The 63,941-nt window shown below is 35.9% G+C and overlaps 2 protein-coding genes across 8 annotated transcripts; both read left to right on the top strand.

Annotated features, from left to right (window-relative positions):
• The first annotated feature begins 6,164 nt into the window (after positions 1-6,164).
• LOC131153991 (histidinol dehydrogenase, chloroplastic-like) lies at positions 6,165-48,807 on the top strand. 5 transcript variants are annotated; one of them, XM_058106442.1, is made up of 16 exons: positions 6,165-6,260; positions 6,357-6,541; positions 19,245-19,400; positions 22,298-22,419; positions 22,577-22,629; positions 22,812-22,884; positions 23,078-23,179; positions 23,258-23,359; positions 23,469-23,540; positions 23,614-23,676; positions 24,024-24,065; positions 32,783-32,842; positions 32,981-33,091; positions 34,586-34,756; positions 36,634-36,724; positions 47,864-48,807. In XM_058106442.1, the coding sequence occupies exons 3-16, from the start codon at positions 19,280-19,282 to the stop codon at positions 48,145-48,147; spliced, it is 1,467 nt and encodes a 488-aa protein (XP_057962425.1). In that variant the 5' UTR covers positions 6,165-6,260; positions 6,357-6,541; positions 19,245-19,279; the 3' UTR covers positions 48,148-48,807. The 5 variants fall into 5 exon arrangements, with proteins under 5 accessions (XP_057962425.1, XP_057962422.1, XP_057962424.1 ...); XM_058106441.1 differs by lacking the exon at positions 6,165-6,260 and adding an exon at positions 12,306-12,356 and having other exon boundaries at positions 6,367-6,541; positions 19,274-19,400; XM_058106439.1 differs by lacking the exon at positions 6,165-6,260 and having other exon boundaries at positions 6,346-6,541.
• Positions 48,808-51,936: 3,129 nt separating this feature from the next.
• Positions 51,937-60,507, top strand: LOC131153992 (aspartic proteinase-like). 3 transcript variants are annotated; one of them, XM_058106446.1, is made up of 15 exons: positions 52,189-52,327; positions 52,451-52,468; positions 53,494-53,868; positions 53,986-54,046; positions 55,591-55,685; positions 55,768-55,880; positions 56,086-56,254; positions 56,355-56,394; positions 56,560-56,624; positions 58,157-58,270; positions 58,414-58,478; positions 58,658-58,817; positions 59,288-59,407; positions 59,889-59,977; positions 60,101-60,507. In XM_058106446.1, the coding sequence occupies exons 3-15, from the start codon at positions 53,500-53,502 to the stop codon at positions 60,183-60,185; spliced, it is 1,545 nt and encodes a 514-aa protein (XP_057962429.1). In that variant the 5' UTR covers positions 52,189-52,327; positions 52,451-52,468; positions 53,494-53,499; the 3' UTR covers positions 60,186-60,507. The 3 variants fall into 3 exon arrangements, with proteins under 3 accessions (XP_057962428.1, XP_057962427.1, XP_057962429.1); XM_058106445.1 differs by lacking the exon at positions 52,451-52,468 and having other exon boundaries at positions 51,937-52,216; XM_058106444.1 differs by lacking the exon at positions 52,451-52,468 and having other exon boundaries at positions 52,051-52,327.
• Positions 60,508-63,941: the final 3,434 nt, after the last annotated feature.

Genomic DNA, 63,941 nt, shown 5'->3' on the forward strand with positions numbered 1-63,941 from the left:
GAGAGATGAGAGATTAGGGTTGGTTAGGCTATGATACCATGTTAAATTTGGAGAAAGACATTTTTCTCTGTATTATTCAATATTACAAGGGTGTGTATGTATATATATGAGTCAAGGAATAAGATCCCAAATTACTCCTAAATATCTGCTTTATAATAATTATACAATAATTAAAAAAATAGAAAGTGTAGATATTTCTCTAACAATATATATATATATATATATATATATATATATAAATAAAAAATATTATAGAACTTCCCATTTTTTTCTAAAACCCACCATAGATCTTTCCTAGGTATCTTATCATGTGCTTTCTCAAGGTCAATAAATTTCATATCCTTAATAAAATTTTTTAGAACCATTCACATGTAAAAAATTAAATAATTATAAAAATACCACCTTATTTTCAATTTTCTGAATTTTTGTAGGCAAGTTGGGGTCATCTTTTTGATAGTTTTCTAGATTTATAATATGTGATATAAATTTTATAAAATCCAAAAAAGTATCTTTTTTTGTCATTATTTAGAAATCTAAAAATAGAAAATAATATATATATTTAAAAATTAAGTAAATTCTTTATTTTCTCCTAAAATATAAGGTGACATTTTCATAAAATAAAAAATAAAAAAATGGAAATTGTTTTCAAAAATAAAATAAGCCCCCAGAAACCGCTAGTAAGAAAATAATAATAAATATATCGATCCATATTTGGGAGCTAGAAATATTTGAATTTTAGGTTTGAGTTTTTGCAAATTTAGATAAAATACAAATTTAAATTATATTGGAATAGCATTTGGGAGCATCAATTTTACTTTGAAATTTGCATGAGTTTAAAAATAACTCAATACAAAAAAAATTCAATACAATTTTATATGAGATCATGAATTTTGTACTTTATATTTGGAATTGTGTAGACATGGACAAATCGTAATATAAAATTACATTCAGTTTTGATAAAAATCCAAATCTAATCCCCAAATCCACGCTCTTAAATACTTAAATTGTATTTGAAAACATGAATTTTGAACCTTAACTTTAAATTACAGGTAAATTTTGTTTTAAATCTATACGAATTTAGGTTTCGATATTCCTAAAATATTGAGTAAATTTGATCAAACATATTCAAATCTAAATAAATTTATCCTAATTTTAAAAGCATGAATTTCAAATTTTATATTAAATTTATATAAATTTAAATAAAATTATATTCAATTAAAATCTACCCCAATGAAGCAAATATTGAATCGATTCATGTTTATAAGTCAGAAATAAGAAATTATTGAGTTGGGAGAACAACGATGCGGTAGTCTCTATTACAGTATCACTAGTTTCTCTAGCAGGAGAAGAAGAAGATCTAGTGCAGAATGCCAAAATTGAAATTCCTTCAGAAAGTAGGGATTGTCAGGAATGGAGGATGCCTCGAGCCAGTTGGGCCGAATCATACCAGACCTCATGTATACGTTACAAAGAGACAGTAAAGGTAATCAAGAAAGAGGTAACAGCAGAAGTATCCAGTACGGATGCTGGAACATTTATAGTTCCATTGCTAACCACACAAGAAGTCCAGAAGGCAATGGATAAAAGAGCAAGATATGTCCACTATGGAATCATCCAGGTTGGAATTGATCCCTTAGTAAGAAAAGGACAAGATCTCCCTATCCTCATTGCAGTTATGGATGGAAGTATTGGAAATTTTGGTAGATCCTTGCTAGAAGGAGCAAGAGCTAACTTGCATTTAGGAGCAGCCAGGATAAAAGTTATACCAGATTTACATGTTGACCTCCAAGACAAGAGTGTGGAAAAGGCTCTACAGATTAGAGTTAATACGTGTGACTGGCAGAATATGTTAAAATGTAGCCTAGACAGGAGGTGCATTAGAATTATTTCCAGATTCTATTTAAAGTTCTATAATATGGGGAAACCAGCCCTCAGAAGAGGAGTTAGTAGATTCACTCAACTCTTCAAGACAAATCAAGCAGACTTAGTCAGAGGATTACAGCCCAAAGTTGTGAATCCAAGAGCGCTAAGCTGGCCTCAGATTTGAGTAACCCCAAGGACAAAAGAAAAATTGAAAAATCTTTTGCCAGAATCAGTAAGACAAGAGGCAAATAGATTAATCATCACAGAACCTCTAAGTGATTATACTCCTAGTAGAGTGAGTGTATCTAGAGAGGAGGATATTAATTTAGAAATTAGGTCAGAAGGATCTGGACCATCTGAATTAAGACCATCAAGCAGTAGAAGGGTAGTTGGTCAGAGAACCATAAGAATCTCTATCTATGCAGATTAAGATGAAGACCAGTCTCATATAGCATATATGAGAGCATCCATTTTAAGCACCAAATTTGAAGAATGGGCAACACTTGTTAACATTTCTATCGGGAAGATAGAATGTACAACCCTTATTGACATTGGGTGTACATAGTCTAGTACCAGGATTAGATTTCCAGAAATGACTTGGGAATCAGAAAATTTTAAAGTTATAATTGGCAACGGTGCTATTCTTCAGATAGGAGAAGTTGCCAGAAATGTTAAAATTAGGATGAATGGCAAAGAATATGAGGAGCAAATTCTTGGCCTAATTCCAAAATTACCAGACGATTTCCTTTTGGGAAGTATATTCCTTAAGAGATATCAGCCGTTTACGATATTCTCAGAAGGAATTATCCTAGATAATCATTTTATTCCAAAACTCTCAGAAGCTACTGTAAATAATTATAGATTAGTAGAGGAAGAAAAATCGGAAGAGAAATCTAATTATCAAGAGAAACTTGATAATTGGAAGGACTTGATATCAGGAAGTATTCTAAAAGTAAATCAGTCGTCTGAAGAAGAAGAAAGTAATCTTGAAGAAATCAAGAAGATGCTTTCAGAAAATTGGTCGGAGAATCCGCAGGCATTATGGCAGAAAGCTATGCCAGAAGCTGATATTGTGCTTAAAAATCCCGATACAGTTATCAGAAGTAAAGGGATAAATTATCCAAATGAAATGATAAAGGAATTTGAGAAGCAAATTCCAGAATTGTTAAATTTGGGACTCATTAGGCATAGTACGAGTGAGCACAGGAGTGCAACATTCATGGTGACAAATCATGCCGAACAAGTACGAGGAAAAGCCAGAATGATTATTGATTATAAACATTTGAATAAAGAAACAAGAGATGATGGGTATAATCTACCTAATCAGGAATCTCTTAGAAATAGAATAAGAAGGGAGAAACCCTCAGTTTATTCTAAATTCGATCTCAAATCAGGGTACTGGCAAATAAAGGTCAAAGAGAGAGCAGTAGCTCTTATAGCCTTCACAACGCCCATTGGGCTATTCAAATGGCTAGTTATGCCATTTGGATTGAAGAATGCCCCAGGAATTTTCCAGAGAATAATGGATAGAGCGTTTGGAGGAATGACTGGATTTGTTGCAGTTTACATTGATGATGTTTTAGTATTTAGTAAAAATACTAAGAATCATTTAGAACATTTGAGGCAGGTGGCACAAGTGTTCAGAAAAGAAGGAATGGTTCTTTCAGAAAGAAAAACCATTTAGATGCAACCTCAGATAGAATTTTTAGGTTTAAAAATTCGAGGTAATGAAGAGAAGCTTCAACCACACATAGCAGAAAGGCTACATGAATTTCCTGATGAATTCAAAGATAGAAGGCAGTGTCAATGCTTTCTAGGAATATTGAATTATATCAGAAAATTCATAAAGAATTTGACAGAAAAGGCAGCACCAATTCAGAAAAAGGTTTCAGTAACGAATCCCTAGAATTGGACTTCAGAGGATATTGAAGTTGTTAAAGCCTTAAAAAAAGAAGCCAAAAATTTGCCAAAATTAGAATATCCAGACGGAACAGAATTAGATTTAATTCTGAAAACTGATGCTTCAGATAGAGCATGAGGTTGTGTTTTAAAGATCAGGAAGATCGATAAAATAGACCACCTCAGCAGATATTGGAGTGGATGTTTTAATGGAGCAGAGCTTAATTACCCAGTGCATGAAAAAGAATTATTGGTAGTCCTTAAAGGAATTAGGGCCAATGAACTTTTCTTGGGTAAACCATTTATTGTTAGAACATATAGTTCCTATGTAAAGTATTTCATGGGAATTAAGTTAAAACGATGCACCCAAGCAAGATTGGTTAGGTGGAGGAATGAGTTACAATGTTATTCCTTTAATGTAGAACATATTAAGGGAAAAGATAATATTATTGCTGATACTCTAACCAGATACTTAAATTCTTGCAGAAAAGATGACAAGCAGTAGCAGCAGTAGTAGCGGCCATATCAAATGCCCAATTTGTCAAGAAAGGCATAAGGTGGCAGATTGTCCAGTTGCTAGATTTGTTGACAGACAGAGACAAATATCTTTCAAATCTAGGAAGGAAGAAGAAAGTAGCAAAACCATTTCTCAGAAAAAGGACACCCAGTTCCAGTTCAGGAACAGATGAAGAGAGGGAGTTCATCCAAGAGGGATGAGAAACCCAGTAATAAAAGCCACATTCAGTGCTTTGTTTGTAACTAGTTTGGTCACTATAGCACTCAGTGTACCCAGAATCCTAGATCCAAGAAAGGGAGAGGAGAAAAAATGAAGGAAAAATGAAGAGATCATGATCAATAGAAGTTTTCCAGAAATCAGAAAGGATAAGGAAACAGCTGAAGTCGAAGTAGTCGATATTGATCTGGTTCTTAAAGATTTTCTGTTAAGAACTCCAGAAATCTCAAAAAGAAAAAGGGTTTTGCTAGAAGGGATGATTAATAATCCAGCAATTCCAACAAATACACCCTTTTCATGCTATCTTCGGGAAATAGTAGAAATTTTGGAAGAATTTGAATCCATTATTTTAGAATATTTCATAGTCATTAACAGGGAAAGTACATCCGAACTCATTCACCAGCAGATTAAGCTTAAGGTGGAAATGGACATTCATCTTAAGAAATACAATTTTACTACTAGAGCGATAGTTGGTATTTCAGAATATCCTGAATTGAAACAGTTTTGGATGAAGAGCAGACTGTGTATTCTGAAGCTACACATTCCCAGAAGCATTAAACCAGAGCTTCTTGTTGCAGTACAGAAGGCTTTAAGGACGGGAGAAATCCAGTTTTTTTATTTTAGTAAAATAGGGCAGGCTTTCAACTTTCTACTAGCAATGGTGAAATATGTGCTAAATTTTACCCATCCAGGACGGGTTTGGTGGACTAGCTATATTGAACCAGTTGAGTTGAAAACAGGAAAAGTCTTGTTCTAGAATCTTTTTCCAGAAGATTGGAAAGGAGGAATCGTTTCAGATTTTTATGAAGAGGAACCTGATTGGGAGGATTTTTAGAAGCATAAAAAATTCTATGATTTGGTCCAGAATCCGTGGGGAATCTACTTGTTAGAAGCCAGGATGACATTAAACTGTATTTTCTTCTCAGACCATGAAATTCTAATTTCCATTGAAGGAAAGTTTCTCTAAAAATTCGAGGAAGCTAGTTTAGCAGAATTTGCGATTAATACAAGAAATGTAATTAATCAGATGAAAGATTGGGAGCAGCATCTTCCTTCAACCCAAGCATGAAGAGCAATCTTCAGATAGTACTGGTAGAGCTAACAAAGAAGGAGCACGATGAAGAAATCATTAGTGTCCTAAAAGATCTCTGAAGAAGGACGAGATCTTTGCCAAGTGTACAGAACAGATGATAGTTCAGAAGATCATCATATCCCAGGCCAGATTGAGCGGGCTACTTAAGAAAGTCATATCAGACACCTGTCCAGAAACATGTCATATCCCAGGCCTTGTCGAAAGGATGATTTGTCGGGTTATATCATATGTATTTAGTCAAAAGTAGCTTTATTAAAGTTGTTTGCTTTATTAAAGTTGTGTCGGTATTTTGTTTTCTTTTGGAAGGATGAGTCAGCAAGCTATGTGCTGTCCTCCGCTTTTGTTAAAGTTGTTTTTACTTTATGTCAAAGTAGATTTTGCTTTAGCTTTATGTCAGACATCTGCTTTTGAGAAAGCAAGTTTGTGCTTATCCATTAGCGATTGCTTGCCTATTTAAAGGAGCTCCGACCCTTATGTTCGGAGAGGGAAAATTAGAAAGCATTAATACAAATTTATTTAGTTCAATAGATCTCTCTCTCTTTGAATCTTTCTTTCTATTCCAAACATTAGAATGTGATGAATGAAGTTCTAAGGAAGCCCAAGGAAGCTCGTCGGAAGGAGAGCTCATAGAAGTTCCACATAGACACTAAGCACACTAGTGGGAAATGAAAGGTTACCTGTTACAGCTTCGTTCAGGGTTGCAGAAAGATTAGAAAAAGACAATAAATTTGTTATTAATTAATTCTCCCTTTGTCACTTTAATCTCAGTTTTTGAGTGGTTACTGTCCATGTGATGGTCGCCACTAAATTCAAATCTAACCCTGAAGACTCTCAAGTCTGAACTCACTGTTTGGTCGTAAGAGTTCCCTGCGTCCCTGGCCTTGTTGCTCTGGGCGATTGTACCTGTCTCCATTGCTCACTTGTAGGTTTTGGCACCCTCTCCCTCACCCCAGGCAAGCCCTTCTTCTTCTTCAGTGATTATTTTATTTAATGATTTTTTTTTGTTAAAACAGTTTGAGACGCTATTTTACTGTTAATTTTGGGATTTTAATTTGCTTCTTGGGATTGGGTTTGAGTTGTTAGCTCTAGCAATTGATTTTTGTTTTTTTATGCTTTTTATGCATATGAAATGTTTGCTTTATTGCTTCACTTGGCAGGGCACACAGCAGAAACTTGATTTAATTCCAGTAAATGCCGTTAAATGCCGATCAGCATCAGCATTTTTTTTTTGTGATTTTTTTTTCTGAGTCCGCACCTTCCTAGAGTCTGCAATGAAGTTTCCCTCTTGGCAAACATAACATTTGTTTATACAAAAATATTTATTTGACATAATTCCCGCTAAAGCCTTTAAAATGCCGATCAGCTTCAGCATTTTTTTTTCCTGGGTTTTTTTCCTCTGGGCCTGCACCTTCCTAGAGTCTGCATTCTGCAATGAAGTTTCCTTCTTGGCAAACATTGACTTTATTCTGAACAAAAACATTTGTTTGTGGGTGCGCTTGAGATTTATGCCTGCTTTTTGGGAGCTGGACCAGCTGGTACTAGGCTTCTCTGCTGGTGACATTGTATTGAAAGACAATTATTAGCTTGCATGCGTGGTGCCAATACTAATAGTGTTAATTTACTAGCTCATCAGCCATCACGAATATAGGCCACTGCTAGAACATTGGAATAATCTAGCAGTACACCTTTCCAGCCCATCTTACAGTTCTTTTATAGAATTAGTGAATCAAATTCACAATCAAATAATAGAACTCTTGCAAATATATCTATATGTGTGTGTGTATCTTCCTGTCCATTTTTTGAGCCTGCACAATAAGGGTCTAACTGTAACACTTCATGGTCAGTGATTTATAACTGATCATTATGAATAAGTCTGCAAATGTTTTTGTGAAAGTGACAGTTCAATACTTAGATCTATAAAGGCGCAACAAAAATTATCATTCAACCAGAGACATGCATAGATACGTAAAAGCAGCAAATAAACATGTGTGTTCCTTTTTTTTTAAAAACAGGTATGAAATCAATGTGAGCCTTAAGAATGCTTAACCCAGTTAGCTTTGGTGGTTTGGCGTATAATTGATAGAGTGGGGGAAAACTTAAATGCTTGATGGAAAGAGAAGTGGATAGGAGCACTCCCATCTTCACAAAGTCAACTATTTATGTTATTTTTAACACAAGTATATTTCTTTTATGTTTAATTTTAGAATGTATAGTTTTGCTTAAGCAAAATGTTTTGAATGAAGATCTTTTTAGAGACTTTCATGTGATTTTCGATAATGGGGTGGTAGGTAGAAGTATTAGCTCAACTTTTATTAGCCTGATGCCTAAAAGAGATTTTGATATTAGAGTCAATGATTTTAGGCCAATTAGCTTGTTGACTAGTGTTTATAAGATCTTGAGTGAATTTTTATCAAAGTATTGGCTGCGATCGTGGTGGAGGTCATTCCCATAATCAAAGTGCTTTGATTGGTGATAGGAAGATTCTAGATGCAACATTGATAGGGAATGAAGGGGGTTGAAGATGTGGTTAAAAGAAAAAAGAGAGGTCTAGTTTTGAAATTGGATTTGAAAAAGCTTGTGATTGGGTTATCTAAGGATTTTTTGATAGAATTATGGCCAACTGAGATGGAGGAAATGGATTGTGGATGTCTCTTGTCTGTAGTTTTTTCAGTCAAAGAGGCTATGTCTTGGTTTTGAGCTTCTTGGGATCTTAGATTGGTAGATCTTCTTTCCCCTTCTCTTCTTGCTATAGTGGCAGACGCCTTGAGGATGATTGATAGAGGCATTTACTTATCTTTGGCGGATGGGATAATGGTGGGAAATGAGGACTTGTACATATCACAACTTCATTTTGCATGATGCTAATCTCTTTCTTTCAGAGGATATGGGCAGTTTGTCTAATGTGCTAACCATTTAGCAGCTGTTTTTGAAAAAGTGCTGAGGTTAAGAATCTTTTTTTTTTTAAGAGTGGTATTACAATAGTAATTATTGATTCAGGTCCTTTTTCTAGGTTAGCCTGCTGTGTCGTTTTGAGTTGGCCTATTATCTATTTAGGTGTCCCCGTAGGAAGCAATCTTACTGCTTATTCATTTCGTGATTCAGTTTTTGAGAGATTGCTAGGAGGTTGGATGGGTGGGATGGAGCCTTCTTCACTTTAGGGGGGCATGGTACTCTTATCAATGCATGTTCTCTTACTTTGTGTTATCTATTGCTTTTTAGAATTCCATTGAAGGTGAGTGCATAAGTTGGGTGAATCTGAGTAGATCTAGAGGGAGGAAGGATCGGGTCTTGGTAATTTGGAGTCTAAAAACATCTCCTCGGTGAGGAATAGTTATAAAGCTTTTTTTACTTTAGAACTTAATTCTTCATGCCACGAGGTAATTCATAATTGACTTCTACAAAATGACAGGATGCTAAAGTAGGAGTTAATATCACTACTCAAGTCCTTGGGAAATTTCTGTCTCATATTCATCATTTGTTCTTTCCTTATGTTTGATACAAAGTTGGTAATAGGGAGAAAATTAATTTTGGAAGGATTATCGAGTTAGGGAGGTACTTGTAGCTCTCATGTACCCTCATCTTTCTTGGTTATCTACTTTTATGAAACTCTTATTTTTGCTTTCTTCCTTTTGCAAGAGCATCGCATTGGACATGGTTGTGAGCTACCTGACGCAACCCTCTTCCTTTACCTAGGCTTGGGAATGGCTGTGTGTGAAAAGATTAGGACATTGAGTGCATCATAAGTGGAGTTGATCCTAATTTTATTCCTCTTGCCCTTCATTTTTTAATTTGGAAAGCTAAATTTCCTTAAAAAATAAAGGCTTTTACTTGGACATTGATCCTTGAGAAAATCAATACCAACAACTTGCTTCATTAGCCAAGACCTATTAAGGCACTAAAGTTTGTGTCCTTTTCTTTAGGAGTGGGGGGCCCTATGCACGTTTGTTTTTACACTGCATAGAGTTGGGCTCGTTGGGATAACTAGTTTGATATTTTTGACGAGCGTTTACCCCACCTCTTTGGAGGCTTTTTGCAGTATTATGTTCAAGGGATTTAGTATGGGAGAGGAGAGGAAAGCTTTGTGCATTGAACTTGTTGCAACGTCCTAGAGAAGGGTTTGGAATGGCAAGAAATTATAAAATCGAAAGTTCGATGGAGTTGCCACTAACCTGTTATTTTCCTAGGTGCAGTTAGCTCACCTAATTACTACTTGTTGATTAGTCTCTAGACTAATCCTAAGGCCAAGGAACCAGTAGTCTTAGTCTGCATTCACCAACGTTGGGATCGGGAGTTCAGTTATGCGAGGGGAAGATACAAGCACCCCCTACACACCTGTTTTATGAACGGTACCTATTTAACTATGAATTGTCCCTAAATTGAATCGAATGGTCTTTAATTAATTCCTTAAAAAAATAAATAAATATTAAAATTTTAAAATAAAATATAAAATAAAGTGCTATTTAGGAATGTCTAATAAGACCTCCAAAGGAGGAGATCTTATTACATAAACCCCAGTCAAACTAATATATGTGAGGTCTGAAATACTTATTTACCCTTTGTTTATTATTGGGACGCACACGCACAAAAATAGAATATATATAGATAGTAATTAAACAAATTCATCAAATTTGGTCAAAAAGAGTCTTTAAAACATTCTTAGATATTTTCAAAAATTTTTCAATATTTTTCTGCAATTTTTTGGAATTAAAAAAACTTTTTCCTTCATTTTTGGTATTTTATTTTTCCATTTTTTTAATTATCCAAGTCAAAATAACTCAAGTAATTTTTATTTGTTTTTCTGATTTTTAAATATTTTTTCCTAATTTTTAAATGATTTTCTTACTATTTTTTTTTTCTAATTTTTAAAAATAAAAAATGAATTTAAAATTTAAATAAACCGAACCAGTGGTTCGGATAGGTTAGATCGGTTCAACCAGTCAACCCGAGTTAAACCCAGTTTAACCTGGTTGGGGAAGAGTGGCCATGTGTCAGCCAGTGGTGGCGACATGTGGCACTGCTTATTATATATATATATATATATATATTAATTATTTATTATTATTATTTTTGAATTTTTTGCAGCAGGGTGACGTTAGCATGATGTCATCTGTCACGTGGCAAGTTCCAGTTGATGCTAGGAGTTTTGACACGGATCGTTGCCGTGGTAGTAATCTAGCCGTCTAGAGAAAACACAAATTGGATGGCCAGGATCGTGCCACATCACTCCAAAATGTGCGATCTTGAACATGCCACGTGTCACTGCCCGTATAGTGACACGTGTCCACTTGTATATATATATATATATATATATAAAGTCTATTTTTTTTCCTCTCTTTTCTTTTCTTCTTTCTCTTGGCTTATGCTATTTTTTTTTTTTTTTCTCTTTTCTCCTTCTCTCTCTGCTTCTCTCGCACAAATTTCTCTCTGCATCCCCGTTTTCTCTTCTCTCTCTTTCTCTTTGCTTTCTCTCTCTTTATTCTCTTTGCACGAAGCTCTCTCTCTCTCTCTCTCTCTCTCTCTCTCTCTCTCTTTCACTCTCTCTTTCTCTCTTCCTCCGATCTTTCTTTCTTCTCTCTATTCTCACACTTTCTTTTCTCATTTTGCAGGTTTTGATTGAAAGAAAGCATGGGCAGAGAGCTTTGGGCTCTTTGCTTTTAGATCTGTGTTCGGACTCGAAGACAAGTTCTTTGATTCCTTTATCTTTATTTTTCTTAGTTTTTTTTCTCTTTTCATTTTTGGTTTGCTTGGATTTTCTCAAGAAAATTTTCTCGGGTTTTCTTGTGAGACAAACAAGATGGAGCTCAAGTTAATCAAACCTAGGTTGGGTTTAATCTTGGGCTAGGTTGAGTTCATTGGGATTATGGGCTTGATTTGATTTTGGGCCGAAGGCTGAGGACAATTGGGTTGTATTAATTGTGCTGGGTTGAGCTCAGTTTGGGGAATTGGATTTGATCGATTTGGGCTAGGCCCAATTAGGCCGTGAGCTATTGGGTTGGACTGGGTTATTGGACCTGGGTCCAGGTCTTTTAGGTTGGATCAAGCAGTGTCCGGGTATGGCTATTTGGATCAATTGACTTGGACCTAGGTCAAGCTGACTCGGGTTTTCGGGTCGGATCCGAATCAACACTCGTGTCTGGATATTCTAAAGGGGTCAAATACCTGAATTCTGTTTGGCATATTCTGGGAAAATTATTGATTCATATTCTGTTTGAATTTAAACTCTAATTATAGAATCAAAATTTAGAGTTTCGAGAAATTGAAAAAATTAAGCACAAAATTAACACATACCTACCTCTGTTCTTGAATTTTCCAATTTGCAATCTTCTCCTCTTTTTGTTTGAGCCTCTGGAATCCCTTTCTGCAAAACTTCTACAATCCAATACTTGTTTTTTTTTCCTCTCTAGCTCTTTTTTTTGATTCTGACAATTCATTCTCAAAATTCTCAACAAATAATTCTTTTCTTTACTCTCTGTCTTTAGATCTCAGTTTTTGTGTGTCTTTCTCCCTTTCTGAAATCCTCTATTTATAAGTCTGAGGGAAGTAACTAGATTAAATTTGATTGGTCAATCAATTTCAAATTGATCAATCAAACTTAAAACTAATTGGTCAATCAAATTGATTAATGAATTTTAAATTTTTCAATCACATTTAAAAAATCAATTAGCTTTTATTCTAATTACCTAACTGAAATTCTTTTGTGTGTGTGTGTGTGTGCAGGTGCAAGCATGGAGAATCTGGCCCACCTTTTTATTTCATTTTTTTTTCAATGTAAAAATTCAATTTTCCTTGTATTTTTAGTTTTCCTCTATTTTCTCATTTATTGCATTAATGGATTTTTACCCATTTGTGTTATATAAGCCCTAGATAAAATGGGGTGTTTACAGTTGCCCCTCTTTATAGGTTTGTTACTTAGGCTGACAGGAAGACTTGTCTTTTGACATCCTATAGTAACAAATCTATAAAGACAAGAGACACGAATTTTGGATCGGACCTTATATAACAAAATCCTGACAAAAGAAAAGTTTATGGATTTACAAAGATGCATGAAATATAGGTAAACTCAACATACTTACAGAGTAAGATTTTAATTGTCCTAGTTTATGAAAAGATCACTACCACAGGTGGGGTTGACTATATGAATCCTTTTCCGTCAATTTATGCGATCATGGACCATTTCTTTTGACAAATTCAGCACTATCAAATCCTTACTATCTTCTTCCAAGTTATTTTAGGTCTACCCCTACCCCTTCTACTGCCCCCCACAGTAACTAACTCACTCTTTCTCATTGGCGCACTATGTGGCCTAAGTTACAAGTGTCCATACTATCTGAGTCGTCCCTCCTTTATCTTATCTTCTATAGGAGCTACGCCTAATTTATCAGGAATATGTTCATTCCTTAATTTATCTTTCAGTATTATACCACTCATCCAGCTAATCTCATCTCGACTACTTTTACTCTTTGGATATTATGTTTCTTCGTTGCCCAACATTCCGATCCACATAGCATAGCTGGTCTTATAATTGTCTTATAAAACTTCCCTTTCAATTTTAAGGGTATTCTATGATCACAAAGCACACTCGAAGTACTTTTCCATTTTACCCAACCTTCTTTAACTCTATGCATTACATCATCTTCAATTTTTAGTTTAGCTTCAATAATAGATCCAAGGTATCGAAATCTACAAGTGCTATTTATTTCTTCAATATCAAGTTTAAGTTTTTCTCCAATATTCCTCCTACCATTATTGAAATTACATTTTATATATTTTGTCTTATTTCTACTTATCCGAAAGCCTATAGATTCCAAAGTTTCTCTCCATAATTCTAACTCAGCCTCTACTTCGCTCGTAGTTTCATCAATTAATATAATATCATCTGCAAAAAACATACACCATGGAACGTCATTTTGAATATTCTTAGTCAGTTAGTCCATCACTAAAGCAAAAAGATAAGGGATCAAAGCAGATCCTTGATGTACACCTATGGTGATTGGAAATTCTCTAGTTTCTTCATTTATAATCCTTACACTAGTCATTACTCCATCGAACATATTCTTAATGACATCAGTATACCTACTACATATACCCTTTTTTCTAAAACCCACCATAGAACTTCCCTAGGTATCCCATCATATGCTTTCTCTAGGTCAATAAATACCATATGCAAGTCTCTCTTCTTTTCCCTAAACTCTTCTATTAATATTCTTAAAAGATATATAGCTTCTGTGGTAAATCTCCTAGGCATAAAATCAAATTAATTTTCGGAGACCTTTGTTTCTAACCTTAATCTTAGTTCAACTACCCTTTCCTATAGTTTCATCACAACTTTGAAAACGACTGCTCAAATTTGGGAACTAATGCCACACGCCTCTAAGACAATCGAAACAACTTGGAAGTGACTACTCATATTTGGGAGCTACTGCCATATGCCTTTGAGATAGCCAAAACAGTTTGGAAGCGACTACTTAGATTTGGGAATTAATGCCACATGCCTCTGAGATAGCCAAAATAATTTGAAAATGACTACTTAGATTTGGGAACTATTGCCATATGCCTCTGAGATAGCCAATATAACTTGAAAGTGACTACTCGGATTTGGGAACTAATGTCACATGCCTTCGAGATAGCCAAAATAATTTGGAAATGACTACTTTGATTTGGGAACTAATGCCACAAGCATCCGAAGTACACAAAACAACTTGAAAGTGACTACTCGGATTTGGGAACCAATGTCCCAAATATCCGAAGTAGACAAAACAACTTGAGAGTGATTACTTGGATTCAGGAACTAATGCCCCAAGTATTCGAAATAGATAGAACAACTTGGAAGTTACTACTTGGATTTAAGAACTAATGCCCCAAATATCCGAAGTAGACAGAACAATTTGGAAGTGACTACTCAAATTTGGGAACTAATGTTCCAAATATTAGAAGTAGACAGAACAATTTGGAAGTGACTACTCGGATTTGGGAACTAGCGGCCTAAGTATCTAAAGTAGACAGATTAATTTAGAAGTGACTATTTGGATTTGGGAACTAATGCCCCAGATATCTGAAGCAGAGAAAATAATTTGGAAGTTGACTACTTGGATTTGGGAATTAATGTCCCAAATATCTGAAATAGACAAAATAATTTGGAAGTGGCTACTTGGATTTAGGGGTTAATGTCTCGAATATCTGAAGTAGACAGAACAATTTGGAAGGAACTACTTGGATTTGGGAACTAATGTCCCAAGTATTCGAAGTAGACATAACAAAGCCCCTAAATCCAAGTAGCCACTTCCAAATTACTTGGATTTGGGAATGAATGTCCCAAATATATGAAATAGATAAAATAATTTGGAAGTGGCTACTTGGATTTAGGGGCTAATGTCTCGAATATCCGAAGTAGATAGAACAATTTGGAAGGAACTACTTGGATTTGGGAACTAATATCCCAAGTATCCGAAGTAGACATAACAATTTGGAAGGAACTACTTGGATTTGGGAACTAATGCCCCCATACCTAAGTAGAACACAAATCATTCCTGTTTATGGAAGACAATGAATTGAAGATGTAAGAAGTGAAATGAAAACTATTTACAAAGTCTATGAAATAAAATTATATGATATAACCATTATGATGCATGAAGTGAGGACACATCCTAACTCTACTCATGCAATGATTTTACAATATGCATGTGGATTGCTTCCTATCACTATTGATGCTATGCATGCAATGCATGAAGATGCACAACTTTTCTCTTCCAGGTTGCTTGTGAACCAACACCTATCTCATCAACAGACAAGAATCTGAATCCAATCTTCAATTTCACTCACCATTTTTCAGATTTCAATTTGTGGAGAAGAAAGTTTATGTTTTGCCAATGATGTCCCTTATCAAGGAACAATGATCTTGAGCAGAAATACCACTCGCATTGTGAATGCCCCCAAATCTTTTCCTTTCAAAACTTGGCATAACATCAGCCTCAAGCCACTTATGATCAAGTTTATTCAATTTAATCTCAAGAACGTTGCTTAACCAATGCTTCACCAAATTATCCTGGTAATGACACCTCCCTATGGACTGCGTTCTTAGTGTTTAAATCATTTTGAAATTAAATAAATAAGTATGCAATCAGATAACACAATATCATTAGGGATGCAAATGAGATGCTCAAACCTGTCTATTTTACCTAGGTTCTATGCTTATTTAACAGGAAGTGGCTTTACCAATACTTTGACGCCTGTGTAGCTTTGATATTGACTTAAAGAATCAAATCAACGGGCAAACACCTTTTCTTTTACCCCAGACTCCCTCCTTTTTTTTTTTACCCCAAACTTGCTATTTTAATAGGAATAAAGTACAATTGATATTGCCCATCCTGCTACACCCACTTCTACACTATTCCACTGTATTTGATGCCATGCCAACTTCCAATAGTACTATCTTGACTTGTGTTTCGTAGCCCATTTTGACCTTTTCATCCTGAATTGTAATTAGTGTCTTATCAGGTATTTCGATCAATATTCCAATCTCAGGGTGGACTTTAAAACATGGGATGAAATGTAGGCTAAAGATACGAGTTTCCAGAAGAACAAGGAAACTAAGGCTCAAAAACCCTCCCCAAAATGACATTTGTGTCCCTAGTGGTGCAAAAAGTTGACTGAACTTGTTCTCAGAACAAGCTACCTACATACCTTATTAGGATCTGGTCATAACGTAGTTCAAACTCTAACGGGCTTGACAATTCATTTAAGGTATTAGCACATACCAACCAGGTCAGGACTTTCCTTTTGGACGGTAATGTAGGCTAAAGGTATGGGCTAAAGAAGAAATAATTTAGTAAGGCTCAAAGTCATCAATTTTATTGGGGTAACATTAGCCAAGGATCACCAATGAAGTATGCCCTCGATCATTTTTCCTTATTTTTCCTCTTTTTTTTTTCCTTTGTATTTCCATTCTTTTACTGTATCTTTTTTTTTTCTTTTATGAAGGGATCTTGGTTCCCTTTTTTATTTGGGATTCACTTAGGCTTTATATTAATCTTTTTGAAATTGCCCTAGTGTGGGGGTAGGGGGCTATCCTTTGACGGTGTATTCAAGAAATAAAATTTTTTGGGTTCAATAGGGCTAGCAAGGGATTTCTTATTTGATTTTCTTTTAGGTAGCAAAAAGGTGGCTAGCCATCCTTTTGGCAGTAACCATTGCCTCAAATGAATTTCCAAACACTAAGGGATTCAAACCCAGGTTAAATTTTTGGTAAAATGACTTTAAGAAAAAGTTGGTTTAAAAATTAGGGCTCAAATGGGTTACCAAGTGATAAGTCAATGTATTGTTTGATTCTTTTAAGTATACTAGTCGGCCCAAGATGGTCACCCATCATTTGATCAAAACACAATCATTTCACCCATAAGACACTAACCACAATTAGGAATAAAAAATTAAGGAACCTTGCTCATCAAAAAGGCACACATGTCACCATGCAAAACATTTTTTTTTTTACATCATCTGAGTTAATGAAGGGTGGTATTGGTGATGTGTCTACTGCCAAGTTTGGGCCGCAGGTAAACATGGAAAAAAAGGAAAAGAGAGAAAAGGAGGGGAACGGAAGTGAAGAAGAGGATGGTGGCTTGGTGATGGAAGTTTGCAGGTGAGTTCTCAGCCATGGAAGCTAGGTCCTAGGTCAAATTGGCCATGGCTGGGGGCCAAGCAAGGAGAAGAAGAGGGAAGAAAAATAGAAGGGAAGAAGCAGCAGCCTTGGACAAAGTGGGGCAAGTGAATGCAGAACTGAAAGCACTGAGGAACTGTCTCTAAAGCTCTTCTTTAATGGGTTGATGGAACTCATGAGTCATGACCCTTGGGAGAGCTTCATCCCACATTGAAAATGCAACAAAAGGGTCAGAGGGTCAGCTCTTGTATTTCCTATAAAAGCCATTGAGTCAGGCGGGTTCACATGACTGTCCTTGGCCTCTTCCCCCTCCCCCCCCCCTTCTTTTGTGGGCTTGCTATTTAGTGGGCCTTTGTAGTTTCAAAAATAAGATATGGATATTTATTTTAAAGGTAGCAAAGCAGTGGTTTGGTTTGCTCTTGGCTTGGCTTAGGACCAGTTTGGTATCGTTCTTGGCTTGGCTCAGAACTGAGCCTAGCCTGAGCCCATATTTTATATTCTGAGCCGAGCTCGAGCTCTCGAGCTCAGCATTTTAAGCTCAAATCGAGCCAACCCTGAGCCCAAGCCCTCCTGTTCTTCTGCTGAGCCAAGCTTGAACATGTTGAAGCTCGGCTCAGCTCGGCTCATTTGCGGCCCTATTTGGGAGAGTCATTTCAGGTTAGTGCCATAGCAGTCAGCCAGTCATGTTGAGAGTCAATTCTTGGCTGGCTTTAAATGCAGGATTTTTCATTACTATTTAATGCATGTCCTAGAATAATAAAAAAATATAGTTTTTTTTCTGGTTAAATTCTATTCCAATTGGGGATCTTGGTTATATAACAAGATTTTAACACGAAGTATTATAGAATGAGAAAAATCAAGATTTTCAATAATTTTACCTTGTTCTAAGATTGCAAATAGTTAAGACACAAGACAGTCAAACAAACAGCTATGCTTGGCTCTTGGACTTTAGTCCATCTTGCATAGAATCCTTTGTTTTAATTCTATTTTGCATTTCAAAAAGGAAGACAACAAAATTTAGCTATTTTTTTAAAAATAGTTATTATTCTACTGTATTTTAAATATTGCAAATAATCTCACTTTTTATTAAAAAAATTGTGCACTGTGACTATATATATATTTATTATGAAATTAAACTCTATCCTTATTATTTCTCAATTTGCATCAGATTTTGCAAAATTGATTGATGGATGATCATGAATTTAATGCCCCAGATGCCACTTGGCATGTGATTGGGCCTTGAGATGGAGTTAGTGTTTTTTTTTTAAATATATTTTTTGGAGAGCAAAATGTTATTGTATTGATTGCTTTGAGAAGAGACTAGAAGTAGGTTATGATCTTCTTTTTTGATGTGTAACCATAGCATTTCAGCAAAAACTAAACTCATGGAAATATGTATTTCTGGCTATTATTTGCTAATTCTGTTACTATCATCTGTGAGAATGACTCCTAGGCGTCATTCTTATGTTTTCAAAACACAGTTATTGATATTAGTGAATTTGAACTTTTACCTACTCTTAATTTTAATATCTGCTAGTGTAGCTTGTAGAAATTTATATCAGTCTTCACAATGAGCCATTGAGCAATGATGTCTCTGGGCTTTCTTCACTTTTTTAGCTTGGGCTCTCTCACCCTTTGACAACCTGGGAAAAAATTCTTTCAAAAATTGAGTTATTTCTTTGCTTGTCACTGTCTATCTTTTTGTTCATGTTCTTTTCTTGGCTTTAGTTTTCCACATGCCTTGTGAAAAGATATGTGGGTGCATTACACCTTTAATTCGAGAATTGGGTTTGTCTATTTTATGTTTTGAATATCTTTCTATAGTAGGTTCTGCTAACAAGAAGCCAATAGATTGGTTTTTGAAGCGACTATGTTGGGTGGTTTTGTTGTGGAAGTTCTTTCTCATGCATGAAGTGTCTTGGATTGTTAATTTTTTCATTTCAACTCAATAGAATTCCTTTTATGTTTTTCTGTTATAATTTCAAGAATCCATTCTTGTTCTACAGCCTTTACATTCTTATTGTTTTGATTGAAGTCGGTGATGGACACTCAACTTCTATCTTTTAAGCGGAGCAACTGTTACATTAATTTGTGCAAGAGCCACCATTTTCATATAATTGGTGCCCCAAAATACTCATATTGTCAGTCTTCCCATTTCACAGGTATAAGTTTGTCATTTATTTATTTTTTGGTTTATTGACATTTTTTATATAGTGGATGTTTATTGACTTCTGAGACATCTATAAATTCTAACTTGAAAATTTTCGGAGTAAATAAATAGGAGAAGTGATAATGTTATACTATGTATGAACATCTCCCTTTGAAACAATGGTGGCTAGGCTTTCATCTCTACGTATCGTGGTCTTGGCCAAACTCTGGTGAGGTATTGTTTGCTTTGGCTCATTAGGCGTCATAGTTTGCCCTATAAAAGGTGCTGTCTCACAAGGTTGAAACATGATCAAGATCTACCAACTGCACACCCAATGTGGGATAATGAGAGTCTCCATATGATCTCTACACCTTTGTTGGAGTGGCCCATACTTCTATGTAGGATCCATTCACATGACTGTATTCAAAAGATGGCTCGATACCAAATGTACTGGTCTTGGCCCAACCCTAGTTAGGTGTCTTTCACTTTGGCCCATTGGGCCTCAGTTCCTCATGATTATTCCTAAGAAAAGGTACCTCACAAGGTTGAACTATAATTTGTCCTTATATGGCCAGATCTCCCTAGTTTACACATAGTACACCTGATATGGGTTCATGACACTAGGCTTACAATCTCTGTATGCTGATGGATGGTCAGTGCAAGCCTGAAAGTGTCTCTTTTAGATCCACAGATTATGGAATTTATTCATTCTTTTACTGACAAAACATTTCAATTCTGCGTTATATGAGGGTTCAAATTTAGTGCTCCAAGTTACAGAGTTTTCTGGTTGATATGTGATGGTACTTGTGGAAAGGTAATGGAGCAGCTGAAGTTATTTTTGTTTACAAAATCTGAATGTCCCTGGGTTAGAACTTTTAGATCCCTTGGGAACATTTGTATACAAAAGTTAGAAAGTAATACAAAGATGTTTTCCAACTTTTATGTAAAACTGTTAGACAACTAGAAAACAATGGGATTTAAAAAAAAAAAATTCTTTGGAAGCTTGGAAATGAAAAATAAAAAATTGTTTTCCAAAATTGAACAAACACTTATACTACGTTTCATTTGTGGAAATAAGGCTGGAATGGATTCGAAATTTAGACCCTGATACCCATTCTGTTTGGCTTACACAAATAAGGGTGAAATCGCATTGTGGCCAGAATACTAATTTTCCCATTCAAGAGAATGGTGATTCCACATCTTACTGGTCGGAGTTACAATTTCATTACTGACTTTCTTTTGAAAGACAATTATTACTCTCGCTAAATAATAATTTCCAGAAAAAGGAAAAAAAACACAAACTGACCATCTCTCAATGACAATAACAACAACAACAACAAGAAGTAATAATTATAATAATAATAATAGTACAGCAACCACAATAAACAAAGCCTTCAATCCCACTAGGTGGGGTCGGCTACATAAATTTTTTTCCACCATGTACACAATCTTGGGCAATTTTCTCTGACAATTTGAGGGTTGTGAAATCCTTCTCACTACCTCATTCCAAGTTATTTTAGGTCTACCTTTTCCCTATTTACTGCCACTAACATCAACTAGCCCATTCCTCATTGGCCTACGTTGCTCACTTGCTCGTGTCCAAACCATCTCAACGGTTCCTCCCTTCCCTTATCTTATCAGCTATAGGTGCTGTGCCTAACTTACAGCAAATATTTTCATTCCTTAATATACATTTTAATGTCATACATCAACCTCAGCATTCTCATTTAAGAAATTTTTACTTTTTGGATATGTTGTTTCTTAGTTGCCTTACATTCTTGTCATATCCATATGACATAGTTGGTATCATAGCCATCCTATAGAACTTTCCTTTTGATTCTAAGGGCATTCTATGATCACACAACATGCCTGAAGAACTTCTCCATTTTAATCGACTTGCTTTAACTCTGTTAGATGGAAATTTCTGTGTGGGTTGTTTGTTCACAAGTACATGTGCATGAGCAAAAGGTTGGATGCTTATATTTACAAGTTAAGGTTACAGAACATTTCTTCCTTATATGGAAGGCAGCATTGGTTCATCAGATAAAAATTAATGCTAGAAGAGTATCCTTAAAACATTCGAATTTAAAGAAGGAACTTTTATGAATCCTAAAATTATAGATGCTTCTTGTTAGATTAGCACATTCCCAAAAAGCTTAAGCTGTTAGGTTGATGTATAGCAAGTTTCAACACTCTCCTGCACATGCAGTCCAATTGCATGTGGAGAGATAAACAAATGATTAATAACACCCATTACAGGGAATAAGATAATTTTTAACCAACTAGAACCCAGGGCATACGAGCAACCATAGCTCTGATACCATGTTAGATTACTGCATTATCTAAAAGCTTAAGCTGTTTGGTTGTGGGCCAGCAATGTATATCATGCTTTAACACTTTTAATTTGACTTTATGTAGTACTTGTAGGGGCACACTAGATATTGAGTACTCTGCCTAGCCAAATACATGCACACACACTAACTATTGCACCTGCATTCGAATTTTTATTCTTTTCTCGTGTTCATGACAGACAACTAATGTATTACTATAATAGCACTACTATTCATTATGAAGTTATTGCTTGTGTTATTGTATGATTATATATGATGCATCTCTGGGATAGATTGATGCATAACTTGTGATTTTGCCCACATATGTTAAAGTTGTTTACTAATGATACTTGGGCAACGATTTTATTATTCTTCGGTACTTTCATCATGATCTGTACACATATGTTAATAGTTACATTTACAGGTGTTTCTCAAACTGTTGTTTTTATCAGGTTTTTAAATTTCCCTGCTTTGATACAAGGGGTTCACAGTCAACGTTTTTCTCCTTCTCACCCTCCTCCTCCTCTTCTTCTTCTTCTTCCTCTGCAATTTATTTCAAGTAGCTTGTCTGTTCTCACAGGTTCAACTAATAAAGCTGTACGATGTTCAATGAAGTCTTATAGGCTGTCAGAACTTACTTATACTGAGGTGAATAGCCTGAAGACTCGCCCTCGTATCAATTTCTCTTCCATTTTCGGCTTGGTGAGCCTTTGTTTATTCTCTTGCGAACACCTATTATTTCCCTCAGATTTCAGAATGTTTTTATGTTTAATGTTGAAATTTGCAAGTTGCAATAAAATTTTTTTTTCGATTAATGTTCTTCAGTATTTGATGGATTGTGGCAACAATACTGTCCCAGGTCCAGCCCATTGTTGATGATGTTTGCTGTAGAGGTGATGCTGCAGTAAAAGAGTTGGTGCTCCTCTGATTTGTCCTTTTATATCCCTTTTTTTCTTTTTTCTTTTTATCGTTATTATTTTTTAACGTTGTTTCTCGAAACTGCCAGGATTGAGACTCCTTTATTTCAATTTTTGACATTTGAGTACTCTTTGTGATGAGGTTCACCCTCATATTGTATTTGTATATCTTTGTAGCTATACTGCAAAGTTTGACAAAGTTGACGTGGATAAGATAGTCGAAATTGTTTCTGAACTTCCAGATCCAGAGGTACATATTTTTTATGCTCAATATATTTAATACCCTTGAACTTTAGGCTTTTTATTCTGAGTCTTGGTTGGAAATTCCTTTCTGGTTCAAATGATCAATATATGTAACCTTATGGATTGAGTTGACTCTTATGTTGGCACAGTTTGTAAATGAATTCTTAAAGCATTCTCATTTGCCTGCTGCTTTCTTACAGCTTGATCCATCTATTAAAGAGGCATTCGATGTGGCATATGACAATATCTATGCATTTCATGCAGCCCAGAAGTTAGTTGAGAAAAGTGTTGAGAACATGAAAGTAAGTGAATTGAGCTAGCTTGTTCTTACTTTACTGCCCTTTCAAGCTATTGGCAGTTATATTTTCCAAATTCATCAGGGTGTCAAATGCAGACGTGTAGCAAGGAGCATTGCTTCTGTTGGACTCTATGTTCCTGGAGGGACTGCAGTTTTACCATCAACTGCTCTGATGCTTTCAGTTGTATGTTGACTACTTTTCCAAATATTTTGCAATTTCATCTTCCTCTAATATTTACTGTTGATGTCTAGGATCCACATTTGGTTGACTATTAATTTATTCTGTATGCCAGCCTGCTCAGATTGCTGGGTGTAAAACTGTAGTTCTTGCAACTCCCCCTGCTTTAGATGGCAGCATATGCAAGGTATTCACTTGTTTCTTTGCAAGATAAATTTTGAAAAATTTTCTTATTAAAATTGATCATTGGTCTTTTGTAGGAGGTGCTTTATTGTGCCAAGAAAGCTGGTGTGACTCACATTTTAAAAGCTGGAGGAGCTCAGGTTTGAAATCATCCTCCCATGTCTTTTCATAAACAATTAAACAGTAGAAAATGTAATGCCCAATGTATAAAAGCTCCCATGCAGTCCACGCCATCAGGTATGTTGAGGGCATGATGCACGCAGTGGAGAAACTGTTTCTGTGATTGAACCTATACCTTTAAAGATGTAACTCCCTTACCATTGAGTCAAGGCTTACTGTCATAAACAGTATGCTTTTGTTCTTTTTGACTTTTCTTTGGCTGCATTTTTCACAGTTAGTTTTATGTTTCCATTTTGTATTTCATCTCCTAGTGATTTGGTTTCTTTTGCTCTTTTATTTAAAATTTACTTTTTTTTGGGTCTTGTAGGCCATTTCTGCCATGGCTTGGGGCACAATATCTTGCCCAAAGGTACTAGTTTACAATTTTTATTTTAATCATCATTTCACTTATTGATACTGTGTGCACATAAATTTATTGCCAATTTTTTTGTTGTTGGTGGCTTCACAATTTATATGTGTATTTCAATATTATTTTCAAGCTCTAATAGCGATGCATGAGTATGCATGCAAGTTTGCTTTTGAGTTAACCTGAATCATGGAAAAGTTTCTGTTCTTGTAGGTACTTCCATGTTTAAACACACCAATAGTTGGACTTCTGTACTCGGGGCATTTTTCCTGACATAATTAGGTTGCTTGCTTTAATGCTATATTTTGTCAAAAAAATCAGTCTGGTTGGGAAAACTTTTTAATCATTTCATTTTTTTTTCCATATTGAGATCACATTTGTAGAGGATTCTTGGAACCTTAAATATTTTGGGAATATAACTACAGGATATAAATAATGAAAATTGGAGGGATGATGGGATTTTGGGAGATTGGGATTTGGGAGGTTAAGGATCATTGCCTACTAGTTGCAGGGAGTGTTTTTTTTAATAAACAAAGAATTGTATTAAAGGAAGAATGAAAGATGAAAAAAAGGAAAAAAGAAAAAACCAGCAACAACAATATATCCTCCCATTACGACACGAAGGCAACTAAACACAAATATAATGCAAGACAAATCAAGAAAGTAATGCCAGCCAATGCCGCTACATGTCTTTCAAAGAAACATGCTGGAAGGTTCCATTTGCCAGAAACCAAAGGATGCAAGAGGATCACTCTGCTCCAAAGCATATTACTGGAAGTGGCAACACCTTTAAAGATTCTAGCATTTCTTTCCAACCAAATGCACCAAATAATATGCCGAACAGTGCACTGCCATAAAATTTTCCTCTCTTTTCTTTTACCAAAGCCTCCAAACATGGTAATACAAAAACGTTCTGAGGAGGCTAGTACACCCAATTTTCTCCAAATATCCCAAATAAATTATTCCAAAGTCCCCAGGTGAAGGGACCATGTAACAAGAAGTGAGAGCAGGCCTCCCCATTCCTGAAACAGAGAACACAGATATCAGGAGATAGGGCCTTGGGTCTTCGCTTTTGAACTAGATCATTAATATTGATTTTCTTAAGAATGGCAATCCAGGAAAAGGCCTTGATCTTTGAGGGAACTTTAGCTTTCTAAATTAGATAATAAGGGTCAAGGGGCTGACATTAGGATCATGGATCAAATGAGAGAAAAAAGATTTGCATGAGAAATCCCCAGAAGAATCAAGATTCCAAGCACGTTTATTACTGCCCACTTTGACACGAGAAGAATCAAGCATAATAGTCAAAAAGAAGCAAGCTCATTGGTTTCTCTCCAATTGAGATTCCTTCAAAATGAAAATCATCCTAAGAAAGGTCTTGCAAAATGATTAAGGCTGCAATAGGAGACTGATGAAGATCAGATAAATGAAACAAATGAGGGAAATCAATACCCAGAGGCATATTCCCAGTCCAATTGTCCTCCCAAAAACAGATTCTTTCTCCATTACTATTTATAACAAATGTTAGGAAAGAAACAACGATAGTTTGAGACATGAAAGTCCAAGTAATGGAGTAATGGTATTAATTCCTGCAATAGCATCCTGCCTATTTTGTGAAGGATTAAATTTACAGCAGAAAGCCTTTTGCCAAAGAGAGTAAATATCTAAGGGAAAATGCCATAATGACATGCCCACCAAGGAGATGCTTTTAGACACCAAATTACCTAGACCCAGTCCTCCCTCCTTTTAGACCTACTCACAATGTTCCTCCCTACTAAATGATCTCTCTCCTGCTAGCCATCGCACGATCACCAAGAGCATTTTTGTTTATGTATAATTTGATCCTCATGTCAACTAGAGTTCAAAGACTGCACAAGATACCAACCAAGACACCAGTGAGGATTTTAGTTTTGATTGTTCAGTTATCTCAGATTTCATTGGTGGTGGAATTAAAACTGAAATTTCCTGGAAAAATGGAGTTATAGAAGTTGTGGCAGTTGAATCTTCTAAGATTTTAACGGCTGCTCAACTTCCTGCAATCACTTATATGCTGAAAGTGTTTGGATTGAGGAGTGCTCTGGCATGTGGGAAATTTATATCATTGTAAGGCTGTGTTTGTTGTTCAAATTTTGCTCTGATACCAATTTGATGAAGGACACTAGAGAGAAAGAGAAAAGAGTAGAGAGAAGAGAAGAAGAGAGAAAAAAGAGAATGGAAGAAGAAAAAGAGGGTGAGGAGGAGGAGAAGAATGAAGGGGGCATATTGTAGGGGGGAGAGAAATAGAGAGAGGGAAGTTTGGTTTCAATTCATAAATGCATTCTCTTTTTTGTGATATGCAGAAGAAGAGTAATTATACACCCAAACTTCCAAATGTGCTTAGTTATTATGCCAGTAAAAAATCTAACCCCATAAATCTACATTAAGAGGAATACATGATGCTTTCTTCGTTGAGAGAATTTGTATGAAGTAAATCATCTCACCTATGGTCCAATCATTTGGGAGATAATTAATAGATTCCTTTTCAAAAGCGATTCATCCTTCCTAAATGTAGCATACAATTCTCTGTTGTACTGTGCTGTCTGAGTGTGCTTGTTCCCTCTGTCTTTCTTGCCATGACGAGTCTTTGTGAATTAACTCCAATAAGAAGAAAAAAAAAGGTGACATGAAGTTAGATTTAAAGATTGGTTTTTCCCTTCCTTAGGGGCACTGGGTGGTCAGGTTGTGGTTTGAGACATGAGGGTAGGCTGGGTAGCTTCTCTCAGAGGGTCTTTGGTTGGATCCTTTTCGTTATCGGCACTGTCAGATGAGAGGGGTTTCTGAAAGTGTTGGTTTACTGCTTATGATCCCTCTCATCTTCTAAGCATGTTTTTTAATTTCCCCTGCAGACTTAGCTAAAGTTGTTTTGGTTTTTGTAATCCGCATTGGTAATGGTGGGAGGGAAGTTTAATGTTTTTAGGACTTCTAGTGATAAGTTGAGTGTCTACGGTGACTGGTAGCATGAGGGAATTTGATTTTTTATTTTGGGATTATGGGCTTAGGGATATTCCCTTGTGTCCTTGACCAGCGGGCAGCTTGCTTGGATGGTTATAGGGGATAGGCAGGCTTCTTTTCATATTGATAACTTCGTGTTTACCAATGCTTGGGAGATGTCTTTCCGAATGTAGTTCAGGAGGTAGTTAGGCCTGCATATGATCATTGTCTGGTGTTTTTAGATTCCAATCCTGTTCAGTGGGGCCCAACCTGCTCAAATTTGAGAATATGTGGCTAGCAGATCCTTTATTTCGAGAGTGTCTCAAGAAATGGGGACTGGAGAGTTTTTTTCCTGGGTTGGGAGAGTTGCAAATTTATGAAAAAGCTAAAGTTTGTGAAAAAAAATCTGAAAGTGTGGAATAAGGAGTTTTTTTGGCAATATTCAAGAGTGATAAACAGAAATTCTTGCTTGCTGAGGTTGTAACCATGGATAGTTTGGAAGGGTGTGGGGAGTGCCCTTTTTAGTAATGATTTGGAGGCGATTCTTTTAAGGGAGGATATTAGTTGGCGACAAAAAATCAAGGGCTAATTGGGTGAAGGTGGGGTGGGATTGTAATTCTAGTTTGTTTCACAGGATGGCTAATGGGAGACAAGAAAAGATGTGTTAAAGAGTTGGAGTTAGATTTGGGTAGTTTGTTGTGAGATATCATAATTAAATAGGAGAGACAATCACGAACTTTTGCAGGAAGTTATGTTCTGAAGACTGTCAATATACTTTGATGATAGAGAGACCTAATGCGATGTTCAATGGGATTGGCTCTATTTGCTGGCTTGATTTTGTGTGTTCTTTTTTTCTTTCTTGTTTTGTTTTCTTTGTATTTCCTATCTGGTTTGTTCCAGATTATTACGAGGAGGATGTCTTATTCTCCATTTTGTATATTCCTAATCTTTTAATGAAATTTCTTCTTTTGCTATCCAAAAAAAAAAAAAAAAAGAAAAAAGAAAAAGGATAGGGGGACTTAACTAGAATTCCATTGAGGATAAAGCTCTTGGACTAAAGAGGCCTTTTGATGTTGAGGAAGTTAAGGGGGCGGTGTTTGAGATGGACTATGACCTAATGGTTTTGCAGTTCATTTTTTCTAGAATAGTTGGGAGGTTATTCAAGAGGATATTATGAGGTTTTTTAGTTACCATAGGTGGTGGCGACAATGGGAACTACTATTATTTCCGTCATTTGTAGGAAACAACAATACAGGAGGGTGAGAGATTTTGGGCTTGTTAGTTTGGCTACTAGTCTCAACAAGATTTTAACAAAGGTTTTTGTCTAAGAGTCATATTGAGGTTTTGGGGGATATGGTGACTTTGCTTAGTCTGTTTTTGTTAAGGAGGTAGATAGATTTTGGACTCAATATTGGTAGCCGATAAGGTGGTTGAACATGTCAAAAAGAGAAGAGGGGTTGGGGGGGGGGGGGGGGGGGTTTCTTTAGATAAGGTGTTGGGTTAAGAAGGGTTTTGGGGAAGTTTGGAGAAAGTGGATCAAATGATGTTTGTCATTGACCAATGTTGCTGTAATTGTGAATTGACAGCCTAGGGAATGTTTGGATCACTTTGAAGCTTCCCGTGGCTTGAGGTAAGGGGACCCTGTTTCTCCCATTTTGTTTAACTTTGTGGTTGATAAGTTAAAAGTAGAATGATTAGTCATGCTTAGGTTTGGGAGTGATTAGAGGGATTATTATAGGTAGGGAGGAGGTGGAAGTGTCTCACCTTCAATATAGATGACACTATACGGATAGTGTTGTGAAATTCTGAAAATTCTTCATTTATTGATAATTTTTTAGAAGATTTCAGTTTGAAGATCAATGTGGTGAGAGTGGATTGGCTGATATTAATATGGGTCATGATGTTTTGGATGGTTTTAAAGCTTTAGTTGGCTGTGATTCTTTGGCTTGGCCTTTGTCTTACTTAAGTCTTCCTTTATGGGGTAACCCTATTTGAGTTGCCTTTTGACTTCCTGTGTTTGAGAGAGTGGATAGAAGATTAGAGGGATTGAAAAGGGAGGTGTTTAGCCTTAAGGGGTCATGTTATAGTTACTAGTGCTTCTCTTTCTAATATCCCTTATTTATTTATTTATTATCCTATTTGGAGTTATTGTGAGAGTAGTGAGTGTTTTGAAGAGGCTTATGAGAGATTTCTTATGGTCTAGTATTGGAGATAATAAAAGAGACCTCCTTGTTAGTTGGAATGTGGATACCTAAATATAAAAGTTGTCTGGGGCTTGGTAATGTGGTTTCTAAGAACATCTTTTTAGTTGGGAAATGATTGTGGAGATTCTCCTAAGTGACGAACTCCTTCTGGCACAAGTCATTAAAAGTTACCATTAAAGCTCGATATACATTGTTGGCCCACAACCTAACTTTTAGGTAGAGTAGTAATCTAACCTTAATCTAACCTGGTATCAGAGTTGGTTACCACGAGGTCCTTGCTTCTAGTCTTGTTGCCTGCATTTATTGTGTGGTATTTAAAAACTTATTGTATTCTTTGTAATGTGTGTTATCTATCGTGTGTTTATCTCTCCACGTGCTGTCAGGTTGCATGGGTGGGGGAGTGTTAAAGCTTTGGTATACATTGTTGGCCCACAACCTAACAACTTCAGCTTAAATTAAAGTGGCAATCTAACATATGTTCATTGGAATGGCTAGGATACAAGAGCGAGTGGCAGTATTTCTAATGTGAGTTCCTAAAAATTCGTTTTCCTAGGTTGCCCAATTGTTGTTTCCTCTCACTTGTTTCAAAATGGGCAATGCAATTTGATTCGGTTTTGGGAGGATCTTGGGTGGGAAAAGTTACCTTGGAGGCCTTGATGCCTCAGCTCTTCATATTATCATCCCCTTATAATGCTCCGATCTCTTCTTTTTACTTTTTATTATCGTGGGAACTTCGGCCATAGACGAGCCTCAATCAGACCCCCCGATGCAGCACCAAACCACGGGATAGCGGCCTTCCCCCTTGGTTTGCTGTCCGGGTTAGTCTAGATGAGGTTACAGCTTATTCATACTTGGGTTGACTTTCGAGAAGCGGTCACCCTCCCAACGGCCCCTCCTTTACGTCGTGCGGATGGGACCCCCTGAGGGGCTACAAAGTGCACCATGACTTTGTCACCACTTGGAATCGAACCTATAATACTCACATTATCCCCGCTTGTTTTACCATTGTGCCATGCCCGTGGGGCCATTCTTATTACATTTCACATGGGGGTTTACAATTTCTTAGGACTCTTGAGGGAAGAGAGACTGAGGAGCTCAACAATGTGCCGAATGTTTTAGATTCCTTTGTTTTGTGTTCAGGGAGTGATTCTAGGATTTGGATAGGAGATTCTTTGGGTTCTTTATCTTGCAAGTCTTTCTTTATATATTTATTCGAAGTTTTTGAACCTTTTGTTCTCACCTCTTTTCTTTGGACTTGAAAGGCTGAGGTCCCTTTTAAGATTCATTTGGACTTCGACTTTTATATGCAAGAGATAAGCTATCAGCCCCCTATTTTTTTGATGTGCTTAGAATCCAATGAAACCATTGAACATCTCTTTGTACATTGTTGGGTTTATTCAAGATATTTGGGCTTATTCAAAAATGGGGCACTCCAAGCTTGGCCTAAAGAAAGATGAAGGTTTAATAAAACTTAATCCAAGTTTTTGATGGAGTTGATCTTGCTTAATGGCTGTAATCTCTTTAATAATTGTGTGTTAATTCAAATATGGGATTTGACTTAATGGTGTAATTTTGTAAGACAACTTAGCTTGCATAGGTTTTTAGTAAGTTGTGAGAGTCATTAATGTGTTTAGTAAGTTGGTATATTTAATGTCCTTGTCTCCCAGTTTTGTGTGGGAATTGCTAAGTATTTAATGTCCTTGTCTCCCATGTTTGTGTGGGAATTGTTAAGTGTTTAATATCCTTGTCCCCCATGCTAGCTATATATATCTCACCATTGTAAGAGGACAACATAATGGAATAAAAATGTGAGGCTTTGTTTCTTCTTGGTTCTTTTGAGAACTTGTGAACTTATCAAGGAAACCTTCCTTGTGGCATTCAAATTTTATACCTTTGGTTCGTGATTTAATTATAATTATTGGTCGAGGTTTTATACCTTTGGTTCGTGATGCAATTATAATCATTGGGTCAAGGTTTGTTACTACTTTATACCTTTGGTTCATGATTAAGTTATAATCATTGGGTCGGGGTTTGTTACTTTATACTTTCAGTTCACGTTTCATTTATAAACGTTGAGTCGGAGTTTCCTATAAAAATCTGAATTTTAGCTTTCTTGGGCAAGCATTCCAATATTGGTTGTTGGGTCTCAACGCATGTCGGTTGAGGTTTGCATCAATGGGTAACCTTGCCAAGTCTCAGGAAAACGGCGCCTCTGCATAAAAGTAGCGGTAAGGCTGTGTACACTGTGACAACCCCCCCTTACCCTCGCAAAGTGGGAAGCCTTGTAGCCTGGGGATTACCTTTTTTTTTTTAATGGGTAACCTCGCCGAGTGTGGATGAATTCTTGTTGGTGCTGTGTTGGGATTGAAAGAGCAAAAAGGGAGAGGCCTTATTGAAGTGTGCAGTTTGTGCTATTCTTTGGGCAGTGTGGACTGAGAGAAATGCATAAATCTTCAAAGTAAAGCTACATATTTGCTCTTGTTATGGGATGGTGCAATTCTTTTGCTCCTTTTTGGGCACTTTCTTTGGGAATATTTTGGGGAATTTCGTTGTCTGTCCTCCGGAGAGTAGCACTCTTGTAGTTGTTTTCAGCTGTTTATTGGATAATGTCTTGTCCTCCAAGGTTTCTATTTCAGATTCTTTTTTAATGAATGAACTTTTCTCATCTAAAATAAAAATAAAAAAGTAAAACAAATAATTACAAGACAACCATGAAGAACTAATATGCCCAAAATAATCCTAGATTAAACAAAACTTCTAAAATAACTAGTTTCTACAAACTAAAATAGAAATCCTAATTATTGAATCTATTATTTCATAAAGTTCTCCAAGGTGGTCCTTCATCTATCCTTGGGGGGAAGTGATAGTAATGAGGTTAGTTGGGGATGGGATGAGTTTTCTTGACTCCTATTCTTAAAGTGATATATCACATCAAGTCTGCATCCCAAACTCATTCTCTTTATAGGTGTTAACGCTGGATATACATGGTTGGTCCACAACCTAACGGCTTAAGCATTTAGGTAAAGTGGTCATCAGCCATTTTTATCACAGCCATGTTTGCCAAGGGGTCCTGGGCTCTACTCTTGTTGCATGCGTTTATTATAAATTTCTTGAAAAAATTATCGTGTTCCCAGTATGGGTGTTATTCATTGTTTTTCATTTCCCCATATGCAATAGGGCTGCATGTGTTGGGGAGTGCTAAGGCTTGATATACATACTTGGTCCACAATCTAACGGCTTAAGCTTATAGGTAAATTGAAAAATCTAACAATGGGATATTGGGATGAGGAACCCATCCTTGTATAAGCACCTTCAATCATTGCTTCCATTATGTCGTTGTATAATCTGAGTCTAGTCAGGGACCTGCATGCTTTTTGGTTTCCATGTAAGCATTTTCCATAAAAGTGACTGATTTTTCTAATATTTTGAAGAGGAAAAATCCTGTCTTATGAATTATTAAATAATAAAAAAAATTTATCATCTTTTCTCCTCATAGTTCCACTTGTTTATATCTCCTTCAAAAGTTTGTGTAATTCTAATTTGCAGGTTGAGAAAATTTTTGGGCCTGGAAATCAGTATGTTACTGCTGCAAAAATGATTCTTCAAGTATGGTCATTTCTGTTCTGACCACTTCTTGATACCTTCTCTGGGACAGCGTTTATATATGGAAGTGAAAGTTCCTGCTGCCTATAACTGGTTCTTACATTGATGGTTAATTGCTTTTCTAAATTTCTTCCTCAACAGAACAGTGAAGCTATGGTTTCAATTGATATGCCTGCGGGCCCTTCTGAAGTCCTGGTCATTGCTGACAAACATGCTAACCCTGTTCACATAGCTGCTGACTTGCTTTCTCAGGTTAGCAAATTTGAGATGCAGCTCTTAGTTTATAAAGCAATTTCTCTTTAAATGCTTAGGAGAAAAAGTTGAGATGTGCATTATGGTTATGACATTTAAAATGTTTTACTGGCTTTTTTTGTTCAATCATTTGAGTATGTATGTGTGACTGATGCAGGACTCACTTGTACTTGTCATTTAAAACTTCTTGTGGTTATGCTCCATAATCTTTTGGAGTTAACATTTGGACTGTTCAACCATCAGATCATGTTGTTGTCTTATTCTTGTTAAAGTATGTTGAATTTTTACTGTCTAGCCTTATTTGGGATTAGGACTGTACACGGTTCGGTGCGGTTTGGTTTTGGCTAGAACCGAAAACCGAACCGAAACAGAAACTAAACCGAAATTATGCTTTAATTGAAAACCGAAAATGTGGCGGTTCGGTTGCAGTTTTTTTGGTTTTAAACCGATTTTTTTTACAAAAAAAATAACCTTTATTTTTCATAAAGTTGTTGAAAATTTATTGAGCATTTTAATTTTTTATAGGGACTCGTAATTTTAACAAAATAAAATATGTTGGGCACTTTTAACAAAAATAACCTTTATTTTTCATAAAGTTCTTAAAAATTTATTGAGGATTTTTATTTTCTATAGTAGCTATATGGCTATATATATCTTATATAAATCGGTTTTTCGGTTTTTTGCGGTTTGCTTTCAACATAAAACCGAAACCGAAACCAAACTTTTTTATTTTTGAAAACCGCAACCGAAATTGAAAACCGAAAAACTGAACCGTTTATGGTTTTGGTTTGGTTTCAGTCCGGTTTTTGGTTTTTCGGTAATTTTTGTACACCCCTATTTGGGATCATGAATCTTGGTTGAGAATTGCAGTGCTGGCTTGTTGGTGCCTCAGGTTAGGGAACTAAGAATTTCCCCCTACTCTCACATTTCCACTACTCAAGATTCATCCATCAAAGAAATTATTTCTTGGGAAATAATTGTTCGAGGGTAGGAGTTTAGTGATGCTTCAGCAGTTCAATTCTTTTTTTGGGTTGTTTCTGTCAAATCCTACAAGGTTTCTCTCTTTTGCTTTTTTTTTTTCCCTCCTGTAAATATGTTTCCTCTTTTTCTCCTTTTAACCCTAAGTTTTCCGTGTTTCTACTGCCTAGGATGACTGCTCTTCTTTCTCTCCTAGCCTTTCTGATTTTTAATAGTTTACCTCCTTAATATATTGTTATTATTGTTGTTTCATTCTCTGCCCTATATATTGGTCCCCTCTCCTTGCAGATGCAAATACAAAAAGATCAATCTTCTCCTGCTCATTCTAGAAAAAATATGTTCATCGTACTTATACATAGTTAACATATGTTTGCTCTGTTACCTGCTTGATTTATTAGGTGCAAATAGTCCACCTATTATGGCACATAAAAGACAAAGAGGATCAGGTTTCCTGATTTCAATCTTCATCCAGAATCATTTTTTCCAGGGTTCTCTACTAACTAATTTTGATTTCAGGCTGAGCATGGCCCTGATAGCCAAGTTGTCCTTGTAATGTCTGGTGATGGTGTGGATTTAAGAGCAATTGAGGAGGAAATCAGCAAGCAGTGCCAAAGCCTTCCAAGGGGTGAATATGCTTCAAAAGCACTAAGCCACAGTTTCACGCTGTTTGCTCGTGATGTGGTTGAGGTTGGTCCTCTTACTTGGCTGAATCTTCATGGCTTTACTGCATTTAATATTTTTATATGGGTTAGCACCTCCTGGTGCCCTTGAAAATGAATTTTTCACTTGTCAGAAAAAATTATTTGACAATTGAAACTTGATATAAATTAGAAAATCATGAATACTATTCTAAGCATTGAAAAACATATGTTTTATCATTGAGCTCCATTGTAAGTAGTTTGTCCTGTCTAATGGAAGCATGCTCTAGAAATGTGGGAGAGAATGGGGGCATTGGAAAATTTTTCTTGGGTCAAAGTTGTGGCAAAATTTTTGAAGTGTCTATCCTCAAGTATGTCAGAGGATTGGATTTTATGATTGCATTGAAGTTCATGAGGGCATGTAGCAAGTGAATTAATTTTTGAGTTTTTATGCTTTTAGAATTATGGAGAGAGACTTTAAAATCTAGAGGTTTTAAGATAAGTATAAATAAGATAGAATATATAGAGTGTAATTTAAGCCTTTATGCATTTAGAATTATGGAGAGAAACTTTAGAATCTAGAGGTTTTAAGATAGGTATAAATAAGATAGAATATATAAAGTGTAATTTAAGCCATTATAGGAAAAATACTGGAAAAACAAGAAATTAATAGTACTAGTAGATTTCGATACCTTGGACCTATCATGCAAGCTGAAGGAGAAATTGAGGAAGATGCAATACATAGTGAAAAAGCACGTTGGGTAAAATGGAAAGTGCTTAGGGCATGTCGTGTGAATGCAGAATGTTCTTACAATTAAAAGGAAAGTTCTATAAGATGGCCATAATACCAACAATGCTATATGGATCGGAAGGTTTGTCAACTAAGAAACAACATATCCAAAAGAGTAAAAAGTTTTTGAAATGAGAACGATAAGGTGGATGAGTGGTACAACTGTAGAAGATAAATTAAGGAATAAATACATCTGCGATAAGTTAAACATAGCAGAGAGAAGGGAGGGGTGACAAAGATGGTTCAGAAACATGCACCATAGGCCAAGATATTGCCCAAAAGGAGTGATCTAATTAAAGGGCTAAGGGCAGACCTAGAATTGCCTTGAATGAAATAGTGGGAATTTAACAGCTCTCCATTTGTTAGAGGATACTGCCCAATATTGTGCTAATTGGTGAAAATTGATTCATGTAGCGAACCCTACATGGTGGGACTTTAGGCTTGCTTCTTGTTTTTTGTGTTGGTTTTGATTACATATGTGGTAGATTAAGTGTAGCATCAACTGAATATGGTGAGGGAAAATTGTTTTAAATGTAATGGACATGAGCAATGGAGAACATGAAAAAGCCCTGGTTTGGAAGATTGATTTTATAGAGGTGGAGAGCATTACAAGGACAAAAAAATGTTGAAGAAAACAGGGGTAGAGGCAGTTAAAAGAGGATTCAATAAAATTTAATTGAACATTGAGAAAGATGGATCCATCTGGCCAACTCCAGATAGATGGGGAAGTATTAGTAATTTTTGTTATTGTTGTTGTAACTTGTATATATTTAGAGTTTTACATTTTAAGACATTGAATGCTGTGGAGTTGATTTTCTGATTGACTCTGCACATCCTTTCTCGGGGAATATCTTTTCCCATCCAGGATGGGAATCTCTTCATTTGACGATGTAGAATTAAAATTGAGATTTTATATTTACATGCATATACATACATACATACATATACATATATACACACATAATTAAGCGTTTGCACACTTACTCAACTTGCCAATTATACATATGTGCAAACATATATGTATACATAAATATGCATTTTTTTTAAACTTTTTTTTTCTTCCTTTTTAGCAGACCATTCTATTTAATGAGATTCATATTCTTCTTTGAGCTAAACATAATGAATGGGACTTGCAGGCAGTTTCTTTTTCAAATGTATATGCACCTGAGCACCTGATTGTCAATGTGAAGGATGCAGAAAAGTGGCTGGGTTTCATTGAGAATGCAGGTTGTTGAGATTATTTCATTTTGTCTTGGTTTCTCATGATCATTGTTATCATTTGCATCATCACCACCTACAGTGCCTCTATTACTGTAGCTTAACTACTCTCACTCTCTCTCATATATAAAAAATTTAACGGGATACTTAATCTCTAAAATTCCATTCTGACCATAGGGCGTATATGTTTACAAGTGGATGAAATCTTACATTACTAAATGTGCTATAATGGGGTTGCAAGGTTCTATCTCAGTCTTAAAATGAAGCTTGGAAAATACTTACATTGTGTTTGGGAGCATGGATTTCAAGCCTTGAATTTGGATTTTTATGCAATTGGACAAAACTCAATACAATTTTTTACTTTGTTTTGTTCAAATCCACAAAAATCCTAATCCAGGGTTTGAAATTCAATAACCAAACTCAGGTTTAAAGCATTTTTTGAAGAAATCATTTTAAAGCATTTTTTTAGGCTTCCTAAGTCCCTCATTCTTTTAAACATTGAAAGACCATCTACAGTTTGATGTTTGGGTTCTTGTTCTAATTTCAATAGCAATTTTGTTTTTAAAAGAATGTTGGAAATTGTAGTAAAACATGGAATCTCTTTATGAAACTTTAAAAACTCTAATAGGGATAATAATTCATAGTTCTATGTGTTTTACATAAAATGCATAAATGACAAGTACATGTTGTGTAAGATGTTAAGAATTATGTAACAAGTAAAAAGTATGGTGTTGGGTAATGTTGTTAGAAACACACACAAACACACACATATGTATGCATGTTTGCGTGTATGTATTGTTGCAAGGTCCTGGAGCGGGGCCCAGGGCTGCGAGGTGATAAAATGGGATTTTTTTGAAAATCTTGAATGGAATCTCCACTAACCTATTATTTACCTTGGTGCGGTTATAATACCTATTTACTACTCATTGATTGGTCTCTAGACTATTCATAGGCCAAGAAACCAGTAGTCTCACTCTGCTTTACCAGAATGGGGACAATTTGGCAGGGTTAGAAGAAGGGAGCTGGTAATATATATATTCTGCTTCACTCATTATTACTAGCCCCACTCGTATATATATGCCTCCTGATTCTCTCTCTCAATTTTTTTTCTCCCCCATCCCGTTAATTATTATATCCCATCAACATCACCCTTATATATATATATATATATATGTATGTATACTTGAACTAACCCATCAACATCACCCTTCTACATATACACATATATATACTTATACTAACCCATCAGCATCGCCCTTTTATTTTATATATATATATATACTTATACCGACCCATCATTGTCACCCTTTATATATACTTACCCCTCATCATCACCTTTTATATATATATATATGTTAGCTTCCTTCTTCTGACTTTGCTAATTGTCTCCATGATTTTCGGTCATTTATTAACCCTTCACCATATTATATATATATGATGATGATGGATTGAGGGTGGTATAATATATATGTATATGTATATATTTAATCTTTATTTATTATTTTGCCACCCTCTATCCATCATCATATATATATATATGTGTGTGTGTGTGTGTGTGTGTGTAGTATGTATTGGTGTGGGTGTGTCCCTATGATTTAAAAAAGGGCAATGAGGTATTTTTTAGATCTCACTAGTATCGGTTCTGAGGGGGGTTTTTCTAACAAGATCCCCTCATTTGGAGATCTTATTAGGCATTTCTAAATCACACTGAGATTTTTAACCTCCTATTAATTTCGTTTATTTATTTATATAATTTTTTTTTAAAAAAGAGGAGTTAATTAAAGACCATTAAAATTTAATTTAGAGATAATTCATAATTAATTAGGTACCATTTGTAGAACAGGTGTGTAGGGGGTGCTAGTACCTTCCTATCGCATAACTGAACTTTCGATCCTAATTATAGTAAAGTAGGTTGAGACTATTGGTTTCTTGACCCAAGAATAGTCTAGAGACCAATCAATGAGTAGTAAATAGGTGTTCTAACCGTACCAAGGTGAATAATAGGTTAGTGGCGACTCCATCCAAGATTTTCAAAAAAATCCTATTTTAACCTCGTGGTCCTGGGCCCCGCTCCAGGACTTTGCGACATATATGTTTGTATGTGTATATGTATATATATGCATGGATGTATGTGTGTGCATAGGGGGAGTACTCATATCTACTTGGTTAATGTAATGTTTTAAAAAGGTGAAGGCGTAAGGTGAGGTTTAAGCCTTTTGAGAATTTTATTTTTAGAAAAAAATACTTAATAAATTACATATACTTTTTAAAAATAAAGAAAAAATTTAAAAATAAAAAAAATTATGTAAAAAAAAATCAAATATAGTTTGTAGACTACTTGTTGGCCATTCAAAAATTTCTAACTTGAATTCATTATGTAAATCATGACAAGAGATAGTTATACCATTACAAAGTTCAAATTATTTTTAGGATCCAAGCTACAACTCTCAATTATTTTGAAAAAGTTGAGGTTCAAGACTTTTAGAAATCATTATGACATCCATTGTCCCCAAGGAGTAGTAGAGTGTCATTGGCAAACTGGAGATGCCAAATCTCCACTTCCTCCCTCTCCATGGAAAGGCCTCTGATCAGCCCCCCTTACCTGAGCATGAAAAAACAACCTATTAAGGGTATCAATAGCTATGGTGAACCAAAAGGGGATTAGAGGGTTTCCTTGTCTAAGACCCCTAGAGGCCTTGAACCAATCTTTTAGTTGACCATTGACAATGACATACATATGGGTTGAAGTGAAATGACCCTTGATCCACATTTTCCACAGATTCCTAAACCCTTTTATTCTCATCACCTGATCTAAAAAACCCCAGTTGATCCTATCTTAGGCTTTCTCAAGATGCACATTAAAAGCAATACCATTTTTGCCCCTCCTCTTCACATCCACTGCCACCTCATTGGCCACCAACATTGCATCTAAGATATGTCTGTCATGGGTAAAAGCGGATTGAGCCAAGATGATAGTTTCTCCTAAGACAATTCTGAGTTTATTAGCAAGGACTTTAGACAGGATTTTTAAAAGGCTAGTAACAAGGCTATTCATTCAAAAGTTCCCAACTCTTCTAGCTCTCTCCTTAGGTGTAAGCGATAAAAGTGGAATTAGTACTAGTGTTCACCACACCCTTGCAATGAAACTCCTCAAATTCTGATATCTGCATCCAACACACCCCAATTTTCTAGAAAGAAAGTCATTGAGAAACCATCTAGGGTTGTCAAAAGCTGTTTTTTTCTTTAATAATAAATTTCCTCAACCTCAGCAAGTCTTTCCAACCACCAAGCAGAGTTATACTTAATGGGACTCCAATCAAGGCCTTCCACCATTGGTCTATTTGAGTTTTCCTTCGAAGAAAAAAGGATTTATAGAAATTAGTGATCTCTATTCCTATTTGGTTTTACTCCTCAACACCTGATTGGAGTCCAAAATCAACTCCTTCGAGGGAATGATCGCGAGCCATTTTTCAAATCTAACTTAAGAATCACACACCTAAAATGCAAGCCTCAAATAAAAAGGTGCAAAAGGCATGTCTTATGTACAAATTCATAAGCCTCATTGTGTAATATGTGTTAATTTTGGTCTGAATGGCCTTTCCATCGGGTTTGCTTTCATTATATAGAAGAGATTTACATAGTTGTTGCCTGATTTTCAGCACTTAAATGCTGCCACATTTTCAGCATTATTTACAGCCTAATCATCATTATTTACAGCCTAATTGCCTGAATTATCTCCATTAACACCCCCTCCCTCTCAAATTGAAGCTGGTAAATCAAGAAGCATCAATTTGTCAACCAAAAACTGATGCCAGTCCCGAGAAAGAGTTTTAGTGAATATGTTTGCAGTTTGACGTTCGGTGGAATGTGAGGAAGAGTAATCACTCGTTTGTCAAAGGATTCACATATGGAATGGCAATCAATTTCGATATGTTTCATACGCTCATGGAAGACAAGATAAGTGGCGATCTGAATAGCACTGGTATTATCAGCATGAAGAGGAGTGGAATGAAGCTGAGAAAAACCAAGTTCACCCAATAACCCACGAAGCCATGTGATCTCAGAGCATGTAGAAGACATAGCACGATACTCTGACTCAATGGAGGACTTGGAAACTCTGTCTTGCTTCTTACTCTTCCAAAAAATGAGTGCATTGCCTAAGAACATGCACCAGCTAGTAACAGAGCGACGAGTATCTGCACATCCGGCCTAATTAGCATCACTATACCCCACCAACTGTAAGGAAGATTCCTTAGGAGAGAACAACTCGCGTGTAGAGGTGCCCTTCAGAATTTGGATAATGTGGCGGACAACGACTAAATGAAGATGTTGGGGAGCTTGCATAAATTGACTAACTTGCTGTACAACAAAAGAAATATCAGGACGAGTAATCGTTAAGTAGTTCAAACTACCAACAAGCTACTGATACAAGGATGGATCTGATAGAAACTTGCCTTCCTCTGGACGAAGCTTAAGATTTACCTCCAAGGGAGTAAGAACAGAATTACCCTATTGGAGACCAACCAATGAAATCACTTCCTACGTGTGTTTGTGCTGGTGTAACAAAATACCAATTAGAGTAAGCTGCACCTCAAGGCCAAGAAAGTACTGAGGAGACCAAGATCGTTCATGTGAAAAGAGGCCTTCCGATGTTGTTGTAATTGCTTAATTAACTCAGTATCAGAGCCAGTAATTACAATGTCATCGACATATATCAAAAGCAATACAATTCCTCTAGAAGTCTTGCGAAGATAAAGAGAGGAATCAAACTGACTATGAGTAAAATGAAAAGCAGGCAGGGTAGAGCGCAATATATCAAACCATGCACGCAGAGCCTGTTTCAGTCCATACAAGGATCGGCGTAGCTGACAAACCTGTGAGGAAGGTGTAGCAAACATGCTAGGAGGTGGAGACATATAGATTTATTCCTTAAAATCCCCATGTAGAAAAGCATTCTTCACGTCCATCTGCCGGAGAGACCGCCCCTGCGACGCAGCAAGTGCCAAGATAATCCGCATAGTAGTCATTTTGGCAACAGGTGCAAAGGTCTCTTCATAATCAATACCATACTCCTTCCGGTTCCCAAGAGCCACGAGACGTGCCTTATATTTGTCCAGTGACCCATTGGACCGAAATTTGACCGAGTGCACCCAATTACAACCAATAGGTTTGACACCAGAGGGACAAGTCATAAGATCCCAAGTGTGATTATGTTGAAGAGCTTGGTTTTCTTTTTGCATGGCCTATTGCCAACATGCTTGGGTGGCTGCCTGGGTATATGAGTGAGGAACAAAAATAGTGTCGAGAGTGGCAGTAAGCAAGGTTTGAGGAAAACCATACCTATCCACTGGATGTGTAACCCAGGTGGAGCGCTGAGGAACCGCAGAATCAGGTGACGGATCAGTGTCTGGAAGGGGCATTGAAGATGGAGGAGGACGTTGATGATATACTACACTTGGTTTAAATCGATTAATAGAAGAAGACACATCATCAAAAGCGGGAATAAGTATAATAGAAGTATCAAAAATAACCCGAGATTGAAAGAAATATTGATATTCTAAGAAAATCACATTTCGAGAGATCTAGAACAAATCCTTTCTGAGTAGGACTATATCCCATAAAGGCACACGTGACAGTCTGGGTAGCAAGCTTGTGATGCTCAACAGGTGGTAGATGAACAAAATAAACACACTCAAAAGTATGAAAGGATTGATACTTAGGAGATATGCCAAATAATCGAAAATAGGGAGAAACATAATTTAGAGTGGCTGTAGGCAAACAATTGATCAAATAGACAGCAATAGATAAAACTTCTACCCAGAACTTTGAAGGTACAGAAGAATCAATCAACAAAGTACGAACGATATCTAAGAGGTGACGATTCTTATGCTTAGTGACTCCATTTTGTTGAGGGGTGTAAGGACAAGAACGCTAGGAAATGATCCCCTTTTGCTGAAGAAAAGTTTGAGAAGAATGAGACATGTACTCCCCACTGGCCCACCCTGAGTCGGAGCATAAAGTTTTGATACAAGTACTGAACTGTGTCTCGACAAACGCAACCAATTTTTGGAAGATAGAAAACATATCAGCTTTAGAGCGGAGAAAATATATCCATGTGAATCAACTATAATTATCAATAAACATCACAAAATAACGACATTGACCTTGAGAAATAATAGGACTCACCCCCCAAACATCAGTATGCACAATCTCAAAGCAATGAGAAGCATGACTACCATGCGTAGGAAAAGGTAAAGTTTTTGTTTCACCAAGACGACAAGTAGCACAATCAAAAGGTATAGGAGAAGAAGAAAAGGAATCTTTATTGCCCATAAAACCATGTTTCATAAGATGAGCCAAGACAATAGAATTAGGATGACCCAATTTCTTATGCCAGATTTCATTATTACTGGCAGTAGTCGTGCAAGCAAGAGAAACAACATTAGGAATAGAAAACTGTAAGGGAATAAACGTCCCACTTTGGGTCCCTTTGTGACAATCGTCCCTGACATCTGATCCTGCACAAGACAACCACCGTGAGAAAAATGAGCATCACAGTTTTTATCTACCAGTTGTCCAACAGAAATCAAATTAGTAGACAATCTAGTAGAGACAAAAACATCGCAAAATGAAGAGCCCAATTTACCAACAACAGTAATTGGAAGAGTACTACCATTAGCAATCAGTATATTTTGTGTGCCTTTATACTTGCGAACACCATGGAGACCCGTTATATTACCAGTCATAATCTTAGAAGCGCCCAAATCAACAATCCAAGAAGTTGAGTTAGTAGCCATACCTTGCATGCCTAAGGCCGTAAAAGCAGACACAATCATTTGTTGGACCATTGCTAGTGTGAGAGCAGACGAGTCAGAGCTTATAGTGGGTGGCGCAGAAGAAGAAGAAGAGGACTGAACAACATCCTAAAAAGCTTGGGATTGGCGATTTTTAGGCCGCACTCGATAGTCTTTGATGATATGACCTTCTTTCTTGCAGTAGTTACAAACTTTCTTGGGACAGTTACAAGCAATATGACCAAACTCCTTGCAACTAAAATGCTGCAACTTGTTCCTCCCTCTCCCTTGTGCTGCATATGCTACATTCATAGCCTTAGAAAATACCTTCTCAGAAGTCATATCCATCTGAGTGGATAACCGTTGTTCTTCAATCAATAAATCTCCCAAACAAATATCCAAAGAAGGAACCGGATTACAGTTCAATAAACTGGCTCGAACAGGCTCAAATTTAGGTCGAAGTTTCATACAAAATTGATCGCATTGACTCTCAGCATGAACTGCTTGAAGAGCTGCGAGTGCCATAGGGGGAACCTTAGCATGAACAATAGTAGAATACTCGTTCCAAAGATTAATAAAATCAGAATAAAATTGTTCATTAGGTAAATTACCTTTACTGTAGTAACTAATTTCCAACTCCAATTGGAACTTCCGAGCACTGTGATCTTGGGGGTAAATACAATGGAGATAATCCCACATAGCCCGAGCCGTAGTAAAACAGTGAAGATTGGTCACAAGGTGAGACTCAATCGTTCCCAACAGCCAAGAGATCACCTTAGCATCCTTGACCTCCCGTTGTGCAAATTCCTTTTCATCAGTGGGAACTTGAGTAGAACTATCAATATGATTTGATATTTCGCTCCCTTTCAAGAACATTTTTAATTGGAATTCCCATTTAGAGAAATTCTTTTCAGTAAATCGAACAATAGTATTTTCAATAGACATGATGAAAGACACTAAAAAAAATAAAATTGAGAAGACCCCAAGCAATCAACCAAATAAATGGCAAGCCTAACTCAAATCAGGTGCAAATCCAAATAATAAAAGGTCCACAGACACAACCAAATTACAAAAGCCCAGCAGAAATAAAAAAATATACCCAGATCAAGCATGGAAGGCCTAGATCAAACATGGAAGCCTAACTTGAAATACCTATCCTGTGTGAAAAACGACATAGCAGAGGAAGAAACACAGCACCGTTGTCGATCACACCAGGAGGAGACATAGCAGAGGAAGAAACACAGCACCTTCGTCGATCACACCAGGAGGAGTCAAAGCTGCTGACCACCACAGAAACTGCCGATAGCCACAAAGATGCGCAGCCACCACGAGAAAAACACTGAGGTGAGTAGCCCACAACAAAGGACAGCGTGCGCAACTAAAAAAAAAAAATTCCGGCAGCCCCAAACAAAACTCAAAACCACCAAAGTGGACACCACAGAGAAGGCCAACGCCCACAAAAAGCAAGAAAGAACTTGCTGAAACCAAGAGAGAAAAAAATACAGCGATGAGAATCGCACCCAGTGATTAAGACCAAAACGACGGAATCAGAAGAGGGGCTCCGATACCATGTTAATTTTGGTCTGAATGCCCTTTCCATCAGGTTTGCTTTCATTATATAGAAGAGATTTACATAGTTGTTGCCTGATTTTCAGCACTTAAATGCTGCCAGATTTTCAGCATTATTTACAGCCTAATCAGCATTATTTACAGCCTAAATGCCTGAATATCTCCATTAACAATGTGTTAGCCTTTTTGGGAGTTGGAATTTTATATTGAGTCTCAAGGCAGTTTAGGCATGCCTTGCCATGAAGCGAGCCTTGATTGGACCTTTTAGAACATTGGGTCAAAGTAAAACTTTTATGATTAAGTGGTTACGCCTCCTAATATTTTTGTGGGGTTCACATTTAGCCCCACATTGAACTTAATACCCTTGCAGAGTTGGTGTTTTTTCCATGTTCACTAGAAATCAAGTCCATCTGATGTTGCTAAGCCCGCTATCAAATAGATATTATTAGAATATAACTTTAGGCAGTGTTTGGGTGAGATAATTTCTGATGTCTAATCATCTTGATACACATTCACACACATACAAATATAATAAAAGAATAGACTTCATTAGAAGAGAAGGGAATATACAAACCAGAGGTTTGGAAATCCAAAAAGAATAGACTTCATTAGATGAGAAGGGAATATACAAACCAAAAGGGTAGGAAATCCTCCTAAAAAGAAAAAAAAAAACAAAAAAGAAGGGAAAAAAATCACAATCCAAAGGTTATGCCTGCCAATAATTAGATGATAACATGATCCAAAGGTTGGATTGTCAAAATGCAAACTGCAGAAATAATTATTCAGAGGTGTAAACAAGTTTTACCATAGGTATAAGTGGATCCTGCCTCTCTCTCTCTCTCTCTTTCTCTCTCTCACACACACACACATCAAACCTAACCTGGACAGACTATAAGTGCAACCAATTTGATCCATTTTGGCTCCCTCTCTTTCCTCTCCTTTTTTCTCATTTCTCTTTTTGGATTGACCACACAAAATTAGTGAAAATTAAAGCCATAGATTAAACCTAATTTTTGGGTACCCCCTTCCCCCCTGATTTTACTTGTTGCTGCCATAAAATAGTGACAGCAGTGTCGTCATCAGCACTTCCCAGACAGCTGTAAGGGAGGTCCAAACCTGATTTATGTTGTGCCCAGTCATCCGAAGTCTCTTGCTTTTGATGGTTTGTGGGATTAAAGCCTTGGGAGCGGCCATAGTTCCTTTCTTCCAAGGGATGTCAAGTGTTCGCTTTTCAACCGTGTGTGAGTTTTTTTTTTTTTTTTTGGTCCAATTTTCTCATTTAGATGCTGTTCCCATCAGAAGATCTATACCTGTAGGGGCGTTTTGATTTGGATCACTGCACTCTAAAACAGTTTTTGATCAGACTCCTCTCGTGGTGTTTTAGTGATTTTGGTTGGGTGGTGTACCTAGGTATATCTGCTTTTTCAGGATGGTGGGCTTTGTTTCTACTGCCTATTGATGTGACAATTAATCGCATTAGATCTTGTTTTCTGTAGCGGTTTTTCCTATGGTATCTTGTTTTCTGGTTGTAGTAGAGAAAGAGATTTTGTCAGTGAAAGTTCTGCTCTGGTAATTGGCAGTATGATTCCTAAACTTCGGCTGTGATGAATTTCTTTGTTGTTCTGTGGCATGTGAGTTACCTGTGCTGGTTCGCTCAGTCATTTAATGTTGTGTTGAAGTAATTGGATTTGAAGCTACTTATACTATAGCCACTGGTTTGTGATTCTTAGTGGGTTCTCCATCAGGTCTGTCTCTATTGTTTCATAGTTGAATGCTATTCATGTGTGAGGTGATAATTTTTGCTAATATTTGTTCTGAATTTCCTTCCGTCTTTGAACTATTTTCCATACTCAGTTTGGTCATATTCATGTGAACTCTAATAATGCTTTTGAATATGTGAATAGCTCTTTGTTTTCTCTCCATGCTTCTTGTAGCAGCGTTCATCACACTTTGTGTTTTTGCATGCCTGACCAAAACAGGGTGGCAGAAAGGAAAAATAGGCAATTAATAGAAGTTGCTTGAATTCTCACCATCCATATGAATGATCTGCAGTTCTTTCGAGATGATGCAATCATAATTTGATGCCTTCTTTAGTTCTCAACTGTTCGGTTGCCTACTTTGTTCTCTATCCCGACCATCCCTTCTTCCAACTCATTTTTCCACCATTGTTAGGATGTGTTTCTGTTGTAGATTCTTGATGATAAGTTTAATCCCATGTCTATCAATTGTCTATTATACACAAAAGGGTTTTAAGTGTTGGAGCAGTCCATATATATGTCACTAATATTTTGAAAGGGATTCATTTTTTTTTTCTTTGCACTAGTCCAAATTTTAATTCTCCTCGACTTTGGTGCTTAAGATTTATTGGTTCCTTTTCCTATTGTTCCTGAATTTGGGTTTGGACAGCCTAATGATTTTTAGTCTTTTCTCTGTTTGAAGACCATTTTAGGTATATGTTCAATTTCAACAATGGGCTTCTACTGTTAGAGGTCATTGGCTTCTTGCATCTTGTCCATGGAATTCTTGTTCTGCAGATGGGATGAGATTGTTGTATTTTGGGAAAAAAATGTTTTTATATGTAACGTGGCAAAACCTAAAAGGTGACTAGCCCTTACATTTTTGTGTTCAATATGACCAAGTTGATGGCCAGCTTATAGACCCTTGTAATGGTATTGTGGTAGCATTTTCCTTCTTGGCACAAACTTTGTTCTCATCATGCTTACCAATAATTCTCCTAGCCACATCAAATGGACAAGAAAATTAACTTGTGGTTATTTATCTGCAGGTTCTGTGTTTCTAGGGCCCTGGACACCTGAGAGTGTGGGAGATTATGCAAGTGGGACAAACCATGTCCTTCCAACATATGGGTATGCACGGATGTATGGTGGGGTGTCCCTAGATTCCTTCCTTAAGCACATGACGGTGCAGTCTTTGACAGAGGAGGGCCTAAAAATTCTTGGTCCATTCGTAGCAACCATGGCTGAAGTTGAAGGGCTGGAAGCACACAAAAGAGCAGTAACCCTTAGACTAAAAGATATTAAAGCAAGAAAGGTTCCCATTATGGATTAGTTTCCATAAGAGCACCCTTTTGTCATTTTATTGCCATTTTATGGAGGTTGGCCTCATGCTGACTCATAAATTTCTGGACGTATATGGTCACTAGCTTGGATTTGGTGTTTAAAAGTGCAAACCAGGGCTAGGCAGCGATGTCTTGAGGCCCCATCATTAATGATTGAAATTGTGGCCAACATTTTGCTGTATACTCCTGTCTCTTTCAGCTGGTTCTAGTGATTGGAACAAATGCTGGTTTTTCTCCTTTTACAACTCTGGAATGGTTACTTTAATCCAGGCGTGTTTGGAAGTGACATGCAGGATGAATTGCATATGCAGCGTTGAATATAAATGCAAGGGGAAGGTGTGCAAGTGAAACAGAGTTAAATGCTTGAATCCGGCTGACAGGTATGGGACTACTGTCATTTTTTAAGGTGAACCTTCTTTGACCTTTCCCAGTTGTTGGGAGTAGCCAAGTGTGTGTGTGTGTGTGTGAACAATATCCCATGCCAAGGCTTTTTGGCAGTTCTGGTGAACACTTCTGAGTAAACCGCTTCATATAAGCTTATGTAAGTTCTTTTGATGAAAAATGTTATTTTTAGGTCTTTTTGTAGTAACCATGGTTCTTGTCCAAACATGAACTCATGCATAAGCAATCCTGTGAGATATTCTTCTTCATTTTCATCATTTCGAATAGCTTGTAATTCCAATACTAAATTCTTAGTTTGTAGCACTTGAGGTAAATTGGGTTCAAACAAAAAGTGTATAGATTTGTGCCTTGGTCCTTCACTTCACCCTTCCCATCTTAGTACCCTTTTTTGCTTCGGTTTAACATATATGCCACATTGTTATGGCTGCATAATTATTTGAAATCATATATGCTAAAATGAAAATGATAATGGGAATTACTAATTCATCCTAGTAAATTATAATAGAAAGGGAAGTTGGGGGAAAGTAATGCCTATTTGCTTTTCTTGGTTCGAGTAGGTTATTCTTCTCAATCTTAGAATTTAAATTTCTATAATATCTTAGGAGTGGTGAGGGGTGGCAGTGGTTTTTCTGATGGGCTTGTAGGCTAAAACAGATTTAGAAAAAGCTTATGGCAGATTAAGGTATGCATGATACTTTGAAAGTCTTGAGATTCAAAGTAATTATGGCATGTTACACCAACGTGTTTATGCAAATTTTATGGAATGGAGGCAAGACAGAAAAATCTAAATCTAGTAGAGGAATTCGCTAAAGAGAACCCATGTTGCCTTGTATTTTTGTGTTGCGCATGGAAAGATTGTCTATTATGGTCCGTGTATTGGGGAGATTGGAAGCTTGTCCAACTTTTTTTTTTTTTTTTAATAATAAAAAAAGGCGACACATCTATTTATTTATTAATATACCCTTACTTTTAGCGAAGGAATACCGTGGTTACAAGATAAAACAAAAAGAATTACAGAAAAATTCTCCCAAAAAAATCAACACCACTAACAAACCAAACTAGGACAACAAAAATTAAACATAACTAACAAAAAAAATAAAAATATAAACACAATCAAAATCAAAACGTAATATACCAAACGAAACTCTGGAGTTGAATTAACGACGAATGGAACCGAGACCTCACCTAGAACGTGGTAGAATGTGTTCTTTGTAAATTACATTGTTTTCCATTTCTCCTTCCTTAGTAAGAAAATTAGCCACACTATTGCTTTTCTTATATTGATGCATCAACATGACGTTCACTCCTTCTAATTCCACCACGAGTTGCCCCCAAAATTGTCCAGTTTAACAATTTATATTTTTTAAAATTTATATTTTTTAATTTAAAAAATCATAGGAGTATTGGAGATAAAGTTGACTTCGTGATGAAGAAATTAATAGCATGGTAGATTTCAATACTTTGAATCTATTATGCAAGCAAAAGAGAAATTGAAGAAGATATAATATATAGAGTTCAAGCAAGTTGGGTAAAATGGATAAGTGATTCGAGTGTGCCTTGTGATTATAGAATACCCTTAAAATTAAAAGGGAAGTTTTATATAATGACTGTAATAATAGTTATGTTATATGGATCATAATGTTGGGTGATTAAGAAACAACATATCTAAAAAGTGAAAGTGTTGAGAAGAGAATGCTTAGATGGATGAGTAGGATAATGTTAAAAGATAAATTAAGAAATAAACATATTCATGATAAGTTAGGCGTACCTCCTATAAAAGATAAGGTAAGGAATGAACGACTTAAATGGTTTGGACATTTGCAACATAAACAACATAGTGTGTTAATGAGAAATAGTGATTTAGTTACTGTGAGAGAGGATAAAGGTAAACTTAAAATAATTTAGAATGAGATAACAAGTGTTTATAGTTTTGAATTTGTGATTTGGAAGCAGTTACAAATCCGAATTATGTTTTTAACTGTGATGTACAGATATGGCTTTGAGGCCCAAGGGATATTGGCCCATTAGAATTTGGGCCGCATCATAATGGGCTTGTTTGTCATCCGGCCAACAATTAAATCACCTCACGGCATTCTCCGTCGGTCCGTCCTATGATTTTTGGCCTTATATTTATAGCCTAGGGAAATTATTGTAACATCATTATTTTTGCTTTCACGCAATGGTCTCCTTCTATTGTTCCTTCCCTCAATCCACTCTAAAAAAGCAATAGATGGACTTTCTTGTTTCCAAGAACTTCATGAAAAAGAATTTTTAAATTATTATTTAAATAAATCCTGTTTTATAAATTCTCATCTTATTTTTATTAGTATTTTTTCTCGGCCTTTTTCTTTAACTATCTAAATATATGAAATTAATTATACATATGATTAACATAATTTCATTTTTAATAGTATTTTATTATAGAAAGAAAATGTAATAGAATATGAATAATAATTAAGAAAGTAAATTTTATTTCTGTATATGTAAAAGGAAAAAAAGGAAAAAAACGTGTTATGAGTTATAAGACTTTCTGCTTTGTTATATATTTAATTTATATTTTTCCTAAATATTTTTAAATCTTAGAAGACGTTAAAAAGAAGAAAAATATAGAAATTTAATTTTAATGCTTTAATTTACGATATTTTACTAAATAAATAATAAAAAATAAGATTTTCTTCCAGAATCAAATAATTCATTAATGATACCTTTACAACTTTAAGAATGGTGTCCAAAATGTTTAAACGAACCCAACAAATTATTTCGAGATAAGGATGTGGAATCAAAGGCAAAGAAAAGAGGTTTTTTGGGGATGAGTTTCCTTTCCTAGACAAAAAAAAAATTTCATTTTTTTTCTTGTGCAGAATGAATAAAAGAAAATATTAAAAAAATTAAAATTTTAATATTTCAATTTATAATATTTTACAAAAATGAGTAATAAGATATAAAATTTTAATTTTGTTGTAGAACCAAACAAGTCATTAATGATGCATTTATAACTTAAAACATATTAAAAGTAAAATTGAACATAAAAATAACAAAATTATATCATTCTTTTGTAATTTTTTTAAAAAAACTATGATAATAAAAGAATGTTTAAGAAATTAATTATTCAATTTAAAAAATATCTCTCTGTAGCTACTCTCACTCTAGGATTGCCTATCTCTCTGTAGCTATTCACACACTAGGATTCCCCCTACAGTGCTCATACTGCACTGACGTGTCGCGTGCTACGGTGGCCACCAAGCGCGCTTCCCGGACACGTAAGCATTCCGTTGTAACGTTAGACCAATTTGCGCCGTGTCATTTTCCCAATCCCATATCAGGGCCCACCGCTCTCCTCTCCTATACGCATTCTCATCACCGTTGACGATAGGATCGACGGCTGCCATGGCTACGATTCATTCTAATACGGTGCTCCGTGACGCGTTGAATTCCCTACCCAATATGCTTTGCTTCCTCCGCCGCGAGACCGCTAAACGAGACGACTGTGAAGGGAGGGAACTTGGAATCGTGTGAGGGGAAGCTACAATCCTGTGTTAGCCGTTAAAGTCTAAGACGTTTGAGGTCATCAGATCCGACGGTTTCTGTTGGTCTATAAAACCCATTTCAAGACTTGCTTAAGACGGGTAGGTGAGCTGGTTCTTCCGTCGCTGACAGGTAGTTCTCTCTCTCTCTCTCTCTCTCTCTCTCTCTCTCTTTGCACCTTTAATTCGCTTCATTCCTACGTTTTCCCAACCTTGCTACTCTTTGGAATCGATCTTCTCGTCGGTGAGCAGTTTTTTATTACGTTTTTTATTTTTATTTTTTTACTTATAGATTTTAGATTTTGGATTTTCGATTTCGTAAATTGTCGATTACTGTTTTTTTTTGGTTATTTTGATTGTATCGCAGGGAATTATTGCTGACAAAGTAAGTGATTATGCTTTTTATGTTGTTAGATTGGATTATACTTTTGAGTGTTCGTATATTTTGATTTTTTTTTTTGTCGAATAGCAGTAACTTTAGTCTGTGAGTGTGCTTAATCTAGATACTGATGTTTGGGGTTACGAATTTCTGCAGTTTTTAATATTAGGTTTTTTTTTTTTCGATTTTTTTGGTTATATCTTCTGATTATTAAGAGCGTAGGTTCATGATCTGCTATATTAGTAGCCTAGTCTTTCGTTTTAATTTTAGTTTTAATATAAAATTTTTAGGTTAAATTAGGAAAATTTTGTCTTTTCATTTCTGCGCCGTTTCTTTGGCTAGGAATTGGTATAAATTTTTCCATGTTTGGGATTAGACAGAACATACGATCCTCACTCAGTAACGTCCTAGCCTTACACAGCACTTTGTTTTGGAATGCAAGTGAAAGTAGAATTCTTTTTATTTGCTAACGATTTTGTAAGAAGAATCATTTGCTAATGAATTTATATGTTTGGCCCTGCTATATGTTGAACTGTGGAATTTAATTGGATGGTCTTGTTTGAAATGCAATCAGTGAGAAAAAAAATGTCTTATTAACCTCCATTTTGCAGAACTCTTTTGCTAGTCTTATCAGTTTTAATCACAGAAAACTGTAAATTTTCAATGCTTTCAAATAGAGGAGAATGTAAATTTGCAAATGAATTTTACGATCATTTGTTTCATTTTTTTTTTTTTAAAAATCTTTGGAAACAAGATTAAAATGAAATTTGCTAACTGTTTGCGTCGCTGCTGCCAATCCACTATAATATTTCTCGTGTGGAATCCACCTGATTTTTTTCCCCCATTAAAGTTATTTAATTTTGTGAGTTTCAGAGCCACTGTTGGCTCTCTATAATCTTAAATCTTTATATTTTTTCACTCACATTGTCATCTCTAATTTTAGTGGCTTATGTATTCAGTTTGGTGTTAATTATGATTGTTTCAACTGTTCCCTATCCCTTATAAACTAAAATGTCTCTTCTTCTAAACAGGCTAAGATGGGTGCCAAGTTGAAAGCCATTCTGGTGTCTCTTTTTCTTTCATCTCTTTTGTTCTCTCTGGTCACTTCTGCATCCAGCAATGGGTTGTATAGAATTGGACTGAAAAAGATGAAATTGGATCGAAATAACCGTCTTGCTGCACAACTCGAGTCCAAGGATGGAGAACCATTAAAAGCTTCTATTAGGAAGTATCTTCGTGGTAATCTTGGAGATTCTGAGGATACTGATATGGTAGCATTGAAGAACTACATGGATGCACAATACTTTGGTGAAATTAGTATTGGGACTCCCCCTCAAAAATTTACTGTAATTTTTGACACGGGTAGCTCTAATCTATGGGTGCCATCATCTAAGTGTTATTTCTCAGTGAGTTGTTACGTATTTAACTGTATTGAAAATTTATATCCAATGAATATTTTCGCATAGAAATATGAAACCTTGGCAACAGATAATAGAATCTAATGCTTGTGCATTTTGACACAGATTGCTTGTTTTTTCCATTCCAAGTACAAGTCGAGCCAGTCAACTACGTATAGGAAAGATGGTGTGTTTTCTTGCTCCGATCTCTCTCTCTCTCTCTCTTCCCTTGTTGAAATTCACTACCTTCTATTCTATCCATAAGACTCTTTTCATTAATAAGTTTGCAATATGGTGTTTGTTTTTCGAGCAGCCTGATGTAAATGTTCATTATTTTCAATTGGTTTCTTCATTATTGTAATGTTTTCTTTGAAATTTTGAATTGGTTGGCATTTGTATAATACAGTATGTTGTCCCTTGTATGGTTAAATAACGAGATGGTCCCCAAATTAGCAAATCAAATTTGGTCCTTGGTGTGTAGTTTTTATTAATTTGCACTTTGGCGTGATTTAATAGAATTTATAAAGGTAAAACTTCCACATTGGCGTGCTGGACTTATCATGTGGTTAATGCAAAAGTCAAAAAATCGTGCGTTTGAAGTTTTGTAGATTTGGAAGAAATTTAGGAAATTTATTTAGGGAATTTGATTCATTTGTCTCCCCTTACCCCCACCAAAAAGGAAAGAAAAAAAAAAGAAAGAGTAAAAAAAGAACAACCTATCTATATTATCAAATTTCCACAATACTATTGTCTGCTATTGTGAGTACCATCAGCTGTGGACAAGGTTTGGGGGCTGGCCGCACATCCATGGGTGTGTTGGACTCGTCCTATAAATAGCACCTAAGGTGAGAGAACTTTTCCTGTATTGGTTGTACAATATGAATAGGGGCAGGTTTGATACAAATTAAATGTGGAGGACCAAATTAATTTCACTTTCAGGGGAGCTAATTATTTATTTCTCTATGCCATCACATGCTGCTTTCCGCATGCATAGCGGTGCGTTTAGGAAATTTGTTTTATATAATGGAATACTGAGTTCTTAAAAATAGGGCGATAGGAAGGTGATATGTTTCTGATTATAATAGCAAACTAATTATCCTTTCCATTACCTTTCACGAGTGCATGGGGCTCAGTATGTGTGTGTGATTGTGTGAGGGGGTTGAGGAGCCGGGTAAAGTGAAATGCAAGTTTTTGGCTGTTAGCAGTATGGTATTGCATTATAGGTCTTAAAGAAAATCTTTATTTTTTTTTGGAAGCTTTAAAACTCATAATTATATATATTAATATTATCTTGATGTTCCGATTTTAATTTTAGACACGAACATTCATGCTACCATTTGAGGGGAATCTGTTAGTCTAGTGTCGCTATCGCTGTTTAGTTGCTTTTTGTTGATGCAAGGATGATGATGTTTGTAAGCGTTGCTGTCCTAATCTTGATAATAGTTGCAGCTTTAACCTGGAAAGTTCATAAATAAAGGCATTGGAGTTCTTCTATACTTGCTTTCCATGTATTACAAAATTGCTTATTTTTACCTTCCTTGTATTACCATTAGCATTCTAGAATGATGTATGATTTTCTATGTGGTTATTGAAAAGCCACTTAATATTCTGGGACATTTTTAAAATTGTGACAGCAAGCTCATAGTGATAGGGGCCATGGGGCTATTGTCAGAGGTCATTCTGAGCAGTGAGTATTGTTTATACTTACTGACTGCTCCATCTTTCATTCAGGGAGATCTGCTTCCATTCACTATGGCACTGGAGCAATTTCTGGTTTCTTTAGCCGAGATAGTGTTAAAGTTGGTGATGTATTTGTAAAGAATCAGGTCAGTTATTGCGGTTTGTTTTCTCTATCTTGGAGGTTGGGAAATTTTTTTGACAATAATCATGTTATAAATCCTTTTTCAGGAATTTATTGAGGCTACTAGAGAGCCTAGCGTCACTTTTTTGGTGGCCAAGTTTGATGGTATACTTGGACTTGGATTTCAAGAGATTTCTGTTGGAAATGCTGTCCCAGTGTGGTATGCATGTGTGCTTGTGATTTTAATCTCTTCCCTTGACCAAGACTACACAATTTACCTGTCTTAACAGTTGTATGAGTCTGCCACAATAATAATTTTAACTTTAGTAACTAGCCCCAAGGGTTTCTTGGTTTCTTGCTTGCAGAATTTGTTGAACATGTATGAACATTCCATTTGTAACATGATAGCCTTGCATATATTTCAGGTACAACATGGTTAAACAAGGCCTCATTAAAGATCCAGTATTTTCATTTTGGCTCAACCGCAATGCAGATGAAGATGAAGGGGGTGAAATTGTTTTTGGTGGGGTTGATCCTAATCACTTTAAGGGCAAGCACACTTATGTACCTGTGACAAAGAAAGGCTATTGGCAGGTTGATTATATAAACATGTCCTTTTTATTTTGTTAAACATATATGCAAACTTCATTATTAATTTTCTGTTCATTTTTTTATGCTTGTTTCATGCTGACAGTTTCAAATGGGTGATGTTCTTATTGGTGACAAAGAGACTGGTATGCAACCTCTTAATGGGTCCATACAACTATTTGAAAATTAAAGAAGGGGAGAGGGAAAAATAACTTTTAAAATAAGTATCTTTTTGTGGGGAAGATATTGAATATCAAATGTGTTTACTAGTCCCAAACACTATCAGCTTGATGTATAGTGCTGTTATCCAGGATACTGCTCTGGTGGTTGTTCAGCAATTGCTGATTCAGGAACTTCATTGTTGGCTGGTCCAACGGTATGTATCATTTCACTGGTGTTAATTTTACACTTTTTCTTGTTAGTAGGTTGTGCTAGTTGGTGCACTTGCCATATTTGTGGGAGCAAATGTTGTTTTTTATTATGCTATTATGCTGCGTTTGGGAGCATGAATTTCAGACCTTGGATTTGGATTTGGGTTGATTTGGACAAATTTTAATACAATTTTGTATTACATTTTGTCCAAATCCAATATAAATCAAAATCCAAACCCTCTTCAAACATGGGGTTACTATATATTTTCTAGGTAAGGCAAATAGTTTGATGTTCATTGACAAGTGCCACTTTCCATAGAACTACTTTCCAAGTTTCGGTATGTGGACCAAAATCAAAACAAATAGGGCAAAAGACACCTACCTCCCCTAAGATTTGTCAAAAAGACAGAGACCTTTCCTGAGGTTTCAAAAATGCCATAGGCCTCTCCCAAGGTTTTAAAAATGTCATGGACCTCATATGAGGTTTGCCAAAAAGACACATACATTTCTTAAAAAAAAACTTGTTTTTTTGCAAAATCCAAAAGGAGATTTGTATATTTTTGACAAATCTTAGGAGAGGGTCCTAGGAATTTTAAAACCTTAGGGGAGGTCTCTGGAATTTTTGAAACCTCAAGAGAGTTCATAGTCTTTTGCCAGATCTCAGGGGAGGTTAGTTTGTTTGCCCAAACAAATATATGATATTAAGTTTATAAAGAAGTTTGAAATTTGTTAATTATGAGCATATTGTGATGTTCAGTTGGAACATTTGCCAAATCTCATAAGTTGGTGTGCTGGGAGGTGCTTTGAATCTTTAGTCTCTTTGTATTGATATTTTAAAAGGCCTTATTGAGCCATGCCAAAATGCATTCCGGCATGGTCTAAAATACTAAATTCTAGAGTGGTGAATACATAAGCATGGCTTCGAGATGGGCTTTTATTAATTTATTTTGAATTTTAATTCATTTTTTAAAAAAAAATTAATTTAAAAAATCAATTTTTATACACTTAGGCTTATGCATTTGTAGAAATGGTCTGCCTGTTTGACACTTGTGCATTCTGGGCATGTATTCTTTTACTTAGATTTTGCTAGATTTTAATATGGAAGTAACTTGAACCTAAACCTTAGTATTGAGAGTTGCATTCTACAAAAGAGGGAAATGTCGGTCATCTACTCATCTCATCTCTCGGCATGGTTTACTTAACAAATTCAAGATAGTATTCTTAGAAGTCACAAGTAATTTACAGATTATGTTTGAATTTTTTTTTAAAAAAAATATTTATAATTTTATTCTTTTCTTAATATATATATATATATATATATATATATTTTAAATATGCAATTAAAATTGACATAGGCCTTACACCTCAATGTGAAGTAAACCGTATCTCATAATTCCCTTTCAAAACATTGCTTCCATTTCTTTCACTTTGATGAAAAATCTTTAAAATAGGGTTGTCATTGCTATGCTATTATTATGTTTCCAGATTCTATTTGTTGGGACTAATACGCACATGCTTGTGTGTTGTGTTTTTTAAGCCTGTGATTACCATGATAAATCATGCCATTGGAGCCTCTGGAGTTGTTAGCCAGGAATGCAAGGCAGTGGTGCAACAGTATGGGCAAACAATTTTGGATCTGCTACTGTCTGAGGTAAAACTGGATTTTGATGCATGTTTTATTTTAATAGATTTGTTTGAGAAAATTATAGATCTCTTTAGAGTATTTTCATCTTGTCTAACATTAGTGGAGAGGGTTTAACTTTTGTCTACTGATCATTGGATTGTATTTAATAGGCACAACCAAAGAAGATCTGCTCCCAAATTGGATTATGCACTTTTGATGGAACTCGTGGTGTTAGGTAAGGTTCAAAAATTTTCTTTCGTAAGTACCATTAAAATTCTTCATAGCCACCAAATCAGGTTTCGGTTTCTCATTTTTGTACAATAGCACCCCCCCCCCCCTTCTTTTTTTTCAAGGAAGCCTTCTGTTGAAGCTGGCAAGCAGCTTAATTTTTAATTATGAATATGTTTTATCTAGTATGGGAATTGAAAGTGTCGTGGATGAGAAGAACAGTGGCAAATCATCTCCCGATCTACGGGACACTATGTGCTCTGCTTGTGAGATGACGGTTGCCTGGATGCAAAGCCAGCTTAGGCAGAATCAGACACAGGATCGTATATTGCAATACATCAATGAGGTGAATAGCCATAATATTTTTATTTAGAGTAAAAGACACTTCCCTCCCTTGAGGATTCAAAAATGCCACAGACATCTTCTGAGCTTTGTCAAAAAGACACAGACCTTCCCTAAAAAAACTTGTCTTTTTGCAAAATACAAGGGGGGAGATAACCTTCCCTTAGGTTTGGCAAAAAGACAATGACCTCCTCGAGGTTTCAAAAATTCCAAGGACCTCCCTTGAGGTTTGTGAAAAAGACACTAATCTCCCCTTACAAAAAGATAAGGTCTGTGTTTTTTTGACAAATCAGGAGAGGTTTTTGAGATTTTTGAAACCTCTGGTCAGGGGAGATTCCTAGAATTTTTGAAACCTTATGGAGGTCATTGGTTTTTTGTCAAACCTGAGAGTTAAAGTCTTTTGTCCTTTTATTTATGTGCATTTCTATCAGTTGCTTCATAATGGCCTGACACTGCTTCTTAATATCACTGCAGCTTTGTGATCGGATGCCGAGCCCAATGGGAGAATCTGCTGTTGACTGTGAAAGTCTGTCTTCCATGCCTAGTGTTTCCTTTACCATTGGTGGTAAAACTTTTGACCTCTCTCCGGAGGAGGTATGATGTTAAATATTTTGGTTTTTTTTTTTTTTTTTTTAAAAATTATTGTTGGATGATGTCATTATCTGCTAATATTGCATAACTACAGTATGCACACTTCATTTCAGCATCCAGACAACTTGCATAAATCATTTCAGCTTTCAGAAAACTTGCACACGTCATTCATCATTCAGACGAATCTTTTATCATTCTTAATGTTCATTGAATCATCTGATCTGTTTTTACCCTTATAAACATGCTATGTGATATGTGATGCAATCTAATTATTGGAGTATTAGAGTTTCTATTGGTCTCAGCCTGATTGATTATGATTTCATTCCTTTACATGGATGGAATCGAAATGGGTTTTTTTTGGAGAACAAATTAGAATGAACAATTTTTGTCTGCTTTAATTTTGACTCTATGATTATTTACTAATCCAAAATCATACATTTGTATGGCTTTGCACTCATGTAATTCTCTGTCCTGGATTGATTAGTACGTCCTCAAAGTTGGCGAAGGGCCTGTGGCTCAGTGCATCAGTGGCTTCACTGCTCTGGATGTTCCTCCTCCTCGCGGACCTCTCTGGTATATTATCCCAATTTTTAGTAATTTTTCCTTCATGTATTTTTGTTAATGTTGTGGGTGATGCTACTGCTACTGCTACTGCTACTAGTGTTAATTTTCACCAATGACTACCACGCAATGCAGGATCCTGGGAGACGTCTTCATGGGTCGCTATCACACTGTTTTCGATTATGGTAAGCTCAGAGTTGGATTTGCAGAAGCAGCATAAATGAGGCGAGCTCGGCTCCTCTTTATGCTAGTATCTATACCTGCTAGTATTCGGGCAAAATACAAACATAATAGAGGTGGTCATGTGGAGTGATTCTAAAAGTGAGGACCTCTGGCCTTGAACAATACTCATGCATGTAAATATTGCTGTGCTTGACCTCGTGTTTCAATCCAAGGATTCATTAGTAGTGCCTGCTTTATTCACATTCACTGGGTTTTATCATACGCTTGCTGTGTGTTGCTAGATTAAAACATTACTAAATACAGGTGCGGTTTGCTTGGAGAAATAATTTAAGTAAATGTAAGATGTTTATTTTGTGGGATTTTTGTTTTGTTTGTGTTGTAAGATCTGTAGCTTATATGAGCCTAGCTGGAAGGATCCACCAATTAAATGTTATCGCAAAAAATCATTTGGCCCTTGCTAACTCTTGTCAAAAGTCTGATTGGCCTTGGATATTAATGAATTGAAAATATGAAAAATTACAGTGCGTCTTTCAGGATTTTTCACGTCTTTGATGTTGTATATTAGGTTAGTACCTTTGGTATCGTTTAAGGCTCATTTGCATGCCCAAGCCGAACAAAAATTGAGGATCCATAGTTTGAGCGTCTCATTATGTGCCACACATTGGCTCAGTTTTTAGTTTGTGAGCTTTTTAAAACAAAAATCCCAGTTTACATACAAAAGTGTCAATAATTTTATACGAGGAATCACTGAATTCAATCACCTGTTTTTGTTACTTTTAAATTTTTTATTGAGGTCTATCCAGTGGTAGTTAAATTGGATCAGTAATCAATTTTGGGGTTTTGCAGTAAACCTAATTGGTTACTTCCAAGTAGTTTAAACCTCATTTAGTAGGACATTTCTTTATTTTATAGAAACAGCCATGCGGAGATGTATCTTTATGTTATGATTTTACTATATACCCGTTTGTAAAAAAACCAGGCACATGGAGTTGATTACACCCCTTTTTCATTATTTGTGCTCGGTTCAAGCAAATTCAAAAGTATGATTCCTAAGTACCTTAAAATGGATTCAACTACTCTGCATGAAGTATACTTTTAACAAAATAAATTAGATTAAAGCGACATTGATGGCAATTTGGATTATATAACTCATGATAAATGATAGATAATTCATCATTGTTAACAATAATTTTTTGAACTACTTGATTTGTAATTCATATTGTTACTCAATAACTAAAGCTGTATTTTAATACTACAAAATATTTAATAATTCCATGAATGGACTATTAAAGTTCAATGTTCAAACAATTTAGAATTAAGAGGAAAAAAAGAAAAAAAGTGCGTGCATGCATGAGTGTGAATGGTTGATCATGTGGGATGGATGCGCTATAGTTGGGATTGCGTGTCTACATTGTCTAGCTTTTTTTGTATATTAGTTGACATATTGTTATGACTACGTTATTTATGGTGATGAAGAGAAGAGAAGAGAGGGTCGATCCTCGCCTGTCTATGTTGTAGAGAATTTAACTGAACTTAACGAGTATCGTAATTAATGGAGAGATCAAAATATGTTGGGATTGTATGTCTACATTGTCTAGCCTTTTTTGTATATTAGTGACTAGACATATTGCTATGACTACATAATTTACGTGATGAAGAAAAGAGAGGGTCCATCCTCGCCTGTCTATGTTGTTGTAGGGTTTTTAATTGTAGGGTATGTTGTTGTAGGTTTTTAATGCTAGGGACAAAGAGGGAAGACAGTTTCAACAATTCCAAATACGTTTGGAAGGACCCAAGGGGCTTTGGGACTGAGTATTTGGATGGATGCGTAGAACATACCATATGGGGTGGTCGGGAGTATAGTCTCTGATTTTGGGATGGGAAATTTGGCTGGCTGGCTAGCGGCTATTAGGTAAAAATAGTAAATAGTTTTTTGTAACAGAATAGCGAATATTGGTTGGATATAACAGATTTAAAAATGGATAAGTTTTTCTAAAATTATATTTGACTCGTTTAACAAGTGAATCCGATATGAGTAGATTTAGACGGACTGGATTCAATTTGAATTATCAAAAGTTTCTTTATTTTGCCATGGTGAATTTGTTCAAAAGATTTGGGAAGACTTTTTTTTTTTCCAGTAAAAGAGGACATCACCTCTATTTATTTATTAATATACCTTCACTTTTGACGGAAGAATACCATGGTTATAAGATAAAATAAAAGGGAGAGTATAGAAAAACTCTCCCAAAAAAACCAACACAAGCAAACTAACCAAATTAGGATAATAAAACTAAAACAGAACTAATAAAGAAGATAAACACAGCCAAAATCAACACCAAGCGAAACTCTAGATTTGGGAAGACTTTACTTCTTTCATTCAAAAAAATTGTTTCCATAACTTAGAAATCATAACCTACAAATTAAATTGTAACGCCTTGCAAAATGGTTATATGTATTATTACTAAAACATCATTTTCTTAAACAAAGCACTTCTAGCATGTAAAATACATGAGGTTGATTTGAATCGAAGATTTTGATGAGGGAAGGAAACAAAAAGAAAAATAAGAAAAAAATTATGTTTTCATCATATTTGGTGTCCATGGTGAATATGATTAAGAAAGAAAAATGAGAGCCCCCAGGGCGTGGTTCAGGTGGCAAGGCGTTTTCTGGGAGTGCGCTTGACGACCAGCTTGTAAAAAGCCTCCCGGGTTCAATTCTCACCCCCGGGCTCCTAAATTTACCTTTCTTATGATGTTGTGGGACCAGTTCCATAAGACGTGTGAATAATCACGGAGCGTAAAACGCACGTGGATACCCAGTGATATTTAAAAAAAAAAAAATGAGAAGGCTGGAAACTCACTTTTTATTATATTTTTTTTAATATCAAATACTATTAAAAATAAATTTTTTCTAATATAATTAAAAGTTAACAAAAAAATTTAACATTAATGATATATAAAATCAAAAAATTTTTTCATTGATTTGATATATTATTTATTTTTATTTTTTAATTTTTCTTGATAACTAAATATAAAAAATTAGACTCCTTTATATTTTCATTTCCTTCCCCTCATATATTTCAAGTTCCAAATGCGACCCAAGTACATAGTCCTTGATACAAACCGATTGATAACAAACTCTTGTGCATAACATGTTGAAAGTTAAACTTCGAGATATCTATATTAAAGATTTCAACTTCTAGCTTTAAAAGGGATAAGGAGAAATATAATATGTGATGAAAGATACGTTATCTCCTATTATATAGCTCACACTAAATAGACTCTAATAAGAAAATCAAAGAAAAGAAAACATACAACTTTCCTGCCTTCACTGTCTTCATTCAATCCCCAAGCATTCTCACCCTTCATGTTCACCTTAAGGTGGGTCCAGACCAGAGTGGACCAAAATGTGTAGGCTAAACCCTAACTAACGAAGTAAGTACACACATATCATTTGGGTTCATGGGAACTGGGTGAGACTGGATGGTGGGGACTTTTTAACTGTTAAGTTTAGGTAGTTGGCTGCCTCCCACTTGACAACTATTTCCCAACTGTCCCTCTCCTCTCTTCTTTCTCTTTATTCACTTTTCTTTACTTACAACTGCATCAAATTCTGCACAATAACAGGTTTTGAATTTGAATATAAACATTGTATTACATATGTTTCAATGCGATATTATATCACATACGTCTCTTAAATTTTGACGAGTGCGTTAGGGATGGCATTTCACCCCGATGCATTAGTGCGAACGGGGGTAGACCTATATTATTCGAATATATTTGCCAAGACGTCA

This window comes from Malania oleifera, chromosome 4 (genome assembly GCF_029873635.1).
Source record: "Malania oleifera isolate guangnan ecotype guangnan chromosome 4, ASM2987363v1, whole genome shotgun sequence".
NCBI classification, from domain to species: Eukaryota; Viridiplantae; Streptophyta; class Magnoliopsida; order Santalales; family Ximeniaceae; genus Malania; species Malania oleifera.

Bases quoted from the DNA above. Each gene is read 5' to 3' on its own strand.
- LOC131153991 (XM_058106442.1), top strand. From the start codon at position 19,280: ATGGACACTCAACTTCTATCTTTTAAGCGGAGCAACTGTTACATTAAT. The intron at 23,541-23,613 runs GTATTCACTTGT...GGTCTTTTGTAG, and splicing joins TAGATGGCAGCATATGCAAG to GAGGTGCTTTATTGTGCCAA. The intron at 34,757-36,633 runs GTTGGTCCTCTT...TGGGACTTGCAG, and splicing joins TTGCTCGTGATGTGGTTGAG to GCAGTTTCTTTTTCAAATGT.
- LOC131153992 (XM_058106445.1), top strand. From the start codon at position 53,500: ATGGGTGCCAAGTTGAAAGCCATTCTGGTGTCTCTTTTTCTTTCATCT. The intron at 53,869-53,985 runs GTGAGTTGTTAC...ATTTTGACACAG, and splicing joins CATCTAAGTGTTATTTCTCA to ATTGCTTGTTTTTTCCATTC. The intron at 59,408-59,888 runs GTATGATGTTAA...TGGATTGATTAG, and splicing joins TTGACCTCTCTCCGGAGGAG to TACGTCCTCAAAGTTGGCGA.